General features: G+C 41.9%; 3 protein-coding genes and 1 pseudogene across 3 annotated transcripts; 2 read left to right on the top strand and 2 right to left on the bottom strand.

Annotated features, from left to right (window-relative positions):
- Positions 1–4,846: 4,846 nt before the first annotated feature.
- Positions 4,847–6,268, top strand: LOC100479114 (tripartite motif-containing protein 60). The gene has a single exon (XM_011234821.2). It carries the CDS (start codon positions 4,847–4,849, stop codon positions 6,266–6,268), a length of 1,422 nt encoding a protein of 473 aa, XP_011233123.1.
- Positions 6,269–22,808: 16,540 nt separating this feature from the next.
- LOC100479368 (putative tripartite motif-containing protein 75) lies at positions 22,809–24,221 on the bottom strand. The gene has a single exon (XM_002927283.1). It carries the CDS (start codon positions 24,219–24,221, stop codon positions 22,809–22,811), a length of 1,413 nt encoding a protein of 470 aa, XP_002927329.1.
- A 14,292-nt stretch (positions 24,222–38,513) lies between these two features.
- LOC109490899 (putative tripartite motif-containing protein 61) lies at positions 38,514–39,002 on the bottom strand. The gene has a single exon (XM_019807974.2). It carries the CDS (start codon positions 39,000–39,002, stop codon positions 38,514–38,516), a length of 489 nt encoding a protein of 162 aa, XP_019663533.1.
- Positions 39,003–39,560: 558 nt separating this feature from the next.
- On the top strand, positions 39,561–40,169 carry LOC100479866 (annotated as a pseudogene).
- The last annotated feature ends 20,779 nt before the right edge of the window (positions 40,170–60,948 follow it).

The raw sequence follows: 60,948 nt of genomic DNA, 5'->3' as shown, positions 1-60,948 counted from the left end.
TTAGTCATTAGCTATAATAACACTTAGTGTGGGCAAGTAGGAAGAGTAGCTTGGAAGAGACTGGAATTTATTACAAGTTGAATGTATTTTAACATAAAATTAAAGGTGTATTTTAAAATTCTGAAACTCCTCTCCTGTGCCTCCAAAATTAGTGTAAGAAAATTTCCTTCATTATTATAGTGCCTGGTGGAAGTTAATGCCTTTGCCATTCATGAAGGACTTAGCAACTATATGAGACATACATAGCAGCTTTTAGGTTTAGTATCAGTACTTTTTATATGTAAGTGCCTTTACACACACACACACACGCACACAGCTCAGAGATACTGTGGGATCAGTTCCAGACCACTGTCATAAAGTAAGTCAAACGAATTTTGTTTCCCAGTGCATATAAAAGTTAGTTTACCCTATACTTTAGTCTGTTAAGTATGAAATAGCCTTATGTCTAAAAACAATGTACACAATTTAATTAAAAAATAATTTATTGCTAAAAATGCTAACCGCCATTTGAGCTTTCAGTGTGCGTTGTAATCTTTTTGCTGGTGGAGGATTTTCTTCTATTTGATGGCTGCTGACTGATGAGGGTGGTGGTTGCTGAAGGTTGGGGTGGCTGTGGCAATTTATTAAAATGAGACAATAGAGATTGCCACTTCGATTGACTCTTCCTTTCATGGATGATTTCTCTGTTGCATGTGATGCTGTTTGATAGCATGTTAGCCACAGTAGAAATGCGTTCAAAATTGGGAGTCTGTCCTCAAACCTTGCTGCCGCTTTGTCTGAGTTCATGGCGTATTCTAAGTCCTTGTGGCCATTTCAACAATCTTCACAGTATCTTTACCAGGAGTAGATTCCATCTCAAGAAACCACTTTTTTCTCCTTGTCCATAAGCAGCAGACAACTCTTCATCTGTTCAAGTTTGACCATGAGATTGCAACAATTCAGTCCCATCTTCAGGCTCCACTTCTAACTCCAGTTCTCTTGCTGTTTCCACCACAGCTGCAGTTATTTCCTTCACTGAAGTCTTGAACATACAATTTGTTAAACAAAACACAAAACCAAACTCAGTATCTGAAAATTACAATCCTGTGAAGCACGATGAAACAAGGTATGCCTATATATGTAATATAAGTATGTGATTTCAGCTAGATTTTTAAGAGCTTTTGAGATCTTATGAGATAGTCTTATAATACTTTTTATTGTGTTTGTGTTAAATGGCAGGCACTGTGACATGTGCCTTAATTTTATTTTCTTGTTTAATAATTACAATATGAGATAGTATTATTTCTCACTTTGTGAAAAGAAAACTGAAGCTCAGAGAAATTAATTTGACCAAGGACATATAACTAGTTAAGTGGCAGAGTTGAATGAAGACCCAGTTCTATCAGGTATTGCTGCCTCTCAGTTTGTGTTACGTTTTTGCTATTATGGTGCTAGAATCAATAAATCCCTGTCTTTCCTCCTAAAAATGTTTGGAATATGTTATCAAATGTGAAGAACTGTGAATATATCAAATATGAGAAATACAGATTGCTTTGAAATAGATGTAGAGGGATGCATAGGATGCTGTGGGTGTCTGAAGAAGGGACAGTACAGCTTCGTGATTGAGTAGTAAGCCAATTAATGCAGTGTTGTATAAGGGTACTCAAATTATTGTAGACTCATTTTTTACAGCTCTAATCAAGGATAATAGCTCCTAATTTATAGGGTTGTTTGGAGAGTTTAATTAAATCAGAAACTACAGGGGTGCCTGGGTGGCACAGCAGTTAAGTGTCTGCCTTTGGCTCAGGGCATGATCCCAGTGTTATGGGATCGAGCCCCACATCAGGCTTCTCTGCTATGAGCCTGCTTCTTCCTCTCCCACTCCCCCTGCTTGTGTTCCCTCTCTCGCTGGCTGTCTCTATCTCTGTCAAATAAATAAATAAAAATCTTTAAAAAAAAAAAAAAAGAAAGAAAGAAACTACATGAAAGATCCTTAGCTTAGTGCCTGACACATAATAAACCATCCTAGGGAAAATTTGTCTTGGTTGGAGTGTCCCAAAGGAGCAGAACTTAGTCCCAAAGAGTGAAGGGAGGGAAAGGTAATGTAAAGAGTGAGTGGTTTGTGCAGGAAGGAGAACATAACATCTCTGTTTTAAGAAAATAAAGACCAACTGCTTTAGGGGAGCATAGCCAGATGAAGATGAAGAGCCTAAGATATGAAAGGCTCTGAATGGTAAGCTAAGGGGAGCACTTTATCTTGATTTTTGGTGAGTTATTAACAGGTTTAACTGAGAGGAAAGATTTAGTAAGTTTAAAAAATGAAGGTATGAAGGGTAAGTTAAATTACATATCAAGAAGCAGTAGGTAAACTGTAGAACTTAGGATAGTCCACCAGGACAAAGGTAGAGGCAGAAGACACTATTATAGATTGAAAGGTATTTAGGGGGTGCTAATAGGTAAATGTAATACGTGGGCCATTTCTGGATCCAGATTCAAATAAGTGTGAAATAGAAAGGTGGGGCACCTCGATGGAGCATGTGACTTAATCTCAGGGTCGTAGGTTCAAGCCCCATGTTGGATGTGGAAGTAACTTACAAAATAAAACTTGAATAAAATAGCTTATTTGGACATGTTGGCTGCCATTTATGTGATCTCCTTATTTTAAAAGGGGTTATAGGGACGCCTGGGTGGCTCAGTCGATTAAGCGTCTGCCTTTGGCTCAGGTCATGATCCCAGGGTCCTGGGATTGAGTCCTGTATCAGGTCAGGACTCAGTGGGGAGTCTGCTTCTCCCTCTCCCTCTGCCTTGCCTCCACTCCTCTGCTCATGTGTTCTCTTTCTCTCTCTCTCTAATAAATAAATAAATAGGGGTAATAATCCCCATTTTATAGGTCAAAGAAATGAGATTCAAAAAAGTTACATGGGTTTTCCTGAAGTATACACAAGTAGCTGAACCAGGATTCCAAACTAATAGACTTCTTTTTTTTTTATAAGATTTTATTTATTTATTTGTCAGAGAGTGGGAGAAAGAAGAGGGAAAGAGGCAGGCAGAGGGAGATGCAGTCTCCCTGCTGAGCAGGAAGCCCAACAGGGGACTCAGTCCCAGGACCCCGGGATAATGACCTGAGCTGAAGGCAGACGCTTAATTGAGTTGGCCACCCAGGCATCCCAAACGTAATAGACTTATTAATGTTAGTCCTTATATTGTGAAACACTGCCTTCCATAGCATATTGCTAAGATAGCTGTTGCTTCTGCAGACCCAAGACACTGAATCAATCCTTGAGTTTGGGAATAACTTAAAAATGGAAGCTTTTTAGAATTACTACATTTTTCCTGTTCTGCTTGTAGGAAGAGTAAGTATGTGTGGTAAAAGACCTTGCTAGGTCATCAGGACAAAGCCAATTTCAAATGTCAGAACCATGCCTATATTTCTGTTCTCACTGTCTTTGGATTATGAGGGATGGGAGAGGAAGAACAAAAGTTGAGAAAGTGTCTTAGTGTGGGAAGAAAGGAGAGAATACTGTACTGATGGTAAAATGGCTCACAAACTTGGAGGAATTTGATTTGCTTAAAATTGGGTGTGTTGGGTATCTCAAAAACAAGTCAGGAAATTTTCTCCCTAACTTCTTTTTTTTTAAGATTTTATTTATTTATATGAGAGAGAGCACAAGCTGGAGAATACAAGCAGGGAGAGCAGCAGAGGGAGAGGGAGAAACAGACTTTCTGCTGAGCAGGGAGCCCGATGTGGGGATCAGTCTCAGGACCCTGAGATCAAAGGCAGATGCTTAACCACCTGAGCTACCCAGGCACCCCTCTCCCTAACTTTTTATTTCGAACATTTCAAACCTATAGACAAATTGAAAGGATGTGCAGTATACTTAGACAAACCTTTTGCTTGTATGCAACAATTTTTAACTTTTTGCTACACATCTTATAATTACTAAACCTTCTGAAAATAACTTGCAGCCGTCAAGATGGTGTCCCCACCCCCCCAAAGTATATATATTGCCCAAGAACAAGGATGTTTTACTCCTTAACTATGATAAATTAATTTGATAAACACAATTTACTGATAGAATATATGTAGTCCATAACTAAAGTTCTCCCATTTGTCCCAGAAATGTTCTTTTAGTTGTTTATCTTTTAATTTTAAGATCCCAGATTCAATCAGGTATTCCACATTATATTGGTCTGTCATATTTCTGAAACTTTTTTATGTTTGTTTTTCATGACATTTACATTTTGAAGAACACATACCGATTGTCTTGTAGAATGCCCCACAATTAAGTTAGACTACTTTCTTATGATTGGATTGAGATGGAATTTTTTTTGCAGGGATATCTTATAGGCTTTGTTGTTGAAATGTGTGAGATGAACGAATCTCTGTAACTATGAATTCCTGTTTTTCCAAGAACTTCTACACAATGATTTTAGCATTTATTGATGAGTCTTGTGTGAATGTTTTAATACATTGGGGATTGTGGTATCTTATTTTTAACTTAATGTCTTTTCTCACTCATAGGAAATATTCCTAGTCTTGGACCTACAGCTGCTTTCTTAAACAGGAAAGTCATCCAGTCTGACTTTACATCATTAAGTGGGAAGAACAGCAGCCCAGCTAATACGTTCTAGTATGCAATAGACTGCAACCTGTGGAGTATTCTTGGCAACAGTCTCTAGAGCTAAGGGGCAAAGGGAAACAGGTTTGTCTAGGCTATCATCAGCATGCCAATCCAGTGAAACTGAAAGCTGGACAGTTTTCAGGGTCTGTGGGAGGATATCCACTGGTCGCGGGGTCTTGTGTGGTAGAGAGCCAGGCTTTACTAAGGGACATATTAGCTTACCCATCACCTTTGTTCACGGCTCAATGGAGTTTATTACAGCCCTGGCAGACCTCCAAATGGGGGCTAGCTGTCCCATCTGTCTGGACTACTTGAAAGAGCCAGTGACCATCAACTGTGGACATAACTTCTGTCTCTCCTGCATCAGTATGTTCTGGAAGAATCTAAATGGGACTTTCCCCTGCCCCTTTTGCCGTTACTGCTCTCCAGAGAGGAAATTCACAAACAATCCCCAACTGGGTAATTTGATTGAAATTGCTAAGCTACTACAGATAAGAAGAAGCAAGAGGAAGAGGAAGGAAGAGAAGCTTATATGTGAAAAACATAATCAGGTTTTGACCTTTTTCTGTCAGAAGGACCTAGAAGTTTTATGTCCACAGTGTAGTTTCTCCGCTGATCACCAGAACCACTATATTTGGCCCATAGAGAAGGCTGCTCCCTATCATAGGAAAAGATTGCAGAATTGTACTGAACTATGGAAGGAGAGAGTAGAACAAGTTGAAAAAGTGATAACTATGCAAAGCAGAAAATCACTGGAACTGAAGAAGAAGGTACAGTGTAGGAGAGAAGAAATAAAGTCTGAATTTGAGCAGATTTTGTTGTTTCTCAAAAATGAGCAAGAGATTGTGCTTCGGCAATTACAAGATGAAGAAATGGATACTTTAACAAAACTAAATGAAAACCTAACAACATTTTCAAATTATCTTTCCACATTAAAACATCTATCAAAGGAAATAGAGGGCAAATATATGAAGTCAGAGCTGGAATTACTGACAGGTGTTAAAAGTATCTACCATAGATATAAAACCTTAAAGTCCCCTGAACCTTTTTTGTTCCAATTAAAGGAATATGGTTACCATTTTGCTCCACAATATTCTGGCCTAAATAAAATTACCAAGAGATTTCAGGTGGATCTAATTCTAGATCCTGAAACAGCACATCGTAAGCTTATTGTCTCAGAAGATAGAAAAACTGTGCAATATGGAAATAAAAGGCATAACTTACCTCATAACCCAAGGAGGTTTTATCTCTGCCAGGCTGTTCTGGCTTCTAGGGGTTATAATTCTGGCAGGCAGTATTGGGAGGTGGAAGTGAAAGACAAGCCTGAATGGATTGTGGGTATCTGTAGAGACTCTCTTTCCAGAAGGAGAAAGAATCAGTGTCAACCAATTTTAGCACAGGATGGATTATGGGGTGTTGGACGATGTAGTCAGAGTAATTATATTGCATTGGGTCCTAAAAAAATTAATCTTCTGCCAAAAGTAATACCTAGAAAGATTGGCATTTTTTTAGACTGTGAGTTGTGTGAGGTTTCCTTTTATAATTTGAGTGATAGATCCCTTCTCTATATTTTTAACTATTGTCTTACAGAAACACTTTGGCCTTATTTCTATACTGGAACTGACTCAAAACCTCTTAAAATCTGTACAGTAACAGATTCTGAATGATGAATTATTGTAAAACTCTTATTTTTTTTGTTGTTGTTTCAGGTAGTGGACAAAACTAAGCCAGTGAATCTAGTCTCAACAATTCTGTTGTGGTTTTTGTTGTTGGCTTTTTGTTTTTGTTTTGTTTTAGTTTTAGTTTTTCCTTTAAACAACCAGAATGATTTATCTTAGTTTCAGCATCTTCTAAAAAAGGTGGTTATAGGGTATTTGGCTGGCTCAGCCAGTACTGCATGCAACTCTTGATCTCAGGTTGTAAGTTTGAGCCCCACTTTGGGGGTAGAGTTTCCTTTAAAAAAAAAAAAGTGGTTATAATGAGACAGAAGAAAGAAAAATTAAGGAGTTGATCCCATTTATAATTGCATCCAAAACCATAAGATACCTAGGAATAAATCTAAACAAAGAGGCAAAGGATCTGTACTCAGAAAACTACAGAACGCTCATGAAAGAAATTGAGGAACACACAAAGAAATGGAAAAATATTCCATGCTCATGGGTTGGAAGAACAAATATTGTTAACGTGTCTATGCTACCTAGGGCAATCTACACATTCAATATAATCCCTATCAAAATGCCATCAACTTTTTTCACAGGACTGGAACAAACCCCCAAATTTGTATGGAACCAGAAAAGACCCCAAATAGCCAAAGGAATGTTGAAAAAGAAAACCAAAACTGGTGGCATCATAATTCCGAACTCAAGCTCTGTTACAAAGCTGTAGTCATCAAGACAGTATGGTACTGGCACAAAAACAGACACATAGATCAATGGGACAGAATAGACAACCCAGAAATGGACTCTCAACTCTATGGTCAACTAATCTTCAACAAAGCAGGAAAGAATATCCAATGGAAAAAAGTCTCTTCAACAAATGGTATTGGGAAAATTGGACATCCAGAAGCAGAAGAATGAAACTGGACCATTTCCTTATTCCATACACAAAAATAAAATGGATGAAAGACCTAAATGTGAGAGAGGAATCCATCAAAGAACAAATAGTCTAATCAAGAAATGGGCAGAAGACATGAACAGTTCTGCAAAGATGACATCCAAATGGCCAACAGACACATGAAAATGTGCTCAACATCACTCTGCATCAGGGAACTACAAATCAAAACTACAATGAGATCCACCTCACACCAGTCAGAATGGCTAAAATTAGCAAGTCGGGAAAGGACAGATGTTGGTGAGGATGTAGAGAAAGGGGGACCTTCCTACACTGTTGGGAATGCAAGCTGGTGCAGCCACTCCGGAAAACAGTATGGAGGTTCCTCAAAAAGTTGAAAATAGAGCTACCCTACAACCCAGCAATTGCACTACTGTAGTGATCCAAAGGGGCACCTGCACCTCACATAGCAGCAATGTCCAATGTCCACAGTAGCTGAATTATGGAAAGAGCCCAGATGTCCATCAGCAGATGAATGGACAAAGATTGCGGGGGTGGGGGGGATTGTGTGTGTGAGTGTGCATGCATGTGCGCACGGAATACCACTCAGCCATCAAAAATAATTAAATCTTGCCGTTTGCAACAATGTGGCTGGAACTAGAGGGTATTATGCTAAGCGAAGTAAGTCAATCAGAGGAAGACAATTACATGTGATCTCACTGATAAGTGGAATTTAACAAGGCAGAGGATCATAGGGGAAGAAAGGAAAAAATGAAACCAGAGGGGGAGACAAATCATAAGAGAGTGTTAGTCATAGGAAACAATCTAAGGGTTGCTGGAGGGGAGGAGGTTGGAGGGAGGGGTAACTGGGTGATTGATGTTAAGGAGGGCACGTGATGAAATGAGCATTGGGTATTCTATAGGACTGATGAATCAGGCCTATACCTCTGAAACCAATAATTACATGCTAATTGAATTTAAATGTTTAAAAAATGTGGTTATATTACCTACTTTACAGATACATTATGGGATCAGTTGGAGAGTAATTATCGATAAAAGTCCATAATTTTTTCTGTATTGTATGCATATTTTGCCTTAATATGTATAAGGCCTTATTAAAGGCAGATGTGACCATTCCAGGACTATGTGCTCTGTAAAGGTAGGCACTTTCATCTGTTTTCCTCAGTATTTTTCTGTAACATGTTTTGTTCCTTTTTGAGTGTGTCAGTACTATGGAAAATGAGGTAATACCCCCACCATATACATACTCATTCGTCAGACATTCATCAGTTGTATATATAACACCATTAAGGGGAGCTCATTACATCATGTGTCCTTAATGCCCATCACTGTGTTACTCCATCCCCCACCCTCTCTCCTATACTTTTTATTACTTAACTTTGATACATCTCAGTCTTTACACAAAATAATTCATTTGATACTGTCAATTCAGTATTTTCTGATCATTTCCCCCCGATAGATGCTTATTTAGGTCATTTTTGCAAATAATGTACAATTTATACAGTTATACTTTTTTTTCTAAGATTTTATTTATTTATGTGACAGACAGCAAGAGAGGGAACACAGCAAGGGGAGTGGGAGAGGAAGAAGCAGGCTCCCAGCGGAGGAGCCCGATGTAGGACTCCATCCCGGAACGCCGGGATCACGCCCTGAGCCGAAGGCAGACGCTTAACGACTGCACTACCCAGGCGCCCCTATACATAGTTACACTTTTAACAAAATAAGACTACAGAACTTGATGAAAAATAAAACACTCATGTATCCATGACCCTAACATTAATAGAACTTTAGCATCACATTAGTTTCCTTTGTGTCCCTTCTCAGCCCCAACCTCTTCACTTCCTGGTCCTATCTAGTTACCTCCACTATTTTTGGTTTGATAGTCCATTGTTTTTCTGACCTTTTACTGTGTATGTTTGTATCCCTAAACAATATGTTGTTTTTTTCCACATGTGTTTTTAAATTAACATAATTATAACATGTATAGTTAACATAGTGTTAATTTCAGGTCTGCAATACAGTTTCAACACTTCCATACATTATTCAAAGCTCATCATGATAAGCGTACTCTTTGGTTCCACATGTTTTTGAGTTTTACATAAAGTTGATTAATCGTGTCTTGAATATTTTTTTTGCTTAAAGTCGTACTTCATTTTCATTCTACTTCTCATAGGTACTCAGTTTGAAACTTTCACAGACAGCTGCTGTGAAAATTACGCATCTGGTTTCTTGGGGAGTGAATTACTAAACCTTCATCTTTGTTAGATAATGGCAAATTGTTTTCCAAAGTGCGCCAATTTATACTTCCACCCACAGTGTATAAATGTTTTCATTGCTCTGCCTCAACAGTACTTGATTTAAATTACATATTTTTTTTAGTAATTGTGCGATGTTAAATGTTATCTCTAGTTTTAATTATTCCCATGATCTCTAATAGAGTGTATTTTTATAGTTTAATAATCATTTGTTCTTCTTCTGTAAAAATACCTGTTACCCCCCCACCCTGTTTTTCTATTAGTCTGTCTTACGGATTTATAGGAGCTCTTTATATTTTTGGATTTTAGTCCTGTAGCAATTACATTCACTGCAGGTATCGTCTCCAAAGTTTATCTCACTCTTACCATGGTGTTTTGGACAGAAGTTAAGTTTGATACATTTGATTATATTAGTCTTTCCTTTTGAGATTTGGATTATTTTTAAAGATTTTATTTATTTGAGAGATTGAGAGTGAGCACAAGCAGGGGCAGAGAGAGAGGGAGAAGCAAACTACGCTGAGGGTGGAGCCCAATGCAGGGCTCCATCCCAGGACCCTGGGATCATGACCTGAGCCGAAGGCAGATGCCTAACTAACTGAGCCTCCCATGTGCCTCAGAGGTTTGGATTCTTTAAGAAATCTTCCTCTACTCTAGGGCCATTAAATATTCTATATGTCGTTCTAATCATCTACTTGGAAGTTGATTCTGTGTTTGTGAGTGCGCTGGGGCCTGCTTATAAATTTAATTATACATAATGTACGGGTGACTAATGATTACAACACCATTTATTGAAAGGTCCATCATTTCCCCAGCTGTTCTGCAGTACCACTTATATCTACATTTAATACGTTCTGCTGGTCCGTTGGTCTATCCTTGGGCCAATAGCATACTTAACTCTTGCAGCTCTCTCATTCTTGATACCTGGTGACAATTTTCATCTCTTCAGGGTTACCTTGACAACTCTTGGCCTCTTCCATATAAATTTTAGCTAGTTTGCCAAATTAAACATCATAACTTGGAGATTTTATTTTATTTGAAATCGCACTGAAGGTATAAATCAAGCTGGAAAAAACTGACACATTTATTGAATTGCCCAATCCATGTATGCCTTTACATCTATATCTTTTTTAAAACTTCTACAGCACCCACCCGTGGGATGTCTTAGGTAAAACTAAACACTCAAGTGTCTTCCACAGGGAATTCTTGACATCAACATTACTCAGAAGAACATTGAATATTAAGCAGTTTTGCATCCAGTAGCTTCATTCATTTTCATAGAAACCCTCCTAGTCCACATAGCAGCCCAAGAGCACTTTTGGGTTCCCTGTGAGATGGTTCAGGTAGGAGTAAATGAGACATTGAGCAAATGGGGGACCTGCGCTGACTTAAAAGCTTCATGTCGCAAGAAGCCATTAAGTTTTGTGACTTAGCTGACGAGTGAGTGGGATTCACGGACTAGAAGAGACCTCCTGAAATTGCACTGAAGAGTTAAGTGGTCTCTGGAGGAGGCACATACACTAGATACACCAAAAGGGTTTTGAAGTTCTTTGAACTTGATAGGTTTTGGAACCAGTTTCTTTATCTTTAAAATTGAAAAATAATCTACCTTATAGGGTTGATTAAAGACAATGTTCCCAGCAGCCACCCTGAATACCAGGACTACAGGCTTAGTCTCCCCTCCTCCTATCAATTAAATTCAGTGCAGCTAAACATTTTGTACTTTAAGAATACCTCATCTGGGGGCGCCTGGGTGGCACAGCGGTTAAGCGTCTGCCTTCGGCTCAGGGCGTGATCCCAGAGTTCTGGGATCGAGCCCCACATCAGGCTCCTCTGCTATGAGCCTGCTTCTTCCTCTCCCACTCCCCCTGCTTGTGTTCCCTCTCTCGCTGGCTGTCTCTATCTCTGTCAAATAAATAAAATCTTAAAGAAAAAAAAGAATAGCTCATCTGATCTCCTTTAGGGAAGGGGATTTGACTCACATTTATTTTTAAATATAGTTTTAATGTTTCAATTCATACTTTTTACAAGATCGTTTTACAACCACTATTGCCAGCTTCTCAGAGGCAACCACTTCTCAGCTCTTGTTCTGAGGTTGTTCATAATCACTAAATAACAGTCTACTAGTAATACTGTATTTTTCAGTTTTTGGTATTATCATTTAATGCCCTACTTTGGAAGATGAGAATTTAGAGCAGTTTTCACTCTGTGGTCCTCTTCTAATAGAATTCTTCGTTTTTGTATAGAATGTTTTCTGACGTTTACAGTATTTTGGCCACGTCAATGCCATTCACCTCTTAGCCATGTATTATGAAATGATTACATTTTGTTTTTCCACAACTTTGCTTTCCTGTAGTTAAAACAGTCCTATTTCTCATTGCCTTTGTTTCCCATGTCCTTATCCATAGTTCATCCCCAAACTGTCCCTGCAGTTCTCTAAATTTCTCAATTTTAACATATTTTAGCTTTCTACCACTTTGATTTTGCCAGCTACTCTCAAGGAGCCCTGTAACTTCAATGCAGGCCGGTTCACGAAGTCAGTTGCTCATATAGCATCCTGGGAATGCCATTGGCATCTCTTGAGTTGTTTTTTTGGTTTCCATATGGTTTTCCATTTGGAGGTGTTTTTTCATTGGCGAGGATTTCAGTAGCTTCCTAATAGTGGTTCATGGGAAATTTTTTGAAATATTTTATTTTGGGGGCACCTCAGTGGCTCAGTCAATTGGGCATCTGCATTCAGCTCAGGTCATGATCCCAGGGTCCTGGGATCAAGTCCCATGTCAGGCTCCTTGCTCAGTGGGGAGCCTGCTTTTCCCTCTTCCTCTGCCTGCCTATTCCCTCACTTGTGCTGTCTGTGTCAAATAAAAATCTTTAAAAAAAATTTATTTTTAAGTACTTAATCTCTATACCCAACATAGGGCTTGAACTCACAACCTCAAGATCAATAGTTGCATGCTCCACCGACTAAGCCAGCCAGGCGCCCCTTTTTGAAACTTTCAAGTCTGAAAGTATCTTTAGTCTATCCTGATATTTAAAAGTTTCTCAGTTTCTGGTTTTGAAATAATCTGTTACATTTTTAGCATTTTTTGTTGTGAAATATACTGTTATGATATCTGAAATGTGTTTTAAAATACATCAACAGAGGGTGCCTGAGTGGCTTAGTTAAGTGTCTGCCTCAGCTCAGGTCATGATCCCAGGGTCCTGGGATCGGGCCCCATATTGGGCTTCCTGTTCAGTGGGGAGCCTGCTTTTTCCTCTCCCTCTGCCATTCCCCCTGCTTGTGCTCTCTGGCTCTCTTTCTGTCAAATAAGTAAAATCTTTAAAATAAAATGCATCAGCAGAATCATGTGCTAAAGCATGACTTTTAATCAATACTGTATACAGAGTTAGTCAGTTTCCCTAATCAGGAATTCACATCCAAGGATGGGTCAGGTGGCATTCTATGGGAAATTCAAGCTCCTAGTGCTACAACATTGCTTCAGTTATCTTAATCTCTCATAAATTGAGGCTATAATTAAACTAATGGATTATAATGGACATAAAGAATGGGGTGACTTTGATGAAATTAGTGGTATTGGACATAACATGAATTGACTGAAATATATGAGTTATTCACACACTTGCATGGATGGGACAATAATGCTAGGGAACCCTGTAGCCTGTACCTGATGAAAAATGAGCCTGGAACTCCAAAACTGGCCATCGATTTTAAGGACACTGGTGGGGGGCACCTGGGTGGCACAGCGGTTAAGCGTCTGCCTTCGGCTCAGGGCGTGATCCCGGCGTTATGGGATCGAGCCCCACGTCAGGCTCCTCTGCTATGAGCCTACTGCTTCTCTCCCACTCCCCCTGCTTGTGTTCCCTCTCTCGCGCTGTCTCTATCTCTGTCAAATAAATAAATAAAATCTTTAAAAAAAAAAAAAGGACACTGGTGGCCTCACAATAAGTATAATGTTAGATGAATCCTGCCTTTATGGAATTGTGTTTGCTTCAAGTAAACCTTTGGTGCAAGATCAGAATACCTAAACAGAATGCTGGAAACACTGGGTTTACCAACAAGGCTATATGAATACACAGAGTCTGCCTGCTAAGTAAATGACTATCTCAAATGTGTATGTTCTACAGGGCGCTGGGGTGGCTCAGTCAGTCAATTGTCTGCCTTCGGCTCAGGTCATAATACCAGGATCCTGGGATCAAGCCCCACATTGGGCTTCCTGCTCAGAGGGGAGTCTGCTTCTCCCTCTCCCTCTGCTGCTCCCCCTGCTTGTGCTCTCTCACTCAAATAAATCTTTTTAAATTTATTTTATTTTTTAAAAGGGATTCTTGTTTTTTTTAAGATTTTATTTATTCATTTGAGAAAGAGATAGAGCACAAGCAGGGGGAGAGGCAGAGGGAAAGGGAGAAACAGACTCCCTGCTGAACTGGGAGCCCAACATGGGACTTGATCCCAGGACTTGGAGATCATGACCTGTGCCGAAGGCAGACGCTTAACCATCTGAGCCACCCAGGCGCCCCTTAAAATCTTTTTTTTTTTTTAAGTAAAATGTTGAGACCTAAAAAAAAAAGATTAAGGTAACTGAAGCAATGTTGTAGCGCTTGGAGCTTGAATTTCCCATTAGAATGCCACCTGACCATCCTTGGATGTGAATTCCTAATTAGGGAAGCTGACTGACTCTGTATACAGTATTGATTAAAAGTCATGCTTTAGCACATTGTTTCTATTGATGTATAATTATTTTAAAAATTTTATTTATTTGATAGAGCAGAAAAAACAGCAGGAGCAAAGTCATAAGAAAGATTGTAACTGGCCTGTAGGAATAACAAGGAATTCAGAGTGGCTAGAGCACAGTAAATAAGTGGGAGAATAATAGGAAATAAGATCAAGAAACAGCAGGGGCACGAATAGAATGTTGTCTGGGACATGATTCTAAGGGCCCCTAAATGAGATGGGAAGTCATTGGTGTTTTTTGAGTAGAAAAGTGGCACATTTATGTTTTAAAAGGATCCCTCTGGCTGCTGTGTTGAGGATGGCCTGGAGGGAGCAAATTTAGAACCAAGAAGACAAATTAGGAGGCTATTGGAATAATCCAGGAGAGAGAAAATGGTGCTTGGACCAGTGGTGGAAGTGGTAAGTAGTAGTCACATTCCAGGTTTAGTGTGTTCTTCATTATGAATAAAACATTGATGTTTCTGGGGCGCCTGGGTGGCACAGCGGTTAAGTGTCTGCCTTCGGCTCAGGGCGTGATCCCGGCGTTGTGGGATCGAGCCCCACGTCAGGCTCTTCCGCTATGAGCCTGCTTCTTCCACTCCCCCTGCTCGTGTTCCCTCTCTCCCTGGCTGTCTCTGTCTCTGTCAAATAAATAAAATCTTAAAAAAAAAAAAAAACAACATTGATGTTTCATTCCAAGCAGAAAAGACAAAAAAAACTGTCTTGCTTTGCGTTTCAGTGGTACACCTCCCAAGTGGTGGCTTTTGAAACACTATTAAGTCTTTGCCCATTAACAATAATTGCAGTGAGCAATCGTGGAGTCCCATACCCTGCGGCCAGTCACAGCTCAGCCTTTCCCCCTTTACTCTTCTCTAAAGCCAAACTCAGTGGCTTCCTTAGCCAAGAAAACCAGCCACAGTTCAAAAGCATAGAATCATTTCTGTGACAAAATTTCTTGATTGAAAAATCAGTAGTGTACTTCCAGCATCCCTGCCCTGCTCTGTCCCTGCTAGTTTCTGGTTCCTTAATATTCCTCCACCAACATGATGCCCCAGGAAACCATCTCTATAATATTCTTTTGCCCATTCCCCTACATCATCAGGCTTGTTCCCAATTGTCCCCTTTCTAAACCTTCCCTCACCCAAAGTAAGGCAGTGGAATAGTGGAAAGAGCATGCATTTCAAATCCCAAACTAAGTTTGTCTATTTTTGCCAGTTACCAATTTATTGCCTCTTGGTTTTATCTTTACAAAAAATCAGCTTTGGGTTTGTTGATGTTCTCCCATTGTTTCTAATTTTCACTTTTATTTATTTCAGCTTCTTCATTGCTCTATTATTCAAAAAGTTTTAAAAAATAATAGTTTTTTATTTTCTTCTGCTTGCTTTAGGTTTAATTTTTTCTCCCTGTGGTTTACAGTGTACATTTAAAAATAATCTGGGGTCATCTTCAAATAATATACCACTTCCTTTTCAGGAAGAGAAAGGGATAGCCCTTAAAAAAGTATATTATCAACTTCTCTCATTAATCCTTTGTGCTTTTAGGGTCAAATATTTCACTATTATATATGCTAGAAACATACTAATACATTGTTACTATTGCTGTAAGCAGCAGTCATCTTTTAGAGCCATTACCTTCATTTATTCCATTTTTGATGTACTTAATTTCTTTGTGTAGATACACATTTCTGACTTGCCCTGAAGAACTTTGATTAACATTTCTTGTAGTATAAGAATGGCAATGAATTCCCTCAGTTTTACTTTTGTAAGCATTTCATTATCACTTTTGGGAAGTATTTTCATTAATTATGAAATTATGAGTTGACACATTTTTTCTTTCTACACCTTAAAGATGTCACTTAAAAAAAATCACACGCACACACACACACACACAAATCTTTCTTCCACTTATAAGTGGTAAAGATAGAATTCAGAATCGTAAAGACCATATTCACTGGTTGAGTTATACATCATGTAGTTTCTCTCCTAAATATGTAAAATAAGAAAATAAAGCAGCATGCACAATAGTTTTTAAATAGTTCATTGTTTGTAATCTATTACTTGTATAGATTGTAAGAGGTTATGAATCATACTCAGGTATAAGTATTTTGGTAAAATATTACTTGAATATATATGAGACCAGATACAATTCATATATAGATATAATTCAATTTATAAAATTAAACTGTGCCAATTTCATAGTTCAGAAAAATGGTGGTCCTACTGGGTTTTATTTATTTATTTGTTTGTTTGTTTAAAGATTTATTTATTTGAGAGAGAACACGAGCACAAGCAGGGGGAAAGGCAGGCAGAGAGAGGGAGAAGCAGACTCCTCACTGAGCAGGGAGCTGGATGTGGGACTCAATCCCAGGACCCTGGGATCACAACCCGAGCAGAGGGCAGATGCCCAACTGACTGAGCCACCCAGGCACCCCTACTGGGTTTTACGTTTAGCAGAAAAAGAATTTCCACTGTAACTACTGCAGCAAAGCTGTCCCAGTTCTGTAGCTGAATTCTATAGCCTGAATCCTGTTGTGATGGTATCTTCCTCCTTTTCCTGGGATTCTTAGCAGCTCTTATACCCTATTTGGTTTTGTCTTCCATCTCTTCCTGCCTAGTAATGCTAGCCTGACAGGATCTATTTTGGATTGTAATTCTGTGGTGTCTTTTGAAATCCCAATGTCTTTTCTCCCATTAAAGATAATAAGATCTATGCTTTAGAATCAGATTTATCTTGAGTTGATAATGTTTTCTGAGTTACAATGTTGTGACAAAAGTCTATAATCATCATTCTTTAATTGAAATGAGAAAGTGCTGGAGTTTATATCATTTAATACCTGTTGTGGATGCTGTGTGTGTGTGTGCGCGCGTGCGTGCGTGCGCATGCGCGCTAATCCTCAAAAGAGTGGCAAGATGCCAGGCAACCTAGGGAACTACACAAGATAAAGAATGCTTCACGAATTTACCTGCCATCTTTGCACGGGGGCAGCACTTTGTGGTGCTAAGCCATTAAGATGTCAGAGTTTACATATTATAGCATCATACCCTAGTCAAATTTGACAAATGGTATCTTCACCCTGTATTTTGCTTTCTATTTTGTTCTTTTTCAGTATCATTTTGGCAGTTTATTAGGGGGCTCTTGCAACACCATATATATTCTAAGATTTTCCATTTCTGCAGAAAGGCCATTGGGGTTTTGACAAGAATTGCATTGAATCCATATATTGCTTTGGGTAGTATTACTATCTTAACGATATTCAGGCTTCTGATCCATGAACATCAGATATACTTCCATTTATTTAGGTCTTTGGTAATTTCTTTCAGCAATATTTTATAGCTTTCACTGTATAAATTTTGAACCTCTTTGGATAAATTTATTCCTAAGTATTTTATTGTTTTTTTTTAAAGATTTATTTAAATTTGAGAGAGAGAGAGCACACAATGCAAGTGGGAGAAGGGGCAGAGGGAGAGAATCCCCAGGCAGACTCTGTGCTGAGCGTGGAGCCTGACACAGGGCTAGATCTCATGACCCGTGAGATCATGACCTAAGCAGAAACCAAGAGTCAGAAGCTTCACTGCGCCACCCAGGCACCTCTATTCTTTTTAAGTCTACTGTAACTGGAATTATTTCTTTAATTTCTCTGTAGAATTGTTCATATGCTAGTGTATAGAAATATAGCTGACTTCTAAGCATTGAGCACTGACTTTTGTAACCTGCAATTTGGTCTCAGACTGCACCTTCTCAGTCTGTTTAACAGGTTACTTTTCCCCTCTCAACCCTCTCAGAAGTGGGTGAATCCCAAGTTTCTTTCCTGGCTCTTTTCTCAGTTGACATCTTTGATTCTTCATCTCAAGGCTTTCAGGAAGAACAGGGCCCACCAGACACTTACATCCTCTATCACACTGCACTGATATTCAGGAAAGCAGCATGGAGAAGAAAGCAGATCCAGGCTTCCCTATGTGCTTAGTATTAAGCGAAATGTTTTGGTTTGAGCAAACAGAAAACTCTTGGTATGTTCTACCCATTGCTCCTGGTGACTTTATTCACACAAAGACTGAAAACTGTCAGGTCTGCATTTCTAACCCTGATCTCATAAATCCCAGTTAGGCAGATCATTTAATAACTCATGCATGAGACTTTTTATGAGCTCTCACTACATGTGAGGCACTAAACCAGAAGCCTGGAATGCAAAGATCCCATCTGGAGTCCCCACCATCAGAGAACAGACTGTCCAGAGAATGGGAAAGGAGTAAGCTGTATGTTTTGTGAGTTTCTTCAATATGGATGGCTGTCTATTCAAGGAGTAAGAAAGGTTTTTCTTTAAGCAGAAAAACTAAAGCTAGCAATTTTCCAATGAACATCATATAGCTTTATTTGTTGCGAACTTTTAAAAATGAAAAATACAGATGAATTCAGTAAAATTCTACTTGTTAAGTAGCGTGCACTAAAAAGCCAATTGCTCTCTCATCCCAGGCCACCAGTGCTCCTGGCACCCCTCAAATATTACCATTCTTGTTTCTCCTGTGTCTTTGTGAAACATCATTTATGTCCACATACGAGAGAGCAGCAAATCTTGTTTATTTTTACAATATGAACAAGCTATGTGTAGTGTTCTGTACATGGGTTTTTTAATGCTTAAATATATCTAGAGACATTTCATATTCACCTACATAGACTAGGTTACTTTTTTTTTTAAGCATTTACTGCTTCTTCAATATAAAGTCAAATGTGATAGATTATATTTATGGTAGATTTTGTAGAACCAGTAGTGTACTTTTTTATTCTTATAAAAGGTTTTTATTTAGAATTTCACAGGATTTATCATAGATACCCTCATGTTCCCCATGAGAAATGGGGAATGACAAAATGTTATAGATTGCTGTGGACAGAATTATGTGAGAAAATAAAGAACTGTAAGAAAATAAGCTTTTGTTGTTTCAGCCACCCAGTCTATAGTACTTTGTACAGTAACCCAAGCAGACTATACATAGATAACTATAGAAACAGAGGGACAAAAACCAATTGTCTTTCACCGTGAACTTACATGTCCCTCCTTCACACCATTGCATATGGCAAGGGACTGAGAACAGGGAAGGCAGGGGGATATGCCAGAGGGCCTAAATGTGGCTCCATTCTATAGCAAGGCCTCGGTAGCTATGCTGCGTGAGCTGAGTGCTGTACCCATGATCCAAGGCATACTGGGCAGATGAGTACGGAAGGTTTAGACTTAGGGCCTATGAAAGCCTCTATTTCCAGGAGGTCTCAGGACAGATCTTCCATGACTTACGATGGGGTCATTTTTCAATAAACTCATCAAAAATTGAAAATATAATAATATTGTAAAATAACCACCAAACACCAAAGCTTAGCCTAGTCTACCTGAAATATACTCAGCACACTTATATTAGCTTACAGTTGGGCAAAATCATCTAGCACAAAGCCTATTTCATACTAAAGTGTTGAATATCCATTGCATACTGTACTGAAGGTGAAAAACAATGGTTCTAAAGGTATTAGTGGTTTACCCTCATGATCACGTGGCTGACTGGGAGCTGCAGCTTGCCGCCATGGCCCAGCATCATGGGAGAGTATCATACCACATGTTGCTAGCCCAGGAAAAGATCAAAATTCAAGGTACAGGTTTCCTTTTTTCTTTCTTTCTTTCTTTTTTTTAAGATTTATTTATTTATTTTATGTATAGAGAGAGAATGAGGGGGAGGGGCAGAGGAAGAGGAGGAGAGAGTCCCAGCTGGACTCCACGCTAAGCATGGAGCCCCATGCAGGGCTCGATCTCATGACTCTGAGATCATGACCTGAGCTGAAATCAAGATTCGATCACTTAACCAACTGCGCCACCCATGTGCCCTCAAAGTACAAGTTTCTATTGAGTGTGTATCACTTTCACACCACCATAAAGTTGAAAAATTGTAAGCTGGATTGTCTATATGTGCCTAACAATGGCTTACAGCATAGAGCTAAGGATCTTGCATTGAGAGCCCAAGGGCAACTTACGGCCATCATCCTGGTCTAGAGTCCCAGGAAGCATGAGAGGAAGTTGCTGAAGCCTCTACAATGATATCTCTGGGGGCACTAATACGAATGCCTGATAAATTCCTATTTAGACAGATTCTAGAGCCCTTCCTTGGAAGTAGCCTCCTTAAAGGTGGGCTGATTTGCAAATAACAGTAAAAATAGCCTTGAGCAAAATTTATAAATGAGGAATAAGTTGCCTCCAGAACCCAAAAAGGCCTAAAAGATGTCGTGCTTGTTTTTATGTTGCGGGTTTTTGAGAGGGTCAATAGCTATTTATTTATTTATTTTAAGCTTTTATTTACTTATTTTAGAGAGAGAGAGAGCATGAGCAGGAGAGACACGGGGAAAGGAAGAGAGAATCTCAAGCAGACTTGGGCTGAGCACAGAGCCCAATGCAGGGCTGGATCCCATGACCCTGAGACCAGGACCTCAGCCAAAACCAACAGTTGGATGCCCAACTGTCTGCTGTCAATAGCTGTTTCTTGACAGTGTCAGAGAGAGAGGTACCCTCAGGTTACCAAGTAACTTTCAGGAAATTAACCAAGATCGTAGTCAGAGATCTCTGGAGGAGTATGTCATAATGTAAATCATTTATGATTTAGAGAGAGTTGAATGTAGTAAAAATCTTGCCTCAAAGATTATATGCCAAGACAAAACTGTTGAGGTAGCTAGAATTGCTGGGTAGAGGTGTGTGATATCCCTGTGGAGGCGAAGGAAAGTTATTGCTGGGACGCTGTTAAAATAAACCCTGAATCTAATATACTGGCCAAATCTATAATAGCCAGATATTTACCAGTTGTTGATTGGATGGAATTAGCAATTATGACAACATTGGGTGGGACCACAGCATTAAGGCTGTAGTAATTCACTGTAAGATGCTATCCATTCTTTTCAAGTTAAAGATAGGCAAAATTTTCCTGTTAAACAGAGAAGCAGTAGGGATAACCTCTACTCTACGCAGATCTTCAATAATATATTTCAATTCTTGAATGCCCTGTTTTAACTAACGTTTAGTCATATTATTTTTGGGGGGTGGGGCATTCATTCATTCGCCAATTTGTGTCAATGATTTAATTTTATTACTCATCGGGTCGGCTCATCCATGCCTTCTCTTGGGCATTTTAGGAGAATGTGTGCTGTGACCCTGGGGAATTTAGGCAAGGCAACTATTCTGATAGCTAACATGAGGCATACCTCTTTTTTTTTTTTTTTTAAAGATTTTATTTATTTGACAGAGAGAGACAGCCAGCGAGAGAGGGAACACATGCAGGGGGAGTGGGAGAGGAAGAAGCAGGCTCATAGTGGAGGAGCCTGATGTGGGGCTCGATCCCAGAGCACCGGGATCACGCCCTGAGCCGAAGGCAGACGCTTAACGACTGCGCCACCCAGGCGCCCCGAGGCATACCTCTTTGATGTCTATTTTATGTTCAGTAGCAACATTAACATTATAGGGGGTACCATCTTTGAATTTAGTGGGATCCTGCTAAACCAGCATCTAGGTTATGGAGGCACAAAATAGAATCTCATCCTTTTATCTTGTTTGTTCTATAGGGTTTTTTTTAAGGATTTTATTCATTTATTTCAGACAGAGAGTGAGAGAGAGAGAGAGCACAGAGGGGTGGGGAGGGGCAGAGGGAGAAGCAGACTCCAGAGTCTGATGGGGGCTCCATCCCAGGACCCTGGGATCATGACACTAGCTGAAGGCAGACACTTAACTGACTGAGCCACCAGGCACCTGTTCTATAGATTCTTTCAGTAAATTTTGACTTGCCAGTTAGGTCAAATTGTGGACCTCTGTTCTACTGTTTCAGTTCCTTCCCCTGATTCCAGCGTTTCCTTCCTTCTTTCTGACTTGGATTCTAGAGCCTTTTCTTGGAGGAGACCCCATTAAAGGTGGGCTGATTTGCAAGTAAAGGCATAAATGCTCAAAAGTGTATAATTGGTTTGGGCAGCAGAGGCAAAGAAAGAAAGAGGAAAAATCCCCCTGAAAATGTTAGTCAACATTTCCGTAAGTCTGCTCAGAACACCAATGTTAAGACCAGGTTGTATAGCCAGGGTGGATCCTCACCCAGAATTTTTTCACTTTAAGGACTGATGACACCACACACACCAGAAGGACATAAAGGGATTTATTACTCATATAGTCGGATGGAGACACCATCTGTCTTCCAAGGCTGTTCCCCACAAAAACATCCTTGAACACATAATGTAGAGCAATCAGTGCCTTATTCCCACGCAGACACAGGACGGACCCACTGAGATTCATCTCCCTACAATTATGCCTTCTCTCCTACCTGGAGTATAAAAGGTACTTATGGATAGGCATACATCATAAATGTACAAAGCTTGTAATATAATATATGTAAATGTAAATATGTAAATTTACCAAAAAATCTATTGGAGCCGTAAAATTATAACGTACTCTGATCTTAGAATTCCAGAAACAGTTAATCTCCACATCTCTGTTACTTCCCACATCTTTTGCTATTGAAACAAAATCAAAAAAGAGAGAAAACAAAATTCCCTGAGAAAATGTGTTTAAGTCATAGAAGTATTAAAAAAATTGGTGCTAGATGCACTGATAGTTGTACAATATTCTACCCACCGTCCATAAACTGCAGCTAGAAAATGCAGCCACGTCACAGCTCATCCCTCCTCGTCTCTGGCCGCGCAGATGGTGAGAGGTTTGGAGTCGCGCCCCACCCAGAAGTAAGGCCTCAGGACTTCCGAAAACGCATCGGTGAAGGAATGGATGTGAGCCCTGTCATTCAAACGGTAGAAGGAAATCTCCCCCAACTCATAGTCCAGGTACACGCCGAGCCCTGTGGGCTTCTCCGTGGGCGCCAGAGCCACACGAGCAGCTCCCTGCGCGGCGCAGCAGCCCGCCCGCCGCTGAATGGTCCAGCGCCTGCGCCGTCCTGCCGGGGGCCGCCCGCCCTGCCCAGAAGGGCCGTCCGCGCACAGCCCCACGGCCCACTCCCGCTTGTCACCCACCCGCACCTCCCAGTAATGGCGGCCACCGTCGAAGCCCTCGGAGCCCAGGACCACCGGATCCGTCCGAAAGCTCTTCGCATTCTGAGGAACGCCCGGCCTTTTGCGCACGAATGTCACAGACTTTCTATCCTCGGACACGAGCAGATGAGGATGCGCGGTCTCGGGATCCAGAGTAACTTCTTGTCGGAACTTCTGTATGATTTTCCGCAGCGCCGAGTGCTGCGGGGGAAGGCTGCACGCTTCCGGCCTTAACTGGAAAGAGTAGAGCGCCGGCGGCCGCAGGCCTTCACACCTGTCCCGGCTGCTCCTGACGCCCGCCAGCAGCTGCACGTCCGACAGCACACTCCTGGCCGCCACCTCGCTCAGCCGGCGGTGCAGGGTGGACACGTGCTCCGAGAATGCCGTGATGTTGGCGCAGAGCCTCCGCTGAATGTCTCTCTCCTCCTCAGCGAGCCTGGAAAGGACAGCCTCTTGCTCCCGGTCGACGCACGCGTTCAGTTGCTCAAACTCCGAGGTTAGTTTCTGTCTCTGGTCCTGCAGCTTCTCTCTCAGTTCTAGGAGTTTTCTCTCCTGGGAGCCGACTAGTCTCAGAACGTCGGCCACCTGCTTCTTCAGCGGCCTGATGTAGCAGCTGAGCCTTTGCCTATGATGAGAGGCGGCCTCCTGCGTGGGCCTCACCTGGTGGCCCTGGTGGTCAGGGGGCCGTGTGCACTCGGGACACAACACCTCGAGGTCCTCCTCACAGAAGAGGGTCAGGACCTGGTGGTGCTTCTCACACAAGTGTTTCTCTTCCCGCCTCCTCTTCTTGCTCCTGGTGACGTGGAGGAGCCTGGCAACGTCAATCATCCTTCCCAGCTGGGTGTTGCTCCTCAAGTGCCTCTCTCGGCACGAGTGACGGCAGACAGGGCACGGGAACCTGTCCTCCAGATCAGCCCAGGACTGCTGGATGCAGCAGCGACAGAAGTTGTGCCCACATTCGGTGGTGACGGGGTCTCTCAGGTAATCCAGACAGACGGGACAGTTGGCTTCTGCCTGGAGTCCTGCCAGGGCTGCTGGGACCGCCATTGGGCTGTGAATGAAGGACTGCACTGAGGTGGGTTTTCTTCAGGAGCTGAGGCTCAGAAGGCTCTTTCCACTGAGAATCCTCAGACACACCCTCAGATCTCACTGTTCTTCCTATCTTGAACGTTTCATTCCTATGAGGCAAATGGCCTCAAGGACAAAGATAGGTGCCTGGCGAAGCTGCAGTCAATCACAGGTTAGTTGGGCAACCAGCTGCCCTTGGCAGCTCCGAGGATGTGAAGTCCTCAAGTGATGCAATCTCTTGGTCAGAATGCAGACACAACTTTAAAGTGCCTCTTCATCCCTGGAGAGGAGAAAATATTGTTTTATGTAAAAAAATTTACCATTTGTTTTGTGGCCCTGCTCACCGCTACATTTGAGACAGCGACCAATTCTTCTCTCCACCCCCAGGATTCTGTCTACACCCACATCAACCACAGGGGGCCGCATGACTGCAGAAAGTTAAAGGCATTGCAAATTGAGCCTCCACCCTGGGTAGGATTTCCCCTAACTCATTTCTGGGGGATCTGGGGGAAGGACATAGAATCCTCATCTCTAAGAGAATCAAGTAAATAAGGATAGAAATCCCGACTTCAATCATTTCAATCTTGTCAAAGAGCCAATAAAAGAACCTGGTATTTTTTGGTTTAAACCACAGATATTTCTTAAACCACAGCACTGAATTAATAGTATGTCAAAATTTACTTTTCACTTAAGCATCTCAACTGCAGGATACATCCAACTGTGTACATAAGTGGTTTGGACTAGATTAGATTTATCCTGAGGACCCCGCCAAGTCAGAAAGCTGTGATTTTGACAAGATGGATAGAATGAAATTGGAGATCAGGAATTCGATGTGAAAAAATACTAAGAAACACACACATATATACATAATTACTCTCCAAAGTCACTGATGAGATACCAACTAGTGAGGATAGGTGGGGACAAGATCCCCTGAAGACAGCACAGAGTTTTCCCTTAGTAGCAGTTATTGATTCTGAAAGACAGGCTGAAAGGCTGAGGCCAGCTCTCAGGGTTGAGGAAACAAACATGGACTTAAGGGCACCCAGTAGAGGATGTGCCCTGTTGAATAATCCACACTTTAAATTGGTACCAGTGAAGTATTAGATACTAGAAAAGTCATGAATGGGATACCCCTTCAAAAGTCCATTGATTTAATCACCTCAAACTCTGATGGATTTAAGACAATCTCTGCTTGATTGCCAGAGACCCCAAAATGAATTTCAAAGTATTAAGATATAAAGTCTGGTGATCTGTGCTGTCATTGAAACACCCATACACAGGTGGTGAGCGTATAAGTTGGTACAATAACTTTAGAAAACTGTTTTTTTTTTTAAGATTTTTTATTTCTTTATTCGACAGAGATAGAGACAGCCAGCAAGAGAGGGAACACAAGCAGGGGGAGTGGGAGAGGAAGAAGCAGGCTCATAGCTGAAGAGCCTGATGTGGGGCTCGATCCCATAACGCCGGGATCACGCCCTGAGCCGAAGGCAGACGCTTAACCACTGTGCCACCCAGGCGCCCCTAGAAAACTGTTTTTTGCATTATCAACTAACTAGGAACAGTTGTAACCAACCATCTTAGGACCCAGTTATTCTACTCAGGCTGTATAACCACCAGAAATATGAACCAGAAGGGCTTCAAAATATGTGTACCAAAAGACATACATGGAGGTTCAAGACAACATTTTTCACAAGTCCAAACTTGAAATAATTCCAATGTCTGACATTAGAATGCATGAATGAATTGTGGTGTATTCATACCATGGAACATTAATCAGCAATGGGAAGGTGCTAACTACTCTTCACCCCAAAACTTGGATGAATCGCAGAGATATGTTGTGTGAAGAAAAGCCAGGCACAAAACAATACAGAATATGTGTAGGAAAAATGACTTCTTGATGTTAGACCTTGGCACAATGCATATATTTGGGGAGGAGAAACAGGCTAGCAATTAGGAAAAACATTAGAAATGTTTCTGGGGGTGCTGGTAATAATCTTTTTTTTTCTCAAACATATAAATAGCTCTTATACCAAGAAATCCAAATAAATATGAGTAATCTGGATATAAAAAATGGGTAAAGGAGATAAATGGCCAATCAGGAAATTGAAGCAGATCATTTTAATAATGCAGAGAAATGAGGTTGAAAAACAAGAGAGATTCTTCTTTACGTCTCATGAGATTGGCAGAGATTTGAAAGACTACAAATAGAGGGTAGTGGAGCCAGAAGACCATGAAACGTTTTACAAGTCAGAGAGTGTTTATAAAGAAGGAGAAAATGTTCCTAGCAGCAGGCCTGGCACATAGAAGGTGCCCAATGGTAACTAATAATACCTCAGACTTTCCATACTCGGGACACTGAAAACCTCTGTGTCTGACTGCTGAGTCCATTAGCACCATTTGGGCCTCCACCCATCTGCTCTCCATGCACTCGTATCTAATCATGACCCTCTCCTACAGGACTGCTGCTCCCACCTGGAGGGCCACATCCTTCCCTCAGCTCCAGCTTCTCCTACCACCATGCTCTCCACAGCTGTCACCTGCCTTCCCTTTTCTAGCAGGTTGAACTCCCTCTGGCCCCAGCACCTTTGTACACACATATCCCTTAGTTGTCTCCTGTGCTGCCACCCTGCCACCCGTTCTCCATTCATTTGTCACTTCCTCCTGATCCAACCTTCCTGACTTTGTGATGGGTCACTCTTCTAACACAATGTCACAGAACAGTAAGGACAATATCATGAATTTACCCTTTAACTCCATGCTACTGTAAATTTACATAGGTTCTGGAGATTTGCATTCCATACGGAACCATAACCTCCATGTTATGCCACCGTGACTGTATTACCAAGTATCTCCTCAATCCTTGGCTAAAGCTGTTGAAAGACTAAATTTGGCCAGGTTTCTGGGTCTCCCTTAAAAACTGAGTGACTGTGGGCAACCTGCTTATACTCTCTGAGCATCTGTAAGCAGGCAGATGGTTAGATTAAGGAAGATAAGTTTACACAGGACCTGAGCACCAGAGATCCTGGCCTCATAGCTCAAATCCCTCCACTCCCCACCTATACATAAACCACCCCTCACTGAGACATCCAGGAAGGGGATTCTATATGCGACTTCAGATCAGCACCTCTGGGAGCTTTGTCACACAGAGATTCGTCTCCCTGTTTTCTGACCCGTAGAATAGGACAGAACAAGAACTGCCTATTTGTATTTTTAGGTGACTTATGACAAGGCTCATTAAGGACTGGTAACCATAAGAACCGGCATGTCTTTTAAAAGAAACCAAACTCAAGATGAGACTGCCTTGCAGGGCGCGATTTTCGGCCCTGCAGGGAGCAGGAGCTCAGGAGACCACAGCTCGTACCACTCTCCAGCGGCCTCTCCCCATTCCAACATCGTCCCAGCTCCCTGCTTACCTGGGGCAGGAGACTCTGGCCGGGTCTGTGAGGCCTGTCTGTGAGGCTTGCCGCTAACACAGGTCTCACTGCGGGGTGCCTGAAGCCACTGCGCATATTAGAGTGTGACCGCTGCATATATATGCCACTTGGAGGGTGGAGCTATCAGGGCCCCGCCCACCAGACTGGTAGCTCCTCCCTCGCAGAGGGAAGGCAGAGCCAGGCTACCCATGAGGAAGTTCGAAATTGATGTTTGGTGGGGAGGGATCTCCTATGATTCAGTCAGATCAGGCGGAGAGGGCTTAATACGCATAATCTCACTTGTACCTTTGCAGTCCTCCCTAATCCCATTTTTGCTGATGAGGAGACTGAAACCTGAAAGGCTAAATGAGGCCAGTTCATTCCCTCCCCACGGATGTAGCTCAGGTCCTGAGTGACACCCTGTCCTCGCAGTTTGTCCCGTCCAGCACTATGCAGCACAAGGATTGTGGAGCGTTCTGCAGGCAGCAGGTTTCAGGTCTGCAGCTCCTGAGAACCCTCAGAGGCTGAGCCTGGGCCATGGACGCTCATGTCGCCGAAACTGCCTTTTTCTTAAGTGGAGCCAAGGTGAGAAACCCAGGCCCATTAGTCCCTCTGTCCGTAATTCCTTAACGTTGTTGGAGTCAACAACCAAGTCCTTCTTTTGCCACATGCGCATGCCTGTTCCGAGGCCAGCACTTCCACTCAGCACTTCCCATTCGGCGCTCAGCCCCACCGCGTCTTTCACAGCTGCCTGGGGGAGGAACTCCTGAAGGTCATGGGTCTTCACTGGGTGGTGGGTGACTGGCCCTCACCTAAAGTAGATGGAATCTTAGGGGCTTCATCCACACAGTGACTGTGGTTCCCCATAGTGGACCATGAGGCAGAGGCAGGGAAAGAACCTGCTCCAGAAATACCAGGTGCTGGAGGAGGCTCAGCCTGTGGCCTGAAGTAAATGGCATGTGTTCTTGCTCAAACTAAATACGTTTCTTCATCTCACATAACCCTCACGGCGATTATGGTTCCCAATTCAGAGATGGGAAAATTGAGGACCTGAGAGGTTAAGAGATGGAGAAGGGTTATAGCGCGGGTAAATCTTACTCAGAATCCAAAAGCACCGCTACCACGTATCCTGCCTCCCACCCCCACCCACAGGGGCAATGAAGAGCCCTTCCGGTGGAGATCCTGGGGACACTTCTTTCCCAAGGAGCGTAAGCATGAGGTTACAGCCTGTACCCTCCCCCTGCCTCCTGCTTCCAGAGACGGGTGTCCTTTCTTTTCTTTTCCTTTTTTCAAAGATTTTATTTATTTATTTGAAAGAGAGAGAAAGAGCACACGCAGGGGGAGGGGCAGAGGGAGAGGGAGAAGCAGGCTCCCCACCCCNCCCCGCCCGCATTGAGCAGGGAGCCTGATGCCGGGCTCCAGGTGGGATTCCATCCCAGGACTTTGGGACCATGACTTGAGCTGAAGGCAGATATTCAACCAACTGAGCCACGCAGGTGCCCCTGACCTGTGTCCTTTCTTAACACTCACTCCATCACTACCCATACAAGCATTCCACATTTGACTGTATCTCTCATGTATGGAACATTAAAAGAAAGTGCTTTTAAAATAATTTTGTAGGGGACGCCTGGGTGGCACAGCGGTTAAGCGTCTGCCTTTGGCTCAGAGCGTGATTCCGGTGTTATGGGATCGAGCCCCACATCAGGCTCCTCCGCTAGGAGCCTGCTTCTTCCTCTCCCACTCCCCCTGCTTGTGTTCCCTCTCTCGCTGGCTGTCTCTATCTCTGTCAAATAAATAAATAAAATCTTTAAAAATAATAATAATAATTTTTTAGGGAAAATAGATCATTTTCTTCATGTGAACACAGGATTCTGTACATTAGAAATCAGCAGGAATTCATTGCTTGTGGTTTAACAGTATTATGCTGCTAAACCAGGAAAATGATTAAATCAGTCACTTAAAATGAAACATACTGTTATTGGTGAATACTGATATATCGTAGACAACCAAATATATTTTATGTTTTGTACTAGAAAAACAAATAACAGGCCTCGGGTGGTCTGGCTGACTCAGTTGGTGGAGCGTGCAACACTTGATCTCAGGGTTGTGGGTTCAAGCCCCACCTTGGGTGTAGAGACTACATAAAAATAAAATCTCTAAAAAAAATAATCATTAACAGGCCTGTATTTCAGTAATTTAAAAAAAAGTCCTCCGCACAATATACTTGGATGACTCCTAAATGATATGTATAGATAGACCAAGCATAGCAGTAAAAATCAGTAGCCACCAAGCAGCCATAGTAACAAGAAGTAACACTTCATATTTTGCCAGGATGCATGCATATTAAAATAGTTTATCATGTATATTGATGTGAGCACCTGGGTGGGAGAGATTGGGAGTAGTGAATGAAGATAAAGGGGAAAACTAAAAGTTAAGAGATCAGCCTTCCATGAATTACAATATATAATGAGCTGTCAAGGTCCCCCAAAAAACCAACCAAATAAAAATAAAACAAGCAAGAAAATTAAATGAGTATCAGTAACTTCCCCCTGAGCAGCAAAAACTACGGAAATGATATCCTATACATGCAGAGTAGTAAGTTAGTTTGTTAACCTCATATCTTTTTAAAAATTTTTTTCATTTACCATGGATTGAAGTATGCATATTTTAAAAATCAAATGATATAGAAATGTATTAGATCAAAACACTATTGTGTCATCTTCTCCAGTGTTAGCTCCTGTTACTGTTTCATGTATCTTCATCATTTTTTTTTACTTTTATTATATTATTTTTTTTTAGTAAACTCTAAACCCAAAGTGCGGATGGAATTCACAATTTCAAGATGAAGAGTAACATGCTCCTCTGTCTGAGCCAGCCAGGCCCCCTATTTTTTGTTTTTATACATTAAAATATGTAGCTATATTTCTATATTATATATATTATATATATATTTCTATTTTATATTTCTATATTATTTCTATATTATACATATAGAAATATATATATGTATATATGAGATGGGATGACCTTATATACATTATTTCATGGGTTTGCTTTCTTTTTTTTTTACAACTTAACTTAGGCTTATCCTTTTTATATTTATTTTTTATAGAGATATAATTGGTATAACATTGTACTCGTTTTAGGTGTACAACGTAATGATTTGATATATTTATATATTGCAAAGTGATTACCCCAGTAAATTTAGTCAACATCCATCAGTACACATAGTTACAAATGTGTGTGTGTGAAATGAGAACTTTTAAGATTTACTGTTTTAGTAACCTTCAAATATACAATACAGCTAACTATTGTCATCATACTGTATATTACATTCCCAGGACTTATTTATCCTATAACTGGAAGTTTGTACCTTTTGATCACATTTATCTGTTTTGCTCATTCCCTCCCTCCCACATCTGACAACTGCCAATCTATTCTCTGTATGTAGAGGGCTTTTTGTTTTTGTTTTGTTTTGCTTTGCTTAGATTCCACAAATAAGTGAGATCATACAGTATTTGTCTTTGCCCAACATATTTCATTTTATTTATTTGACAGAGAGAGAGAGCAAAATTGGGGGGCGGGAGGGGTAGAGGGATAGGGAGAAGCAGGCTCCCCTGCTGAGCAGGGAGCCGATGTGGGGCTCTGTCCCAGGACCCTGGGATCATGACCTGAGCCAAAGGCAGATGCTTAACCCAGGTGCCCCCGTCTGACATATTTCATTAAGCATAACACCCTCAAAATCTATCCATATTTTTGCAAATGGCAGGATTTCCTTCCCCTTTTTTTGGCTGAATATTTCATTGTGTGTGTGTGTATTTATATGTATATATATATATATATGTATATATACACACATACATATCACATTTTCTTTATCCATTTACCTGTTGAGGGGCAATTAGATTGTTTCTATGTGTTGGCTATTGTAAATCTTGCTACAATGAAAGTGGGAGTGCAGATACCTCCTCAAGATTGTGATTTCATTTCTTTCAGTTAAATAAATACCCAGAAGTATAATTACTAGATCACATGGAAGATCTATTTTTAATTTGGGGAAGAACCTCCATAGTGTTTTCCATGGTGGCTGCAGCAATTTACATGCCCACCAATAGTGCACATGGTTCTCTTTACTCCACATCCTCACCAACATTTGTTATCTCTTGTCTTTTTGATAACCATGCTAACAGGTGTGAGATAATACCTCATTGTGGTTTATTTGGTGTTTTTTTTAAAGATTTATTTATTTATTTGAGAGTGGGGAGGGGGTAGGGAGGAGAGGGAGAGAAAGTCTTAAGCAGACTCTGCACCGAGTGTGGAGCCTATCTCAGGGCTCAATCTCACCACCCTAAGATCCCGACCTGAGCGGAAACCAAGAGTTGGACACTAACCAACTGAGCTACCCAGGTGCCCCCATCTCATTGTGGTTTTGATTTGCATTTCCCTGATGATTACTGACGTTGAGCATTTTTTCATGTACCTGTTGGCCATTTGAATATCTTCTTTGAAAAATGTCTATTCTGTTCCTCTGCCCATTTTTTAAATCAGATTGAGTTGTGTGACTTCATTATGTATTTTAGATATTAACCCTTATCAGATATATGATTTGCAAATGTTTTCTCTCATTCAGAAGCTTTTTTTTTAGTTTGATGTAGTCCCACTTGTTTATTTTTGCTTTTGTAAAGTATTAAATATTATGCATGCTTATTTATGGCACTCATGCATAACTGGCATAGCCAAAAACTATTTCATGGCAATTTTCTAAATTACTACCAATTTTGCACACCAACAGAATATTCAAAACGATAAACAAGAAATGGAAAACCAACAATTTTAGGTATTATGGAAACCAACTTGTTACTTGTCATTAAGGCAGAAATCTCAACATGAACACAGAAGAAATAAGAAGGCATATGGCATATTGTTTTCAAGAAGATCTAGCAATGCACAGGTATTATATATGCCACAGGGCTAATTCCTAATATCCTGTCTTTTACAATTGTCTTTGAAAAGTACTTCCCGTGTTAAAGGAAAGATCGGGATTTTTTTTACTCCTCCTAAGATTTTTTTTTTGTCTTTTTTGTTTTTTAAGATTTTATTTATTTATTTGTCAGAGAGAGAGTACAAGCAGAGGGAGGGGCCCTCAGAGGCAGAAGCAGCCTCCCCGCTGAGCAAGGAGCCTAGTGCTGGACTCATCCCAGGACCCTGGCATCCCAATATTTTTCACTTTGGATGATTTCTACCCACAGAAATGTTACAGGAGGAGTCTAGTGAGCATAGTATACTCTTCATTTAGATGGGCCTGCTTTTGTTTTGCCCCATTTTTTAATCACTCTGTTTATACAGAGCTTTATTTTTCTTTCATGAACCACTAGAGAGGATAAATGCTTCAATAGATATCATCACATGCTCCTGACTAACCACAATGCAGTTACCATATGAGGAAATTTAGCCTTGATACAATATATTATAATTGAATATAGAGTCCCTATTCACATTTTCCTGAGTTGTCCCAATAATGCTCTGTATAGATTTTTTTTTCCTGATCCAGGATCCAATATAGGATCACAAGTTGTATTTAGTTGCTCTGTCTTTTTATTCTCCTTTAATTGAGAAGAGTCCTTCAGCCTTTCTTTATCTTCTGTAACATTGACATTTTTAAAGAATTCAAGCTACTTATTTTGCAAACTGTCCCGCAATTAGAACTGATTAATGAAATCTTCTTTAGATGCAGGGTAAGCATTTTAGGCAGGAATAATGAATATGTGATGTCAGTTCTCCTCAGTGTATCAAATGGAGTTTACATATTACTCCCAAGAATTATGTTTTTATATGGATTTATGAATGCAGTTGATTGTTTTTTTTTTCCTCACATGGTAAATACATTCTTCTTTGGATCAATAAGATCTACACTGGAGATGGGAGGTGGCAGTGATTGGCAGAGAAGTGATGATTTTACTGTTTCTTTGCTGTAAAGACAGCTGAGAGCTCAGTCAACCCTTATAGTAAAGAGGAGGGAGTGTCGGACTAATAAGCCATACCAGGAAGACAAAATCAATTAGCAAGGTCTCCAATGTACCATGATTTTGGTGTGTAAGATTTGTATATTCATAATTAACTCATTACTTAACAAATACCACAAATAGGGGCTCCTGGCTGGCTCAGTTGGTAGAGCATGTGAGTCTTGATCTCGGGTCATGAGTTCGAGCCCCACATTGGCCATAGAGATCATTTGAAATCAAAACAGATACCACAAATATTTATTGAGCAATTATTAGTAACCAGGCACCATCATAGGATCTAAAATACAGGATTGAAGAACAGCAATTCTCCACTGCCTTGGCTCCAACCATTCACACTCTGTCCTGCCTCAGGCCTTTGAAAATATTTTCCCTCAAACATGAAAAAATGTCACTTGATTTACCACCAACCTCCTCTGCCACATCAGAAAATTATTCATCTCCACATAATAGTCGTGGACCCTCCATTTGACTAATAGCAAATGTAGAAATCCCTGGAAGCATGTTTGAATTCTCTAATTCCTTAACCCCTACCAATCAAGCCAACAGCAAGTCCTGTGGGCATTAGCTTGAAACTGTGTCACTGCCTTCCCACCTCCCTTGCTTAGAACCCCTGCTTTTATGCCTTCCTCCTCCTTCCTGCCCCCTCTTAAAACCACAGAATTTTAATGGGGGACTGTCCCTGTTCATGAGTCCCAGCAAGCAGAAAACTGGTGTAGAGTCACAGTTGATTCTTGTCAATCTCAATGGCAAGAACAGAGTGAATAAGCAAAGAAAAGTAAATAAACACAGACTAGAATTCAAGTGACTTTGCTGCCAGATCACTTATGAAATCACTGAAAAAGTGTCAACCAAGTAATAAATCCTGGTGGCAGTTTGCTTTGAGTTGCAGTTTGAAGAGGAGACAAAGATATCAATTCTTCAAATCACCTATTCTAGGAAATTCAATGTGGAACAATTGTCTAAGTCAATTTCGTCAGCTTTGTTTTTCACTGGGGTATAAATTTGTACAGTAACTCATATTACAGACAATGGGATTAGCCAACCCAACAGGGAGCCCATGACAAGTAAATATATATATTTAGAGAATATATATATATATATATATATATATATATAGTCATAAGGGGAATATTAGTGGGAACACGAAAGTTAAAGAAGCTTCAGTGAGAGTTCAGAAGGATTTGAGGAGGGGCGCCTGGATGGCTCAGTCGGTAGAGCATGTGACTCTTGATCTTGGGGTTGTAAGTTTGAGCCCTATGTTGGGTGTGGAGATTACTTAAAAATAAAATTTAAAAAGGGGTGCTTGGGTTTAGCATCCAACCCTTGACCTCGCTCAGGTCTTGATCTCAGGGTTCTGAGTTCAAGCCCCATGTTGGGCTCCATGCTGAGTGTGGAGTTTATTTAAAAAAATAATAATAAGAAGAAAATAAAAATTAAAGTTTTTTAAAAAAGGATTCGAGGAACATGTTATTTGAAACTGGAGGAAAGTTAATTCTTGTCATACAGCAGGAGAAACATGGCTGAATGTGTCCTACAGTTGTGTGGAAAGCAGAACTTGGAAGTGATGAACTTGGATACTTAGCTGAGATTTCCAAGCAATGTATTGAAGGTACAACATGTTCCTTATAGCTGCTTACAGAAAAATGGAGTGGAAAAAGGTAAATTGAGGGAGGGAAAACAGGAACCAGGATTTGATGATTTGGGAGGGCCTCAGCCTGTACAGATTGCAAAAACAGTTACATTAGGAGCTTCTCTGTTGAGAGGACGCTCTGGACAGAAGACCAAGGTTGTGGCTGCACACATTTGTGCTGAAGTTATAGGAGTCACCAGTCCCGGGCAATTCTGAAATCCAGTGAGCAAATTCCTTTCAGTTTCAAGGCTTGAGAGTAATCCTCTGTGGCTGGAGACTCTGCCCTCTGGGTCCATATAGTTTGAACTTTACAGAATTACAGTTAATATATTGTGCTGTGGGGACGCCTGGATAGCTCAGTCCTTTAAGCAACTGCCTTTGGCTCAGGTCATGATCTCAGGGTCCTGGGACCCAGCCCCACATGGGTCTCCCTGCTTAGCAGGGAGTCTGCTTGTCCAGCTCCTTTTGCCCCTGCCCCTCCCCCTGCTCATGCTCTCTCTCTCAAAATCATTAAAAAATACATACACTGTGGTAACTTTATATTGTGTTATGAGGAGTAATGGAGGTGTGCCCTGCTGACCCCCACTGCACTTGACAAGAAAAAGTACTAGGTTTGTGTTTAGCAGCTGAAATAACCACTGCAGGCTGTCCTGATCAATGAAGGGGTTCCTCTGACCTCAATAAAAGGGGTCCTCAAAAACTCTCCTGAGCACCTTCCTCACATTGTAGACAAAATTTACAGATATATAAAAGGAAATTCCCCATGAAGATTTTATTTATTTATTTTAGAGACAGAGAGGATGGGGGGGGTGGTGGCAAGGGGCAAGCAGGGTAAGCAGACTCCATGCTGAGAGCAGAGCCAGAAAGGGGGCTCGATCCCACGACCTGAGATCACTACCCAAGCCTAAATCAAGTCCCACGCACACCCAACGGACTGAGCCACCCGGGCACCCCACAAAATAAAACTCTTTATTACCAAGAATTGTAAACAATACACACATAGGCTTCCAAATATAAATATTTTCTAAAATGACAGTTTAACATAATGTAATATAACACAAGTATGTGGTGTTTTGAGGTTATATATGAACATGGCTTTCAAAAATGAAAGACAAAAGCAAAACAAATAGAATTCTGTAAATACCTTATATAAACAAAGACAAAATGAAAAATCAATTGTGGTACTTTTTGTATCTTAGAGTATTAGAAATTTGCTTAGGCTGTAATCCTGGCCACTAGTTAATAAGATAGGGTCTGTACACACTGGTTTCTGCACACGTGCTCTAAAACTTTCTGGCATCAAATGGGCTTTTCCAAAAAAAAATGAAATGAAATGAAATGAAATGAAAAATGAAATGAAATGAAATGAAATGAAATGAAATGAAATAAAATAAAATAAAACAAAATAAAATAAAATAAAATGGCTTTTCCAAATCTAACAATTTGGAAAGTAAAAGACCATTTTCTTCAATATATTATGAAGCATAGAATTTACAACTGATTTAATCAATTGGTAAATTTCTAGACATGGAGAATACAGGGGAAAATTATAAATGTTGCAAATGCATTTATGAAAATTTGAAAAGATGTAAGGAAAAGACTTGTAATTAAAACAAAATTTTTTTTATTACATAAACTGTACCCTCAACATGAGCCTCAAACTCACAACCCCAAGATCAAGTCACATGCTCTCCAGGCTGAGCCAGCCAGGCACCCCAAGACCTATAATTTTTATATGTTTGATTTTGGAATTACAAAAGCACTTTGCATTTGTTTCTTGCACCATTTCTGTGAAGTAGTCCTGCTAAGTGATATGTTATAGTTAGTGCAAGAGAGGCACTATCTCTCAGTGAGATGACTGTCTTCTAGGTGTTAACACAACACATTGCACTGTCTTCGCAATTTCCTGTGAATATAGACTCACTAAAAAAGGTAAAAACACACACAACCAAAGCCCAAATTACCATAATTCTTGAGATCATACCATCCCAACAATTAATTATATAGTTAACATTCCAAGTGGCATGCATGAATAACAGAGAGAAAAACATCAACCTGCAAAAGTCTCCAGGTAGTTCTCTTTTCATGAGTTACTATATTGTAAGGTCTGAAGTAGGTCCAATATAGAAATAAGCCCTAAATTAAAAAGAAAAAAAAAAAAAAGAAAGGAGCCCTAAGTCTCTAAATATGTCAGTGTAAGTATAGATATGAGACCTGTTATTCAAATTAAACCTTCCCCAACTCGTAATCCAGAAAAATGTCAATCCACCTGGACTTTATTAGACCAGACAGAACTGGATTTGCTGACATCCATCTTTTGGGATGGGGGAGTCATTGCATTTCTGGGAAAAGATTCCTTACAAACAGCTGTGGCCCATTGACCATTGCCTCTTACTTCCACCTGCCAATAATGCCTGCCAGAAACAACCCTCTGGAGACTCAGGACCACTGCTAAAAAATTAAAGTTGCTGAGATTGTATGAAAAGTTTGTTCTCACCTTTCCAAATATTGCCCTTTTTCTGTCCTCTGAGATAATAAGACTGGGGTGAGCAGTTTCAATATCTAGTGTCAAATTGACCTTAAATAGATTGATTATTTTCTGTAGATTAAAATACTGTTCAGGAGAACCAATATATTTTTTCTTGAATTTATATGAAAAGAAGGCTGGGGTGTTTTAGGTTTTCATGCCTGTTATAGGTACTCTCTTTCTTTCTTTCTTTCTTTCTTTCTTTCTTTCTTTTTTTTTTTTAGAGATTATTTATTTGAGAGAGAGAGGGCGAGAGCTCAAGGGAGGGGAGGAGGAGGGGCAGAGGGAGCAGCAGACTTTCCACTGAGCAGGAGCCCAATGCTGGGCTCGATCCCAGGACCCTGAGATCATGACCTGAACTGAAGGTAGACTTAACCGACTGAGCCACCCAGGCGCTCCAATTATAGATACTTTCGATACCTGTGAGCAACTCCTGTTCTGACTGTACACACCTTTCTGCTATTTCATATAGGAGCCTTTTTAGTGTGGTCACATACTCTGAGAATTTTACTTTGTTCTCATTCCGTTTCTCTTGAATGGCTTTCTCTTCAATTGGTAATTCGAAAAGAATTCCTTCTCTTTAAGAAAACTCTTAAACTATTTTAAAATCAGAGTGTAATTCCCCCCTTTGAATTTTTATCTTCATCCAAAATTCAAATAAACTTGAGACTAGCATTTTTAACCCCTTTTCAAAGTGTCTTCAACCTGCTTCTGCAAGGGCTTGATGTAGCTTTTGAGCTTCTTCCTGTGGCCAGCTGCAGCTTGCTCGATGGGAGTCAGGGGGTGGCCCCAGTGGCCAGAGGAGACCTTGCACTGGGGACAGAGTAGCTCCAGGTTCTTCTCACAGAACAGGGCCAGAGCCTGACTGTGCTGCTCACACAGGGCTTTCTCTTCCTGCAGCCTTTTCTTGCTCCTCCTGGCTGGAAGCTGCTTGACAAGATCAGTCATGTGACCTAACTGCATGTTTCTCTTCAAGTTCCTGTCGGGACAGTGGTGGAGGCAGATGGGACAGGGGAGGTTGTCCTGTAGGTCCTCCCAGCACTGGTAGATACAGGAGCCACAGAAGTTGTGCCCACAGTCAGTGGTGACTGGGTCTCTCAGGTAATCCAGGCAGGTGGGACAGCTGGCCCCTACCTGGACCTCAGCCAGGGAGGCTGCGAAGGGCATTTTACAGTCAGGGTTTCTGTGTGAGGAAACTCCCTTGGTAATGTTTGGTCTTCCTGGAAGTAGGAAAAGTGAGAGGCTGATGGCTTCCTCACCCTCTTTCCTGGCAGACAGCATCTAGCAAGCCACAGCCCCTGGTGTAACTACTGCTTCATTCCCTTCAGTCCCAGGGGAAGCTACCATGAGAAGTCACAGTACACAGTAAGCAGAGATGACCCGGCACATCCTCCTCTCGCCTCTGGTGCCCAGCCCAACTGAAGCAGAGCTATGGAATTCTACCGGCTGGGAAAGAACATAATCCATGTCACCAAGTCATTCCTATGGGCAAGAAGATACTCATTTGAAACTGAAGTTCACCGAGCACAAACGCCATCCTCCCAGTACACTCCTTCATCAAGTGTAATCAAAATGTTGATGACGTGGAATTTTCCCCATAGGTATATTCTAGTTAAGAAATGCAGTAGGATGGCTGTTGCAGTACACTGAGCTCCACAGAGCACCAGGGCAAGTGAGAGGCAGATGGGCATGGGGCAACTCTGGGCTTTGCTGAGGAAAATAAACATGGGCAGAGGAGGTCCTAAGAAGCCGAGAGGCAACATGTCATCATATGCATTCTTTTGTGCAAACTTGCAGAGAGGAGCATGAGAACAAGCACCCAGATGCTTCAGTCAGCCTCTCAGAGTTTTCTAAGAGGTGGAAGACCATGTCTGCCAAAGAGAAAGGAAAATTTGAAGATGTGGCAAAAGGAGACAAGGCCCATTAAGAACGAGAAATGAAAACTTATATGCTCCCTATAACAGGAGAAACAAAAAAGAAGTTCAAGGATCCCAGTGCATTCAAGAGGCCTCCTACCACCTTTTCCTTATTTTGTTCTGAGTATTGGTCAAAACTCAAAGGAGAACATCCTGCCCTATTAATTGGTAGTGTTGCAAAGAGACCGGGAGAGATGTGGAAAAACACTGCTGCGGATGACAAGCAACCTCATGAAAGGAAGGCCACTTGGCTGAGAGGAAAAATGAAAAGGATATCGCTGCACACCCCGCTCAAGGGAAGTCTGATGCAGCAAAAAAGGGAGTCATCCAAGCTGAAAAAAACAAGACAAAGGAAGACCAGGGAAATGAGGAAGACAAAGAAGATGAGGAGGAAGATGAAGATGATGATGATGAGTAAGTTGGTTCTAGCGCAGTTTTTTTTATTGTCTATCAAGGATTTAATCCCCTGTACACAACTCGCTCCTTTTAAAGAAAAAAACTGAAACGTGAGGCTAAGATTGGTTTGCTATACTGTGTCTTTTTGTATAGTTAACACACTACCAAATGTGTCTTTAAATAGCCCTGTCCTGATGACATTTTCAACAACCACTAACCTTGCCTGGTGCACTGTAGGGGTGGTAAATTCTGAATGCGTCTAAGTAATTACAATTTTTTAATTAAAAAAAAAAAAAAGAAATGCAGTAGGAAATATAGAAGTATGTATTGATATTATTTGCCTTTTGATTCAAGCAATACATGGTACAATCAGAAAAACAGTAACAACAATAAAAGTAACAACCACAATTAAAAACAACTCAGATGGCCAACAAATGGGTGAATGGTTCAAAAATTGTGGTATATCCTCAAAATGGAATAGTATTCATCAATGAAAAGGAATGACCTATTAATTGTCACACACAGAGGATCTCTGATTATGGTGAGTGAGACCCTCCATCTGGACCGTCCTCTTCCCTCCAAAAAAGTGTATATTGTATTATTTTATATAAATTGTAGAAAATGCAAGCTAATCTATGGTAGCACAAGTGGGCGGTTGTTTGGGGATGGGTGGGGTGGTTGTATAGTGTTTGCTCTCTCAAATAAATAATCCTTAAAAAATTTTTAAAAATTTCCTGATGTGACAAGAAAACCATGCAAATATGAAAACACTGACTGAATTTGTGATTAAAATAAAGAATTAATTAATTTTGTATGTGTGTGAAGATGATGATGATGATATAATTTTTTTTAAAAAGACAGTCCCTGTCCTTTAAAGATAAAGCTCAAATATATACACGTGAAGTGACATATGGGGAATGCTGTCTAGAATTTGTTTAATATAATTTGGAGGAAAAGGAGGAAAGAGGGTGGGATATAGATGACAGAAGATCACCCAAGAGTTGGCAGTTATTGAAACTAAATGATGGGTACATGGGGGTTCATTTACTAATCCATGTATTTTTGAATATGTTTGAGATTTTTTGTTCTAACTCTTCCACTGAGAATGTGGATAGAATACACGAAACTACCGACAGAATGCACTGGAGAGCAAACAAGTCTGTCAGGACCTGAGAGGCCAAAATCCTACAGCAAAAGTAGCCCATATTGGCCTTCTCTCAAGGAATGAGGGCATTGTCTGCATGGGGAGTAGGTTTCTATTTTTATATATAATGTGTATACGTAGTATGTAAAACATTCTCATCTGTGCATCCCCTCCCTATTCACTCACTACCTTCAGTTGTTCCCTTTCCTCTTGTATCAATTTCTGTCTCTGCTACAACATCCTATCAGCATACAAATGAGGGGTCATTGCTCCCATCCCCAAATGAAATCCTCTCTAGATTTCACTCCTCCCAGTCCCATCTCATTCCTCTGGTCTTTGACAATAAAACTCCTTGTGTGTGGTGCTTGAGTGGCTCAGTTGGTTAAGTGTCCAACTCTTGACCTCACCTCAGGTCTTCATCTCACAGTCATGAGTCTGAGCCCCATGTTGGGCTCCACACCCAGCGTGGAGCCTGCTTAAAAAAAAACAAAACAAAACAAAACAAAAAAAAACCTTGTGAAAGTTTTCTCTATTTTCCATTTCTCTCTTGAATCCACTAGAAAGTAGAAAGCAATTTTACATAGTCCCAATTCCATGAATACCCCTTTTGAAAAATTGTCCAATGATATCTACTTGGCTCAAATCAATAGTCATTTTCTGTCCTTAACACACTTGATCTATCAGCACCATTTGACATAGCTGGTGACTGTCTTCCTGAAACTCTTTCTTGTCCTGGTTTTCAGACCACCAACTTTCTGGCCATTTCTTCGGGTTTCTTTTGCTAGAGACACTAATCACTACCTCTCAAGTATACCACAACTAGGGTCGCCAGATTTAGCAAATAAAAATGCAGGACAAACTGTTACATTTGAAATATTGCACAGGATATACTTATCCTAAAAAGTCATTTGTTATTTTACCTCTAGCTTGGATCTCTTCCCAAGCTTTAGATCCATGTATCCAACCATTCCTTAACTCACTCATCACTCCACTCACACATCAAATAGGCATCGCCACCTTAAATCCGTTCAACAGAGCTCCTGGTATTCCTATGCAACCCATCTCCTGCTGCAGCCTTCCTTTCTGTTAATGCTTCCTCCATTTTAGCAGCTACTCAGCTAAACTCATTTATGCTATCTGTGATCCTTCTTTTATGTCCCAGGATCACCAAGTCATGTGGACTTTCCTGCCAAAATGGACCCAGAAGTCACCCACTTCTCATCACTCCCATAACCACCCACCTGCTCTGAGCCACCATCATCATTTCTTGCCCGAATTATTGAAGTAACTTCTTACGATTCCCCTGCTTCTTCCATTTTTCTTTTCTTTTCTTTCTTTTTTTTTTTTTAAGATTTTTTATTTATTTACTTGAGAGAGAGCATGAGCAAGGACAGAGGTAGAAGGAGAGGGAGAAGCAGACTCCCCTCTGAGCAGGGAGCCTGACCTGGGGCTTGGTCTCAGGACCCTGCGACCATGACCTAAGCTGAAGGCAGACAACCGACTGAGCCACCCACGCACCCCTTCCATTTTTCTATTTTCCATCTATTTTCAACACAGTAGCTGATGCTCCTGGTAAACTATTAATGGATCATGTCATCCCTCTGCTCCAAACCCTCCAGTAGTTTTCCACTTGACTCAGGAAAGTTGACCTGTGGGACCCAACATGTATTCTCCCTCCCCATTTTTGTCTTCACCTCCTAAATTCTCTATCTCTGGTTCTCTCTGCTCCTACATTCTGGCCTCCTTGCCATTCCCTGAACATTTCCCATGCATTCTTATCAAATACTTAATTCACTGAATACTTAATTCACTGATTAGGTATTTGATAGTTCACTACTATAGGAGATAAAATGATTTAGGAAGTAGGACTATTATTGTCTCTGTTATATAGAAGAGAAAACAAGATTCTAGGAGGTTATAATTTTCCCATGGTCTCACAACAAGATTGAAATACTGTAAAATAATAAAAAGGATATTTACATACTAATACATTTTTCTCTATAGCTATCTTCAGGTACAGTATTTAGCAACAAGGAAAAGAGCCCAAAGTGGGGGAGTCACCATTCAGGAGCAGCTCACACTAACCCCTCTTCCTCACATCCCCCTCACTCCTAGCCCAGTCCAGCAGGGGACACAAAGATGTGGGGTCATGGCCACACCCTCAGATGGAATAACCCCTCCCTGCTTTTCCAGAACTGCATCCCCTCTGGATCAGACCAAAGTATCTACCCTGCAAGCCAAGTGGTTTTTTAAAGGTCAGTCTAGTCCATATCTCCCCAAACCCTCAATCTGCACATAAAGCCTCCCAGGTCCCCCTGATTAGGTCGCTTCAATCATCAGAGGCTGTCAGAGCCCTGAGTTCCTTCCTTCCTAGAAAGAATGCAGCGGAATGAGGCATTTCTATCTGAGTCTTCGGATGACGTCTGGATCCCCGTGACCCCAGCTCCCACCCAGGGTGAGGCTGAGTCGGGTCTGGCCTATGAGGTCCCAGCACAGCGTTTCTGGTCCATGGAGGAGGAATCCCAGAACCCGCGTAGGGTGGGGTCCCGGGGACCTGCACTCCCTGTTCCTCAGGTGACTGAGGTACACCCCCCTGCACCCTGAGACTGTGGTGAAGTGCCCTTGCCAGGACACCCCACTTCCAGCCCTGCAGCTGGCACAGTCCTCCCCGCTGGCATCTGTGCAGGGCTGGAAACCTTCCCGAGGCCCTGCTCCCCTGTGGCCACCGCGCTCACCTGGCAGGTTCTCCAGTTTCGGCTCTGCTCATGAAGAGCGACTCTTACATCTTTGTGACCAGCCCGGGTGCTGCCACGCGACAACCCGCCCAGGATTGAGGACCCCTCACTTCCCTGCAGCCCTGACCTGTTTTCTCTTGCTCGTGAGAAGAACGAACCTCCCAGTCACTGTAAAGGTTGGAGTCCATCCAATTCCCCTTCAAAATGCTGTAGGGAGTGTCCTTTCCTGGGGCATTGGTAGGGGGTCAGAGGAAGGAGGGAAGCCCTGGCAGGAATGGAAAAGGAGGGGTAGAACCCGATTTGTTTGGGGAATGTATACCAATTTTGTACTGGGGGAAGCAGGGTGTGTGGTTTTCAAAAACATTCAGATGTGTTGAGATGGGGTAATCCCAAACAAAAACTACTTTTAGTTGACACCTGACTGGTAACCACGGAGTAGTTGACCTTCAGCCCCGTGCTTTGCTTCCATCTTCTTAATAGACCCAAGTCATCTCTTTATCAGCCCATTCATTTGGCCCTCTATTAAGTGCTGCTTTGCTTAATCATTAGAATTCTAGAACACGGAGATGATAGCCAGTGTGGAAACCAGACACCTGACCATCCCGGGAGAAGAAAAGCAATGCAGATTTTGCCCTGTTTCTGTGTGACTGACCATCCATTCAGGAGCCAGGATAAGGCTTTTCTTTTCATCTGGAACCTGAATCCGGCCCTTCAGAACTGTGCACTGAATGGATCTACCACCATCTGCTGGAAAGCTTGAACAATCACACCGACATATGGTTCTAAAACATCACATACATCAAAAACAATGTGGGGATATTCAGGCGTCTGGTGGCCACTGCAGCAGGTGCCCAAGATCATAGAGCTGTGAAGCTTCCAGCCCTTGGTCTTTCCTGGAAGTGGCCTGTGCACATTTAGGTATATGTGCATTCCTTCTTTTAAACCACCAAGGAGAGCACGAGTGCTCTGTAACTTCCCCTCTCCTCTTTTGTTCACTTAACATATGGTCTTAGAAATGTTCCCATACTGGGGCACCTGGGTGGCTCACTTGGTTAAGCCTCCTACGACTCTTGATTTCACCTCAGGTCATGATGTCAGGGTCCTGGAATCGATCCCCAAGTCAGGCTCCCTGCTCAGATGGGGGAGACCACTAGTCCCTCTCCCTCTGCCCACCCACCAACCCCCGCTTCCTCACATGTGTGCTCTCTCTTTCTCTCTCAAATAAATACATAAATAAATCTAAAAAAAAAAAAAAAAAAAGAAGAAGAAGAAACTTTCCCATATCAGTACTGATATTTCACTCTTTTGAGTCAACTTTGAGCAAAAGCCTAAATGAAAAATGTATTCATGGTAGAAAAAGAAAGTTTTTTTGGAGAAAGGATATCCTTCCTGCTAGATCAGTATTTCTTCCACTCTTTTTCTACCTTTTCGTTTTCAAGTAAAAACCACCATGTACTGGATACTTTACTCTATTAGGGACCCTGTGCTCTATGCTTTACTCAGACATACCATGGAAGCTTCACAAGAATTCTGTACTGTAGAAAGAACTGTGTCTCATAAACAAAAGCGGAAAGGGAGACTCAATATGGCCACTTGGGGCCACAGGGATGCAACTCACTTCTCTGTGCTGCCACCACAGTCTCTGTCTTTCAAAATGCTTACAAATCTGTAACTTTTTTTTACCCCTTGAGCTGGCAATTCCTGATTTGAGAATACTCTCCCCAAAGAAAGTCAAAGAAGAGGAAAATCATGATTGATAAGATTTCCATGCAAGCAGTATTTACCAAATGGAAGGAAAGATTAGAAATAAGCCACAGACAGGAGAAACAGAGTGAGTTTGAGCCTTGGTGTTGGGACAGGGAAACTACAGGGACCCCATGAAAAATTGCCTTTTTTGCTCCTTCTCCTGCTTCAGTTTTTGCTAGGACCCACACCCCAGGCCTTACACGCACCTTAGAGAACAGATAGCGTATGTTCTTCTTGTAAAGGTGAAGGAGTTAATGATTCCGTGGCATCTTCTAGCACAAGAGATAACATCTAAGGAGTGGCCCAGCTGGGCGGTCTTGAATGTTTTCTCAGACCCCTGACTCATCTAGACCGCAGGCTCCAGGGCATAAGTGATTTATGGAGGGCACCTAAACAACTGTTTTGGTTCCTGGGTTACTGAGAAGACGCGTGCACCAGACCACTGCCCTCAATAAAAACCCCAGGCTCCAAGCAAAAAATGACTCTCTCTTTCCAAGTCTCTCAGACACTCTGTCGGTATCTACACTCTATGTCTTTTTTTTTTTTTAAGATTTTATTTATATATTTGAGAGAGAGGGCGCATGGGAGAGGGAGAGGGAGAAGCAGACTCCTCTCTGAGCAAGGAGCCCAATGCAGGACTTGATCCCAAGACCCGGGGATCGTGACCTGAGCCGAAGGCAGACATTCAACCAGCTGAGCCCCCCTCTGTGTCTTTAATAAACTCTGCTCTCACTTCCTCTCTGCTTGCCTTTGATTTCTCACCTGTGTGAAGCTAAGGATCCTCTTGGCTGGTCCTACCAAACAGCCTTCTGGCTCCTCGGACCCAGACAGCCTGCATCTATGTGACCTTGACTCTGTTAGTTACCAACCAGGTGTCTCAGGAGAAGTTACTTAATTCTTCTGAACCTCAGTTTCCTCTTTTGCCAAATAAATGTAAGACAAAAGTCGCAGTGATGTTCACAACAAAAGAGCATATATATTACTCTGGTAATCAGTGCAATATAGTTACAGCGTAAATGATATTAGCATTAGATCAGTGTCCCGCAACAAGCAAATAGGTTAGGAAAGTAGATTATAAACAAACTCAAAAGCAAAAAGAGAACTTAGCAATTATGGACCCCAAAATCATACTTCCTTTTTTTTTTTTTAAGTATGTTATCCTTTATAGACTGATGGAAGTGCCTAGAACTTAGGCACATTTTTACTCAATCCACAGACATGACATGATGTAAACACTTTTCTGATATTCTGATTTTGAGAAGAGTGAGAGTGAATATAGGAAGGAGATTGTTCTATGTAATTTAAAAAGATTTCTTCATTAGTTTTTTGTAGAAGGTAATTTATATACAATACGAAAGGGTATCACTGTTTTTTAAGTGGCTGTCTCTGAGCCTGTTCCAACTCACTATTTCACTTAATTCCACCAATCCGTCTCTCTAAGTGCAGACACTCTTATTTTTCTACAGTCTCCTTTTTTTTAATTTCAAACCTACAGAAAAATTAAAATAGTGCAATTAACACCAATATACCTATCCCAGATTGTCCAATGAACATGTTTGCCGCATTGCTTTATTTCTCTCTATATAACTATTGCATCTGTTAATTTGTTTTGCTAAAGCAAAGGGGCTGAGGGAGAGGGTGAGAATCTTAAGCAGACTCCATGCCCAGCGCTGAGCTGGACACGGGGCTTGAGCTCATGACCCTGAGATCATGACCTGAGCTGAAATCAAGAGTCAGACACTTAACAGACTGAGCCATCCAGGCACCTCCTTTTCTCATGACTTTTATGAAGACTCAGGCCAACTGTCCTGTTGAGTGTTCCACATTTTAGATTACCCTAGTTGTTGCCTCATGATTAGATTCAGGGTTGAAACTTTTTGGCAGAATATAACATAGCTGGTGTGGTATTCTTGCCACTGCATCTCACTAGTGGACACATAAGGTCAGTTTGATCACTTGGTTCAGGTGGTGTCTGCAAATGTCTCCATGATGAAGGTCCCTTTCCCTTTGTAATTAAAGGTAGTTTGTGGAGTGGATACCCTGTTCCCTAACAAAGTTTCCTCAAAGGCTTTAACCAGTGATGATTCTTGCTTGGATCAGTGATCACACTGTGCACAGCAAAATGGTTGTCCTCTAATTTCTGTGCCTCTACATTTACTTGCTGGCATTCTTCTCTAAAGAAGACTTTTACCTCCGTCCCCCTACCTCTTTAAAGTCACCCTTTGGACTCATGAATTCTTTTTCTATCTAATGTGTTATAATACATTACTTTTCTTCCTGAAACTCAAAGTCTTTCACATTTGGCCAGTGGAGCCCCTTTACACTGACTTCTGTGTCCTTATAACGAGTCCTCACTAGTCTTTGAGCACGATCTTGCTCTGCCACAAGAGATTTCAGTCTCATTTACCCTCGCCTGATACCCATCTAGAATTAGCTGTTTCTCCATGACACCATGCCTCCTTTGATTGGTGAAGGACATTTAAAAATCAAGAGCTAGAGGAGTAAACTGCCCAGTGTGAGGCTCGAACTCATGATCCCAATATCAAGAGTTGCACGCTCTACTGACTAAGCCAGCCAGGAGCCCTGGGAGTAAACCTTTTTAAAAGTTTGGTGTAGGGGCGCCTGGGTGGCACAGTGGTTAAGCGTCTGCCTTCAGCTCAGGGCATGATCCCAGCGTTCTGGGATCGAGCCCCACATCAGGCTCCTCTGCTGGGAGCCTGCTTCTTCCTCTCCCACTCCCCCTGCTTGTGTTCCCTCTCTCGCTGGCTGTCTCTATCTCTGTCGACTAAATAAATAAAATCTTAAAAAAAAATGTTTGATGTGGGGCGCCTGGGTGGCACAGCGGTTAAGCGTCTGCCTTCGGCTCAGGGCGTGATCCCGGCGTTATGGGATCGAGCCCCACATCAGGCTCCTCCACTATGAGCCTGCTTCTTCCTCTCCCACTCCCCCTGCTTGTGTTCCCTCTCTCGCTGGCTGTCTCTATCTCTGTCGAATAAATAAATAAAATCTTAAAAAAAAAAATGTTTGATGTAAAACCTTTGAGGGTGTACATTTTAAGATCTATGAGGAAAGAAAGAAAGAAAGAAAGAAAGAAAGAAAGAAAGAAAGAAAGAAAGAAAGAACTCTGAAGGATCTGAGATTTCACCTTATTTTTGAGCTAACAAGTTAGCTTGCCCCTCTTTCATGGATGCCCACAGAAGACACCATCACCTTGGATCAGACACAAAGAACATTCTTACTCATGCTAAGCTTTACACTAGCATCAGTGCTCCTTAGCCCCTTATTCCCCCATCCCATGGGGCAGACCTAGATGAATGATGTCCACACAGTGAATTTGCATGTTAGTCAAGGAACCTCAAGTTCAACCTCAAGAAACCTCCCAGTCTTCTCTAATAGGCTGCAAACAAACATGCCCAAACTTTGCCCCACAGGAAAGCATCATCTTTATTATACTGTACAGCAATCATACCTCCCTCTCTGAAGGGCGATTCTATATCTATCTTCCTAAGCACTTCCTCCTGCACACACCCTTGAAAAGATAGTCCAGAACCAAAAAGCAGTCAGTGCCTCTGCTCACAAGATGTGCAGAAACCCAAGAGATGCCCAGAGAATTATCTCCTAACATTAAGCAGACCAAGAAGAAGCAGTAAAACAGGAATTAAGACTCTTCTGTTGGCTTGGACACCTGGATCTTTGATGAAAGTATTAAGAACAATCTGGGGATGCCTGGGTGGCTCAGTCAGTTAAGTATCTGACTTGATTTCAGCTCAGGTCGTGATCTCAGGGTCATGAGATCAAGCGCTGAGTCAGGCTTAGTGCCGGGCGTAGAGCCTGCTTAAGATTCTCTCTCTCACTCAGGGTGCCTGGGTGGCTCAGTTGGTTGAGTGCCCAGTTCTTGATTTTGGATCAGGTGGTAATCTCGGGATTGTGGGATAGGGCCCCATGGGCTCCGCACTCAGCAGGGAATCTGCTTGGGACTCTCTCTCCCCCTCTCCCCTTGCCCCTCTTCCCTCTAAAAAAAATCCTAGTGGAGTGGGGGAGGAAGGTGTGAAGAAAATACAGTGTGGATCTTCAAGCAGTGGTCCGCAGCACTGATTCTCAATGTGTGCTCTCTGGAACAACAGCATCAGTACCACAAAGGAATTTACTAAAAATATAAATTCTTGAGCCCCACCTCAAGCCTAATGAATCAGAAAATCAGAGGGTATGGGTGGTGGAGCACAGGAATTGTGATGTCTAAATGGGGTGTCTTTTGGGGCGCCTAGGTGGCTTAGTTGTTAAGCATCTGCCTTCCTGGGATCAAGCCCCGCATCAGGCTCCGTGCTCTGCTGGGAGCTTGCTTCTTCCTCTCCCACTCGCCCTGGCTGTCTCTGCTCCCTCTCTGACTGGCTGTCTCTCTCACTGTCAAATAAATAAATAAATAAATCTTTAAAAATAAATAAATGGGGTGTCTCTCCCAGTCAGATGGGGGCCCCCAGATGTGGGGCCATGATCAGGTGGATGCTGGTGGTGGGAGGTGAAAGAATCCACCTGAGGCAGAACAAAGGAGAAGTTGATTGAATACAGGACAGCAGAGGAGAGGCTGTCTGTTAAGAGGCAGTGGGTGGGGCTGTTTTTAAAGGGGGAAGATGAACAGGTAAGGGAAGAAATGGAATCTTCCTTTTTTTTTTTTGTAACTCCCCAGTTGTAAGTAGCCCATTGGTCACTTAGGGCCTATGGCTATTTTGAGGTGGCACCTGATGGCCTGTGGGTTGCTGTGGGCTCTTTCTGCAGTCCATCACCCAAGCCAGTTGGCCTGAAAGTGGCCTCTACAGAAATCAGCCTGTGTTATTAAAAGCCTATCAGGTGATTTGGGTGCATCCTGAAGTGCAAGAATCTTTCATCTAGAAATTGCATTTGAAGGAAGCTAGAATCTGTCACCCCAAAATATATCTCTTTGACGTAAAAGTTATTTTGAGCCGAGGGCAATTAAGAAGCCACAAACCCAGAGAGGCTCCTTTTCTCTGCCTAAAGATGGTATGCAAATTCTTTGGGGACGGATGCTTCTCAGCTCCGAGAGGATACTAGAGGAATCTGCAAAGGAGCTCTACTCCACTAATTCCCTTCCATATGTTTGACTTCCCACATTTTGCAACCCTAGGAAACCTAAAACTACTTTCTTTTGTCCTCTTGTTTCTCTACACATGTATTCTTCTTTGTTGAAGATACTGCATCAGCTGGAACTTAAGCCACCCTGCTTACTTTTCCTTTAGGGTTTTCCAGCTAGCAGGACGCAGCCTGCCTTCATAAACTGTTTTTCTCTCCCTAATCTTTTTGTTTATTTTTTTAAGAACATTTTATTTATTGAGGCGCCTGGGTGGCTCAGACAGTTAAGCGTCTGCCTGTAGCTTGGGTCATGATCTCTGGGTCCTGGGATCTCCGGCCCCAGGTCATCTGGCTCCCTGCTCAGCGGGAAAGTCTGCTTCTCCCTCTCCCTCTGTCTCCCCCCACCCCACCCCCGATCGTGTTCTCCCTCTCTCTCAAATGAATAAATAAATAAAAACTTTAAGATTTTATTTATTTATTTGAGGGAGAGCAAGAGCAGGGGGAGGGATAGGGAGGGGCAGATGGAGAAGTAGACTCCCCGCTGAGCAGGGAGCCCGACTCCAGGCTCAATCCCAGGACCTGAGCCCGCAGTCTGATTCTTAACTGACCCAGCCACCGAGGCGCCCCCCTCTCTTTGTTTGAAACTCCCAGCTTAAAACAAAGTTGGGTGGAGGATAAGTTTTGCCTCCCACTATAAATTCAAAGCAAACAATTCTTTCCCCACCCTATTGAATGATTCCATCTGAAGAAGCCCCATACAATGATAAAGGNCTCATCCTACCCTACCCCCACCCCACCTCCACCCCCAGGACCCTGGTTGCACACCGAGAGAGAAAACTCTCTGAAAATTGAGTATTCTAGAGTGGAGTTATTTTTCAGAGTTAAGAGCAAGGACATAAATGCACATCAAAGAACTCAGAGGCCTTATTCTCTGTCAAATGTCAGCCACTCAAGACTTCAACCACTTTATCTCTTTTAAAGAGTCTCAAGTCGGTGCTTTTACTTTAAACTTTTCCCTAAATGTCAGATCAGTAAATCCAGTTGTAAACTAGACATTTCCCTTTCTTAATGGCACCAGACACTCGTTAGGTTCGAAAACTGAAGCTCCCTCGCTGTTCAGTCCTGCTCTCACCCCGTGCTCCTTATTTCAGTGACAGGGCAACAGGGGCTCCTTCCCTTCCCCCCAGATCCCATCATTTCCCCATCCCTGTACGTCCACTTCCAAACTCACTCCAACACCCTGCTTCAGGACGCCACGATTTCTAACACGAGCCTCTTCACCATCCCATCTGACAGCTGCGTTTCCCCCCACCTCACCCACCCAGCTCCATAACCTGATCTCTCAAATACAGAGATCTTTCAATACCATGTGTCTTAACGCTTAAAATCTGCCAGTTCCCGTTGGTCTCAGGTCAAAACCCCAAATTCGTTTTTTTTTCTTTTAAGATTTATTTAATATTAGAGAGAGTGCATGTGTGGGGCTGGAGGCGGAAGGAGAGAGAGAATCTCAAGCAGGCCCCATGAGGAGCACCAGGCCCGACCTGGGACTCGATCTCATAACCCTGAGATCATGACCTGAGCCAAAACCAAGAGTTGGATGCTTAACCGACCGTGCCACCCAGGTACTCCAAAGACCCAAATTCTATTCTAGTTATGCTAACTATACCCTGCTTCACTCACTTGCTTCCTGGAAGCTCATTCTCTGTGCCACCATTCCAGGAAGAAACACCACCGGTAACTTTTGTTTACCAAAGTACATGGGCTTTTGAAGGTAGATCACTGACCTCTGAATTTACTTCTAACCTTAACCTACTGGGTTAAGAGAGGAAGTTGCTAGTGTAACTGGACTAACGTGAGTCTACTCCTTACTGAGTTACCGATAGAGACTACACCATTAGAGTTGTCACACAGATGAATCCTTATTTGCAGCAAATAAGGAGATCACGGGGAATAATTTCCAAAGCCTAACCATTCAAAAGGGGTGAGCAAGTTTTTTTTATTTAGGGTTTAGAAAGGGAAGTTTTGGAAGGGCAGGCATAAGTTTGCACAGGTGTACTTAGAAAGTATGTCTATTAGTGTATCATATGCTATATTAATGAAGCTTGCCTTCCTTCTACGATGAAGTTTAATATATAATGCCCTCAGTGTGTTTTTTTTCTTCCACCTTCTATATTTTCTGTTGGCCAGCTGTAGTGGACGCCGTTCATTCATTCTCCCAACTGCCCTGCGTGTTGGAAGCCGCCATGCCCGCAGTTAGAACTCTCCTGGGTACAGCTGCATCTAATCACTGGTGGCTGCAAAGATAGAGAGTCGGGGCAGAGAGAGTCGGGGCAGCGTATAGTGAACCTGCTCTTGACAAAATTTCCTAGCACATTCAAATCTGAAGACAGGTGCGGGGTTCCCCGGCCATTGCCTCGGGAAAGATGGTGATTTGCTGCCTGCCTATGGGTGGCGGGAGAGTAGAAGGATAAAAATAGCTGTTGTGGGCACCCCAATGGCAACGTTAGTAAACTTATTTAATCCTCAAAACAACCCAGTGTTTTTCATGATTATACTGAAGATATTTAAAAATACTAGAGAATAATTTGCAAATGACATCCAGACCCTTTTTTTAAACACTGAATTTAACTGGCAAATACTTATCGGGTGTAATTTCTGATCCTGTTGTTGGACTAGGCTTTTAATGTAAACCTTTTTGTACTATATATACCATATACTCACAACATAATTATTTGTGTATTTACATGTAAGTCACATGAGAATTGAATGGCAACTAAGTGTCAGGCACTAGTCCGGGTATTTGGGAAACTACAGGGATCCAGATGTCCCCGGTCCCCTGGAGTGACAGAGACAAACACAGAAAATTCCTGCCTGTAGGTATTTTATTTTACTTTATTTTCTTAAAGATTGATTTATTTATTGTAGAGAGCGAGCAGGGGGAGGGGCAAAGGGAGAGGGAGAGAGACAATCTCAAACAGACTCTCCACTGAGGGCAGAGCCTGCCTGAGTGCTCTCTCTCAGGACCCGGGGATCACAACCTGAGCCAAAACCAAAAGTCTGACGCTTACCCAACTTCCCCACCCAGGTGCCTCTATAGGTATTTTTAACAAAACATTTTACTTTATTTTTTTTAAGATTTTATTTATTTATTTAAGAAAGAAAGAGCACAAACGGGGGAAGGGCAGAGGAAGAGGGACAAGCAGACCCCCTACTCAGAGAGGAGCCTGACTCGGGGCTGGATCCCAGGACCCTGAGATCATGACCTGAACCAAAGTCAGATGCTTAACCAATTGAGCCGTCCAGGTGTCCCTTAACAAAACATTTTAACATGGTTTCTAACGTCTGACACATTACAAACATCAAGTGTCAGATAATGCAGCTGACAGAGAGAAAAATAAGAATGGAAATGGGTGCAACAGCCTTCAGAACCTGTGTGACTCTTTCTGCTTGAGCTGAGCACTCACATTCCCTATGGCTCCGCAATTGCTCTCCTGTAACTGACTTTGCAGAACTGTGTACACACGTACAAGAATGCTCACAGCAGCACTATTCCTAATACAGACAATGGGGAAACAACACAGTGTTTTTCAACAATAGAACGGATTAATATAATTGTACTAAGTTCCTAAAAAGAAATATACTCCACCAGTAAAAAGATTTTGAAAAATAGGAAAAAAGAAATGGATTTATTTCCCACATATAATCTTGAGCTAAAGAGCCTAAAAATAAAATAAAAGACAATGTACGACTCCCCTTACATGAAGATAAAACATGGAAGATGGGTCTGTGGTTTTACCGGCAGGTAGGGGTTACTTTGGGAGAGTGGAGGTAATGATGGAGAGTGGCCAGGAGGGGGCAAAAGGGAGCAGATACTGTTTCCATTTTTGGACCTGGGCGGTTGTTACAAGGCTTTGTTCTCTTTGTAATCATTCATCAAGCCAGGCAAAATAATGCATGTTTGTGTTTTTATGTCTGTGTGGCCTACATTAATCAAAGTTGTTTTTTGTTTTTCGTTTTTTTTAAACTACTATTTTGTCTCCATAGATGTGCCAGGGAATCTGTATTTGCAACAAGATTTTGGTGATGGTAATAAAGCCCCTCATTGCATCAGCAACTGGAAGTCATGGTAAAAAGACTGGCTTCAGTGCATAGCAAGGCAAAGCTGAGTTCAGATTCCTGGTCACTCACCAGCTGGCTGCATGACCACTGACGTGCCACAGGGTAGGACCTCACCAAGCTTTCCTGCCTGCCAAATCTCTATGCTGCAAAACCTCCCTTGGCCTTTGCTCTACTCCAGAGGACCACAGAGTGGGGTCATGGTGACGGTGGACTCCGGACCAAGACTCTGAGTTTGAATCCTGGCTCTGCCAGCTATTGGCTGTAAGCATGGCAGCATGGCAGCATAGCTATCTGCCGTGTGCCTCAGTTTCCTCCACCATGCAATGAGATGAGCCCCCTCACTGAGGAGATGAGAGAAGTGTGAAGCAAGCACTAGAACAGAGAAGGTGCTATGCAAATGTTTGCTGTGATGATCGGAAGTATTAATGGCACCGGAAGCCATTAAAAGTCAGTCCATGCCGTGCATCTCAGATCTGGACCGTGTGGTTACCCCGATGGTGGATTCTGGAACTGGCCCCACCGCTTATCAGCCATGCCCGTAGTGGGTGCCAGACCCACGTTCCCGCAGCTGTGACGCGGCCAGGGATCTCAACTCCAGTGTGCCTTACTGGTGACTATAGTGATTTTCAACTGCTCGGGAGAGAAAGGGCTTTCTCCTGATCTAGCAGCTTATAAAAAAATAGCAGCTAAGAAGACAATACGTAAGGGTGACTGGGGTCTGACATTGGTGTATGTCTTTTAAAATAAACTTGTTTCCTGGAGTCTAACATATATACAGAAAGATGCAAAATTTGTGTACGGCTTGATCTATTATCACAAAGAGAACACAGCTCTGAAATCACCAACTAGATTTAAAAAAGACATTACCAGCAATGTCTCCTCACCAGCCCCCAGGCTTAGGGTAGGATACTTCTAAGAGCAGTGAAAACAGACAAGTTTTTTAAGCAGAGGGATAATGAGATCAATCTTTTTTTTTTCTTTGAAAAGTGCATTCCAGAGAACAGAATGATGGTGGGAGAGGGACCGGGGAACAACGAATGGGCCAGTTAGGAAAACAGAGCTGCCGGGATCTGGAGATGGAAATAGAATTGAGGAAAAGTAGTTTGGACCACTGTGGATGGAGGAACCACTCACTAAAATAGGGAACAGTGTACATTTAACAAACTTGGGAGAAATTGAATTCAGTGAAAGCCAGAGCTAAGTACTGGTGATTTGGGAAGAGGCATCTAGAAATACCAAAAGGCAATTGAACATCCTGGCTTAGGGCTTAAGAGAACCATCTGAACTAGGGCTGCAGAGTTAAGCATCATCACAGTGCTAACTGTGGCCTCACAGGTGAGGGAGATCGAGTAGAAAGTAGAGCACGTTTAAAATTCAGCATGCATCAGAATTAATGGGAGTGGGGCCCACCCCCAGGGTTTCTGATTTTGTAGTTTCAAGGGGAGAAGGAGTAAGAAGCTGCATTTCTTTCTTTCCTTCTCTTTCTTTTCTTTCTTTTCTTTTTTTCTAAGAAGCTGCATTTTTAATAAGCGCCCAAGTGATGGTAATGACGTTGGTCTGGAGACCGTACTTTCAGAACCATTGGTGTGCAGTAACAGGGCGTCACCTATAACCTTTTGAATTCTCTAAGTGCTTCATTTTTCATTTCTTCCAGTTTCTTGGTTTTTACCAAAGCAACAAATCAGTGTTACATGTTGAACACAGCAGGTGAGTCGTTCCCTCCCAGTGTTCACACAATGAGAAATACATTTCTAGTTCATTTTTCAAGATAAGATCCCTCACTTAATTGGTCTCTAAATCCCTGCTGGCAGTTCATTCCCTGGGACATTTGGAGGGCACAGTCCAGAATTCCAGACCGGGAGAGGGTGGCCACCCATCCTCAGAGAATTCACATAAAGAGTCAGTTGTTCAACTTTGATGCAGTTTCTGGAATAAAGACTCTGAGAGTTCCAGCTATCAATCTAACTCCCTACAATCAATCCCTCCATCTCCATCATCAAGCATTCAGGAGCCGCTGACGGGCTCAGTCGGTAGAGTACGTAACTCTTAATCTCAGGGTCATGAATTGAAGCCCCATGTTGGGTGTGGAGCCTACATAAAAAATAATAATAATAATAATGTTTAACATCATCAAGTTTCAATCCTGCCGTTCTACTTGAATGGTTCTTCATGATGGTTCTCTTTCCAAATCCATTGCCTGCTTTATTACCTGCGGACTCGAGAACTGAACTTTGTCCCCCTGTCTCAATGCTCTCTCGATGGCTCTTCACATTTGCTGTCCTTTTCCTGTCTTCTGTGCCTGTGGACCCTGGGGCTCCCCCTCAACACTTTTTTCACGCTCTCTCAGTGGCTCTCCAAGTTTTCTGTCCCCACAGGCTGGTACTCAGCAGAGGATATATACTTCTCCTTCCCTGCTGTGTGAGTTTCAGGAGTGTGGTGACCGGGCAGGGAAATGCCCCCCCAACCCCCCCACCCCCACCCCCATTATGGGAGCTGGTCTGGCACTCTTAGCGAGGTCTGGCTGCTTCCTGTTAAACAGAAATAGCTTCGCAGATTAGCAACATCAGACAGGGCCACTCTGTGACTCTGATGGCTCAAGACAAAAACACGACTACTCTTACTGGATCTGAATCTAGACAAAACACGCACATCATGAACACACATGACCAAAAATGACCAAACACCCACATCTCCTGGCGAATGTGACTGCTGATACTTTGCCCATTACAGCTTCAGCCCCCACATGATTTAACGCTACAGTCATAGAATCCTCTTCCTCACAGCATCCTATCAGAGCACTGTCCTAGTCCCTTCGATCTTCCAAATCACCTAACACAGCCCACATCCTAAAACAAGCCCTTTCCACCACCACCTCACTGAATCTCTCTGGAGGTTCCTCATGCTGTGTGTTCTTCCTCACCAAGGGGGATAAACCAACCCACTCAAATGCAAGTGTGTTCCTGCGCCCCTTGGATCGAGTGTGTTGACAGGGTAGAGGAGAGGCAGACCTTGTGGAAGAGAGGGCGGAAGTAGGCTTCCCTCGGGGTAGTGGGAGGGACTGCGGGAGGTGGGCACGTGGTTAAAAAGGATTCTGATGTGCCCAGAATCACTGCTCTCAAGCCAAGTTCCAGCTCTGATCTCTGTGCTGAGTGGCAGGGCTGGGACCAGGGGGAGGGACAGGACACTATCACCTTAGTTGCAAATTAGGTAGAAATTTAAAGGGGCATTAAAAAGCTCAGTAATGAAGATAGATACTATTTTAAGGCAATATTTTTAAAAATCAAAAGTAATACAAAAAATGCAGATGAACAAAAATGTCAAGATATTATATAAAGACAGGGTCAGTATTCTTGATTTTCCCTTCATAAAGGCTTTGAATTACCAAATTCATGTGTAACTAATCCATGTACAAATAATACCTATTAAAATGTTGTCATATTTGATTCACTACCTTTATATTAAGAAAAAATTAAGTATTCCAGATAATCTTGAAGTACCCCCAAACCATTCTTCATTCTCACTCCCTTATGCAGGTGAATTTAGTATACCTTTCAGTCTACTTTAAAAATAATAATTATTATTTTTATTATTATTAAAATTATTATTATAAATTATTATTATAAATTATTATAAAATTATTTAAAATAATCATAATTATTATGATTGCTCAGTGGGTTAGGATGGTGATGGGCTAGGTGATACTTTAGCAATAAAGTGCTGAAAGTCATTAAGCACTGAAGGAAGAAATGAAATCGTCATTATTTGCAAACAGTATGACTGTCTTTTAGGAAACTTGAAGAATCTAGAGAGAAATTATAAAGACTAAAGGGGATTTAAACAAAATTATTTTATTAAAAAATCAATGTATTATATATGTTTTAAGTATATCCATATGTGAGCAACAAACAGAAAAATACAATGTTTAAAGTAAATCTTTTACAATTGCATCAAAATGTAAAATAGCTAGGAATGAATCTAACTACTCAATGCAAAGATTTTTTGAGAAAAATCATAAAACCATGAAATGCAAAAGTTTTGCAAACAAAATCACAAGACATTTGGTGAAATAGATTAAAGAAGACCTTTATAAATGTAAAAGTATACACATTCATGGTTTGGAAGACTCAGTATAGTAAAGGTGTCATTTCTCTCCTATTTGGATCGCAGATCCCATGAAATCCCTGATAAAATGCACAAGGACATTACTGTCATAGCACAACATGATTTTATTTATTCTTTTGTTTAATGATGTTCAAGGAAGTAAACTAGAGGGACAAATCACTGTGGGAAGCATTAATCTAGAGGGGTGGATAGCCCATAAGTTCTTCAGAAAATATCTATTTAAACTATTTCCCATACAGTCTTTTCCTTAATGTTGGCAACACATTTTAAAACGGCGACATATATGTGCTGATATAGAACGAAAATGAGTGAAAAATAGGCAGTCATAGAATACATAGATTGCTCTCATTTGAAGATATACAAGCAGAATGTTCTATACATGTAATATATAAATGTTTGCTCTTATAATATGTGTAGGCTATTTGGGAAGGTTCATCAAAAAGCCATTACGGGAGGAAGTCCCTGCGTAACATTTCTATCAGGGGAGGTTTTTCTATAAAATACAGTGTTATCATTTTACCTTGAAACACTTTTATGGAAGATAGTTCTGGAGTGCAGGCATTTGTGCTCTTGATTAAACAAAACCTCTGTGTCCTCCTCAGAGTAGACGCTGTCTTCATGCAAAGGTCCAAACCTTCATTCTGTGCCTCATCTCTCTGCCGCTGCCCTGGAGCTGCCTGCTGGTGGGGAGAGTGCTATTATCCTCGTGTTCCAGCCTGCTAGTCAGAGTCCACGGACACTGAGCACCCTGCAGGTTTGATGGATGAATACATGAATGATCGAGTTGTCAGTGAAAAGCACGTCATACAGGTGTTACATACGTGGAGAACAAAGGCAAAAGGAAATGTAGAGAGAATTAAACCTCCTTAGGGCGCCTGGGTGGCTCAGTCGGTTAAGGATCTACCTTCCCCTCAGGTGATGGTCCCAGGGTCCTGAAATCAAGTCCTGAGTGGGGCTTCCTGCCGAGCAGGGAGCCTGCTTCTCCCTCTCCCTTTGTCCCTCCCCCCTGCTCGTGCTCTTTCTCTCTCTCTCTCTCAAATAAATAAATAAAATCTTTTTTTAAAAATGAAATCTCCTTATAACTTGCAGCCCACTGACAAATACTTGAGACAGGCAGAGCATGACATTCCTCTAGAAACTCGCAAACATCTTCATGTCAATGCCTTGCTAGAGGAAAAATCAACCTTAGGTTGACAATAGCTAGGCCTCCAGGATCCTGTAAGTCTTCTTTAACATATGACAATCATTTTGGAAACTTTCTTTGTCTCTATCCCTCCCAACTTAAAAGTACATAATCAATCACTCCTCACAATCCCAGTATAGCTCTTTCTGCCTGTGGGTCCTGTTTTAATAAAACCACATTTTTTTTTAAAGATTTTATTTATTTATTTATTTGACAGAGATAGAGACAGCCAGCGAGAGAGGGAACACAAGCAGGGGGAGTGGGAGAGGAAGAAGCAGGCTCATAGCGGAGGAGCCTGATGTGGGGCTCGATCCCATAACGCCGGGATCACGCCCTGAGCCGAAGGCAGACGCTTAACCGCTGTGCCACCCAGGCGCCCCTAAAACCACATTTTTTGCACCGAAGACATCTCAAGAATTCTTTCTTGACCATTGGCTTCCTTTTTTTTTTTTTTTAAGATTTTATTTATTTGTCAGAGAAAGAACAAGCAAGGGAGAGGGAGCACAAGCAGGGGGAGCGGTAGGCAGAGGGAGAAGCAGGCTCTCTCCTGGGCAGGAAGCCCAATGTGGGACTCGATCCCAGGCCCTAGGATCATGATCTGTGTGGAAGGCAGACCCTTAATCCACTGAGCCACCCAGACACCCCGACCATTGGCTTCTGAACCTCG

This window comes from Ailuropoda melanoleuca, chromosome 5, assembly GCF_002007445.2.
Source record: "Ailuropoda melanoleuca isolate Jingjing chromosome 5, ASM200744v2, whole genome shotgun sequence".
In the NCBI taxonomy this organism is placed as follows: Eukaryota; Metazoa; Chordata; class Mammalia; order Carnivora; family Ursidae; genus Ailuropoda; species Ailuropoda melanoleuca.
Note: the sequence above shows the minus strand (reverse complement) of the source record. Positions and strands in the feature narration are given on the sequence as shown.

Coding starts and splice junctions, on each gene's coding strand:
- LOC100479114 (XM_011234821.2), top strand. CDS start 4,847: ATGGAGTTTATTACAGCCCTGGCAGACCTCCAAATGGGGGCTAGCTGT.
- LOC100479368 (XM_002927283.1), bottom strand. CDS start 24,221: ATGGCGGTCCCAGCAGCCCTGGCAGGACTCCAGGCAGAAGCCAACTGT.
- LOC109490899 (XM_019807974.2), bottom strand. CDS start 39,002: ATGCCCTTCGCAGCCTCCCTGGCTGAGGTCCAGGTAGGGGCCAGCTGT.